The 72,089-nt window shown below is 44.4% G+C and overlaps 3 protein-coding genes across 3 annotated transcripts; all 3 read right to left on the minus strand.

The window, feature by feature from the left end:
* Nucleotides 1-20,873: 20,873 nt before the first annotated feature.
* Nucleotides 20,874-27,310, minus strand: dsela (dermatan sulfate epimerase like a). Its single transcript, XM_071376349.1, has one exon. The coding sequence runs from the start codon at nt 26,570-26,572 to the stop codon at nt 22,994-22,996; it is 3,579 nt and encodes a 1,192-aa protein (XP_071232450.1). The 5' UTR covers nt 26,573-27,310; the 3' UTR covers nt 20,874-22,993.
* A 4,467-nt stretch (nt 27,311-31,777) lies between these two features.
* LOC139559905 (protein disulfide-isomerase tmx3a-like) lies at nt 31,778-51,522 on the minus strand. Its single transcript, XM_071376350.1, has 16 exons — nt 51,410-51,522; nt 51,151-51,214; nt 50,788-50,830; nt 49,686-49,809; nt 47,742-47,787; nt 47,528-47,608; nt 45,904-46,003; nt 45,672-45,749; nt 43,345-43,411; nt 41,218-41,316; nt 40,297-40,354; nt 34,908-34,961; nt 34,713-34,769; nt 34,252-34,381; nt 33,883-33,951; nt 31,778-33,111 (listed from the first exon to the last, which is right to left on the minus strand). Exons 1-16 carry the CDS (start codon nt 51,444-51,446, stop codon nt 32,884-32,886), a joined length of 1,335 nt encoding a protein of 444 aa, XP_071232451.1. The 5' UTR covers nt 51,447-51,522; the 3' UTR covers nt 31,778-32,883.
* Nucleotides 51,523-57,158: 5,636 nt separating this feature from the next.
* opn4.1 (opsin 4.1) lies at nt 57,159-58,718 on the minus strand. Its single transcript, XM_071375650.1, is given in 5 exon segments — nt 57,159-57,529; nt 57,532-58,123; nt 58,125-58,388; nt 58,390-58,629; nt 58,632-58,718. Coding segments are annotated over 5 exon segments (1,554 nt in total).
* Between the last annotated feature and the right edge of the window lie 13,371 nt (nt 58,719-72,089).

Here is a 72,089-nt window from a genome sequence, read left to right on the forward strand (position 1 = left end):
TCCTGTTAGATTTTTGTGTTTTAGGTAGAGAATTGTGTGTAGTGTTTTGAAAAAAGTGTTTTATGCAGTTGACAACTGAGTCAAAGGCTGAGAAATAGCTTATGGTTTTGGATATTTGGTGTGTAGTTTTGCACTTTGAGTGAGAGGTTTCAAAAATCGTGTGACATGAAAAGACTTTGTGTGTAAGCAGTTGGGAAAAAACTGTAAATCAAATAAACCTCACGTAGCAAATGAAACAATCATTTTTTCTGTAGTTATTGACCTCTGTACAAAAACTCCTTCCTTGGTGGAAGAAACAACAACAGCGAAAAACACCTGCTGGATGGAGTTGGGCCTCTCTCTTCCTCTTCCTCTCCGACCTCATGATGCTTTGCTATCCTGCCAACGTCTGTCACTACACAACCAATCAAATGTATTTATAAAGCCCTTTTGACATCAGCCGATGTCACAAAGTACTATACAGAAACCCAGCCTAAAACCCCAAACAGCAAGCAATGCATATGTAGAAGCACGGTGGTTAGGAAAAACTCCATAGAAAGTCGGGAACCTAGGAAGAAACGTAGAGAGGAACCAGGCTCTGAGTCTTCTTCTAGCTGTGACGGGTGGAGATTATAACAGTACATGGCCAAGATGTTCAAACGTTCACAGATGACCACCAGGGTCAAATGATAATAATCACAGTGGTTGTAGAGGGTGCAACAGGTCAGCACCTCAGGAGTAAATGTCAGTTGGCTTTTCATAGCCGATCATTGAGAGTTAAAGACAGCAGGTGCGGTAGAGAGCGAGAGTTGAAAACAGCAGGTCCGGGACAAGGTAGCACGTCCGGTGAACAGGTCAGGGTTCCATAGCCGCAGGCAGAACAGTTGAACTAGAGCAGCAGCACGACCAGGTGGACTGGGGACAGCAAGGAGTCATCAGGCCCTAGGGCTCAGGTCCTCCGAGAGAGAGAAAGGTAAAGAGAGAGAGGGAGAATTAGAGGGAGCATACATAAATTCACACAGGACACCGGATAAGACCGGAGAATCACTTCCCCAAGTCAATGCAGTGCAACAGCACTCTGTGTGAACCTTCATGGTTGTAGCTATGCTAGTACTACAAGTATTTTGCCTTGTTTTGTGTTTTTTTCCGCAGCACATGCAGGCGGCGAGGTGAAGGGAGCTCATTTGAATTTGAACCCAAGCCAGGGGGAATTTGATGGGCAGAGACATCCAAACACACTAATGCAGTGTGATAGGTGAGCTCCCAGCAAGATGGGATATGAAGTGGCGTATAAATAACTTATGAGCTCACAGACGCCCAGAGTCTCTCCTATCTTGACATGCACCGGAGCGAACTTCTAATACATATTCCCACATATATTCAGACCACGTATTTAAACAAACAGAAAACCACTACGCTGTGTTAGTAGTGCTAATTCACATTCAGTGAGTTTTTTTGACATAAGTCTGCATTTCGTTGCTTAGAAATGTATTGTACATTCTCTGGCTACACATGGTCTCCACGTGATCTCTGTGTGGTTGTCTGTCTATTCATTGTCTCCACGTGATCTCTGTGTGGTTGTCTGTCTACTCATTGTCTCCACGTGATCTCTGTGTTGTTCTCTGGCTACTCATCTCTTCCCCTCCTCTCTCTTTCTAGAGCTGCCCTCCTCTCTCTTTCTAGGGCTGCCCTCCTCTCTCTTTCTAGGGCTGCCCTCCTCTCTCTTTCTAGAGCTGCCCTCCTCTCTCTTTCTAGGGCTGCCCTCCTCTCTCTTTCTAGGGCTGCCCTCCTCTCTCTTTCTAGGGCTGCCCTCCTCTCTCTTTCTAGGGCTGCCCTCCTCTCTCTTTCTAGGGCTGCCCTCCTCTCTCTTTCTAGGGCTTCCCCTCCTCTCTCTTTCTAGGGCTTCCCCTCCTCTCTCTTTCTAGGGCTTCCCCACTCTCTGGCTAACAGTGGCAATCAAAGACTGAGCTCATAGATGTCAAATAAACCATATGATCTGAAGAGAATGGATGAAGATAATTCTCTGAGGAGAATGCATGAAACGGGAAGCCCTAGAAAGAGAGAGGAGGGGAAGAGATGGAAAGAGAGAGGAGAGGAAGAGACGGAAAGAGAGAGGAGAGGAAGAGATGGAAAGTAAAATAAAGAAGGACGAGAGAAGAAGAGGCAGTGATGAGAGAAATATAGAGCAAGGGACAAGGTGAGTGCGGTATGAGAAAACACAGGGACACACAGGAAAGAGAAAAATATGTAAGAGGGAGGGACAGAGAGAGAATAGAAATAAGAGGGGAAAAAAGAAAAAAAAGAAAGAAGGATGGCGAGAATAAAATAGGGTGTGAGAGAGAGAGAGAGAGAGAGAGAGAGAGAGAGTCATGCTCAACATGAGCTCCTGATATATTTGATTTTTTTGGTTTTTAGAATGAGATAAACACTCTAATCGAATAAGAATTCCAGACAAGAAGTGATGAACAACAACTCTATACATTCAGAATAGAAAAAAAAGTAACTTTGCGCCTCAAGTTAAGAAGTTTTGAGTCTAGCTAGCTAGCTACACAACAAAGACCCAGCCAGCAGACTAACAAGCTAGCCATAAGAAACGAGCTAGAACAAACCTAGCAAGGTCAGTTAATACAACTACATCAAACGACCAAACTGAGTGAGTAAACCAAAAAGGAGCACGGACTAACTGTAAACATATCTTCAGTCTTTTGTGTGAGGATTTTTCACTATTTTTGCTGTTTTTTGAAAGTAGCGCGAACAGCAGACGAACAAATCGGTTGCCATGGCAACGGGGCAGCAGAACAGCGCAGCAGTAGCGGTAGTAGCAGAGCGCACAGACACCATGTCCCCACTCCCCCTCAGCGCAGAATCCATTCTCTACCCAAAAAAGGTAAAAAATGACACAATCAGGAAAGCTTTCAAACAGAAACTACTAGAGAAGAGGCCAGAAACCCTTTTTGCAGACCTCTACAAAAACGGTGACGTGAGTAATCTCATCTTCCTCACTGACCAGCCAAATGCATGGCGCTCAGCAGTCTGCTCTCACTACCCATGCATAAAGAAAGAGGGAATCTGTAATGGGTGGAAGCTGAAAATCAAAGAGACAGACGACCCTGACAGCACCATGATAACAATCAACCTCTACAAGACTGGGACTGTCATGGTGCAAGGTAACATCAGGCTGTTTGAAACAGACTTTCAGACCATTAAGGAGAGAGCGGAGAGAGAGAAGGACACCACCAGTGACATGCCCTCCCACAAGACAAACTCCACCAGCACCACCCTCACCCCTACCCTCCCCACCCAAAAAGGCACATCCAGCACCTCTCTTCCCACCATAGTGGAGGACACGCCCCAGGAGGAGAGCGACCCCCTCAGTGCAGAGCAGGCTCAGGCCCTCCTCACCACCATGGCTGCCATGAGGGATGAGTTCACCAAACTGGAGGGGGAGGTGGTCCTGCTCAGGGAGAGCGTGAGCAAACAGCAACCAGACAACCACACCTTAGAGGAGCTCCTAACCAAGGTGAGGACAGAGCAGGACAGCAGCCTTGCAACACAGCTGAAAGAGGTTCAGCAAGAGAGAGACGGACTCAAGAGAGAGCTGGCTGATCTAACAAAGGAGGTGAGAGAGCTCCAAAAAGACAGGCAGAGCAGCAATAAGGAGCTGACCGCACTAAGAGAGGAGCTGCAGGAGAGAAAGAGAGCAGAGGACAGGCTGCAGGAGCAGATAGATCACCACCCTATGACCTGCCCTCACACAGCAGAGGAGCCCAGCTCAACCAGCCAGACTTCCCCAGCCCTGGCTGCTGCACCCCTCCTCCCCAACCCACAGAACAGCCTCCCACTGACAGTGGCACCCACACAGACCAGCCACACCCCAGCTCCAACACCCACCAGCCCCCCCTCTGCCCCCCCCCAGTCCAGAAGAAACACTGGCTGACATCGTCCTGTTAATGGACTCAAATGGGAAGTATGTTCAGGAGAAGAAACTTTTCCCTAGACAAAAAACGAGAAAGGTGTGGTGCCCAACAACGCAAAGTGCCATGGAGCTGCTTGATAAGAACCATCTCGGGTCGCCAAGCCACATAATCATACATACCGGAAGCAACGACCTGCGTGCTCAGCAGGAGAGGGTGGCGACTTCACTACGGGGAGTGATTGAGAAGGCCTCCGCAATCTTCCCCAACTCAAGAATCATAGTGTCAACCCTTCTACAGAGGAGGGACTTCCACCCTGCCACAATCCAAAGAATAAACGCCAGCCTCTCCCGGGACTGTGCCCTGCGACCCAATGTACACCTGGCCCACCATCCCACCCTCGATCTGGACTGTCTCTATGACCATGTTCACCTGTACAGGGAGACAGTCCCCATCCTTGCCAAGACTCTCAAGGACGTCGCTCTAAACCGCAGCCCGACCTCTCCACCCAGGAACAGCGGAGCAATCTCCACCCCGCCGAGATCACCGAGACAACATCCCGGACCAGCACCCTGGACCCCCCAGCCACGACCACAGCACCACCAACCTCAATGCCCACCACAGCCAGCGCAGCACAGACCACCCCAGCCCAGCTTCAGAGCCACCCAGATGAGGCCTACCACCCCCCTCCTCCCCACCGCAGACCCACACCTGGAGGAGCCACAGCCCAGCAGGCAGAGCTACGCACAGGCTGTGAGAGGAGCAACTGGCCCAGCCCCCACCAACCAAATGAGTGACATTAAACAAATGCTGAGTCTACTATGCTCACATGTGATGGGCCGAGGGTCATGGTAAGATGAGCACAAGAACTCCACCATTCTCACACTACATCCACCCAAGTGGCATGACACAAATTCTATCTTAAATGATAAACAAATCACATTTGCAAAATAAGAGTTTACTTTAATTGAAAAATCCTATTTTAATGGTTCTTCTTGGATTGTGAGTGTTTGTCTCATTTTGAAAGGTAAGGAAAAGAGAAAAAAAAAGTTATGAAGTCTTTTTACGTTGCATGTTGGAATATACAAGGCTTGAAGTCCTCTGCTTTTGGGCTAAAGAGCAGAAACCCAGACTTCCTGAAAGAAATTGATGATGTTGATATTGTAGTACTACAGGAAACATGGTGCAGAGGTGAGGTTTCCACTGGCTGTCCACTAGGTTATAGGGAGATAATCATACCATCCACTAAATTAAAAGGAATCAAACAGGGCAGAGACTCAGGGGGAATGCTAATATGGTATAAATCTGAACTAATTAATTCAATCGAATTGATCAAAACAGGAGAATTCTTTATCTGGTTAAAAATCAACAAGGAGGCTATCTTGACAGATAAAAACGTCTTCCTCTGTGCCACATACATTCCCCCCTCAGAGTCACCCTACTTCAACCCTACTTGTGGTCCCGTGTGGCTCAGTTGGTAGAGCATGGCGCTTGCAACGCCAGGGTTGTGGGTTCATTCCCCACGGGGGGACTAGGATGAATATGTATGAACTTTCCAATTTGTAAGTCGCTCTGGATAAGAGCGTCTGCTAAATGACTTAAATGTAAATGTTCAACGAAGAGAGCTTCTCCATTCTAGAGGGAGATATTAGTCACTTTCAGGCCCAAGGCAACGTACTGGTCTGTGGAGACCTGAATGCTAGAATAGCAGAAGAACAAGACACTATTAACAGTCATGGGGATAAACACCTACCAGGAAGCAATAACCTTTCCCTCCCCACATACCCCCACAGAAACAACTATGACAAAGTGAAAAACAAAAATGGATTACAGCTCCTGAGGCTCTGTCGAACACTGGGTCTGTACATAGTCAATGGCAGGCTGAGAGGAGACTCTTTTGGTAGGTACACATACAGCTCATCCCTTGGCAGCAGCACTGTAGACTACTTCCTCACCGACCTAAACCCAGAATCTCTCAGAGCCTTCACAGTCAGCCCACTAACACCTCTCTCAGACCACAGTAAAATCACAGTGTATCTGAGAAGAGCAGAACCCAACCATGAAGCATCATGGCCCAATAAACTACATGGTACTAAACAAGCCTATAGATGGAGTGCAAACAGTACAGACATCTACCAAAAAGCAATTAGTAGCCAAAAAATACAATCTCTCCTGGACAACTTTTTAGCCTTAACATTCTCCTTCAGCAATGAAGGTGTAAATTTGGCCGTTAGGAACATAAACTTTATATTTGACAAATTAGCCTCCTTGGCTAATCTAAAGAAGCATAAGAGCAAACCAAAAATAACAGATAATGAAAAATGGTTTGATAATGATTGCAAAAATCTAAGAAAGTCATTGAGAAATATATCTAATCAAAAACACAGAGAACCAGACAACAAAAATATACGCCTTCAATATGGGGAAACACTGAAGCAATACTAAGAACAAAAAAGGAACAGCACATTAGAAATCAGCTGGATGGAATTGAGGAATCCATAGAATCAAACCACTTCTGGGAGAATTGGAATAAATTAAACAAACCTCATCATGAGGAGTTGGCTATCCAAAATGGGGATATGTGGAGAAATCACTTTGCAAACCTCTACAGCAATATAACAAAGAGCCCAGAACAAAAAGATATACAAGAAAAATTACAAATCCTTGAATTAGCAGTCAAAGACTATCAGAATCCTGTGGATACCCTAATTACAGAAGAAGAATTATTGGAAAAAATATGCAATCTCCAACCCAAAAAGGCCTGTGGTGCTGATGGGATCTTAAATGAAATGATCAAATATACAGACCACAAATTCAAATTGGCTATACTCAAACTCTTCAACATTATCCTCACTGCAGGTATTTTCCCCGATATTTGGAACCAGGGACTGATCACACCAATCTATAAAAATGGAGACAAATTTGACCCAAATAATTACAGAGGAATATGCGTTAACAGCAACTTGGGGAAAATTCTCTGCAGTATTATAAATAGCAGACTACATCATTTCCTTGACGAACACAACGTCCTGAGCAGAAGCCAGATTGGATTTCTAAAAAATTATCGTACAACTGACCACATTTACACCCTCCACACTCTAATTGATAAACAAGTTAACCAAAACAAAGGCAAAATCTACTCGTGTTTTGTAGATTTCAAGAAAGCATTTGATTCAATTTGGCACGAAGGTCTTTTTTATAAACTAATAGAAAGTGGTATTGGAGGGAAAACATATGATTTTATTAAATCAATGTACACTAAAAACAAATGTGCGGTTAAAATTGGCAACAAGCAAACAGACTTCTTCTCTCAGGGGCGGGGAGTGAAACAGGGCTGCCCAATAAGTCCAACATTATTTAACATCTACATTAATGAATTGGCAAAAACATTAGAAGAATCGGCAGCACCTGGTATCACCCTACACAACACTGAAATCAAGTGTCTGCTGTACGCAGATGACCTGGTGCTGCTGTCTCCCACTAAAGAGGGGTTACAGCAACACCTAGATCATCTTCACAGGTTCTGTCAGACTTGGGCTCTGACCGTTAACCTAAAAAAAAACAAATATAATGATATTCCAAAAAAGGTCCGGAAATAAGGATGACAAATATAAATTCTATTTGGACACAGTTCTATTAGAACACACCAAAAACTACACATATCTAGGACTAAATATCAGCAACACAGGTAGCTTTCACATGGCTGTGAATGAGCTGAGAGACAAAGCAAGAAGAGCATTCTATGCCATTAAAAGGAACATCAAAATTGAAATTGCAATTAGAATCTGGCTCAAAATTTTTCAATCAGTTATAGAACCAATTGCTCTATATGGCAGTGAAGTATGGGGTCCACTCTCTAATAATGAATTTACTAAATGGGACAAACATCCAATTGAAGTATTGCATGCAGAGTTTTGCAAGACTGTATTGCAAGTACAAAGAAAAACTCCAAATAACGCATGTAGGGCAGAATTGGGCCAATATCCCCTCCTCATTCGAATAGAAAAAAGAGCCATCAAATTTTACAACCATCTAAAAACAAGTGACCCTAAAACATTCCATCACACAGCTCTACAATGTCAAGAGATGAAACCAGAGAAGAGTCCCCTCAGCCAGCTGGTTCTGAGGCTCAGTTCACCAACCCAAACCAACCCCATAGAGCCTCGGGACAGCCCTCCGAAAATCTGGCCCAACCAAATCATCACGAAACAAAAAGAAAAAGATATAACCTATTGGAAAGACACCACAAAAAATCAAAGTAAACTTCAATGCTATTTGGCTCTAAACAGACAGTACATGGTGGCAGACTATCTGACCACTGTGACTGATAGAAAACTGAGGAAAACATTGACTAGGTACAGACTCAGTGAGCACAGTCTGGCTATAGAGACCGGTCGTCACAGACAAACCTGGCTGCCCAGAGAGGACAGGCTGTGCTCACTCTGCTCCAGGGGAGAGGTAGAGACAGAAGTGCATTTCCTACTACACTGTGACAAATACTCAGACCTAAGAGCATATTTCTTTCCCAAAATTATAATTCAATACAAAGAATTTGAAACTATAAAAGATGAAGAAAAATTCAAATATTTATTGGGTGAAAAGCCAAAATGTGCAGTTTTGGCAGCCAAATATGTGTCCTCCTGCCACAGCCTGAGGGACAGCCAGTGAAAAATGCAAAGTAATGTTGATAATATTTCCCATTTAACTTAGTTTTGTTTTGTCTTTCGTACCAGGTCATGTGTCTTCTCAGTCATGTTGACACTGGTCTACTACTGTTGCTTTAATGTATTGTTGTTCTGATTAATATTGTTGTTGTAGCTGTTATTAATGGTAATCCCATGTCCACTACTACTATTATTATTGCTGTTAGTCCCACCATTTATTTATATATAAATATATATATATTATGTGTATATATATACATATATATTTTATTTAAATTTTTCGATATGTATACTTTGACAATGTAAGTAATAATAACTTGCCATGTCAATAAAGTCAATTGAATTGAAATGAATTGAGAGAGAGAGACAAAGAGAGAGCGACAGAAAGAGACAAAGAGAGAGCGACAGAAAGAGACAAAGAGAGAGCGACAGAAAGAGAGAGACTGGGAGATGGAGAGACAGACACAGAAAGAGAGAGAGATGCGGGGGGAGATTGGAAATAAGTCTGGAGAAGCAGGGAAAGAAGGATGAGAAGAATGAAAGAAAGAGAGAGAAAAAGAGGGAGAATTGGATGATGATGGCCACAGGGCCCCCAGCAGAGATCAGTGGCTTTTCATGCTTCATTAGTTTTCAGACCATTATGAGGAATATTTGTCATACGCTCTCTACTCCTGGTTACTTTACAAGCCACCTGATAAAAATAAGTATCTGACTTCAACATGGAACTAATCCTGGTTGATATTCAGTTGGATAATTTAATAAGTAGGCTTTGATGTTACCAATGACAACTGTGTGGACCCTCTGGCATTACTGCATAGTTCAGAGATGGAAGGCTTCGACATGGGTCGTAGTCACACAATGACAGGAAGGATATTATGGTTTCTCTAAGGAAAGGCGTCATTTCTTTAATAAATCCATGTTACAAAGGGACTGAGCTTTTCTGGTCATTGTGTGTGTGCGTGTGTGTGCGTGTGTGTATACATGTGTGTCCCTTATAGAAAATTATAATCTTGTCTTTTCACATGTAAATAAATATGTTCACGTGTGAGATGTCAAAAGACAACATTGCCACAAACTCCTACATGAAGCAACGACCAGGAATCAAAACACAGCTCATGTTTTTAATAATCTGAAAGCCTCTTGTTACTGTCTCCCTGGATGCTTAGCAAATTCATCCACCAAATAAAACATCATGACATATCATTTGCTTCTGTCCCCATTGATCTATATGATGTAGTGGGACATACTGTAGATGAAGAGACATACTTTGTTCATAGACACATGTACGAGCAGCAATATAACATTTATAACAGTCATAACAGTTATTTATAATTTAATTTATTTTCCCTCTGAGTAGGCTACCACTGCATGTTAGAATTGGCATTGTTATACGTCGCTCTGGATAAGAGCATTTGCTAAATGACTGAAATGTCAATGTAATGAGCATGTATAACATTTCTAAGCAACGATGTTCAGGAGTGAGCTTAAACAACACCTAGCTATCCCATGAAGACATTTGAAACTCTTGGTGTAATATTCCTACGAAAGAGACCACGGCTCAGGGACATCTTAGGGACAGATGTTCCATCACGTCTCAGGGACATCTTAGGGACTGATGTTCCATCACGTCTCAGGGACATCTTAGGGACAGATGTTCCATCACGTCTCAGGGACATCTTAGGGACTGATGTTCCATCACGTCTCAGGGACATCTTAGGGACAGATGTTCCATCACGTCTCAGGGACATCTTAGGGACTGATGTTCCATCACGTCTCAGGGACATCTTAGGGACAGATGTTCCATCACGTCTCAGGGACATCTTAGGGAGAGATGTTCCATCACGTCTCAGGGACATCTTAGGGACAGATGTTCCATCACGTCTCAGGGACATCTTAGGGACTAATGCTCCGTCACGTCTCAGGGACATCTTAGAGACAGATATTCCGTCACGTCTCAGGGACATCTTAGAGACAGATGTTCCGTCACGTCTCAGGGACATCTTAGGGACAGATGTTCCATCACGTCTCAGGGACATCTTAGGGACTAATGCTCCGTCACGTCTCAGGGACATCTTAGAGACAGATATTCCGTCACGTCTCAGGGACATCTTAGAGACAGATGTTCCGTCACGTCTCAGGGACATCTTAGGGACAGATGTTCCATCACGTCTCAGGGACATCTTAGGGACTAATGCTCCGTCACGTCTCAGGGACATCTTAGAGACAGATATTCCATGTCAGGAATTGAGTGTTTGACAGCTCGAAAATAAGTAGTAATAAAATCGTAATTTTTCTCTTTTTACCTCACCAATTTCGTGGTAACCAATTGGTAGTAGTTACAGTCTTGTCTCAACGCTGCAACTCCCGTAAGGACTCGGGAGAGGCGAAGGTCGAGAGCCATGCGTCCTCCAAAACACAACCCAACCAAGCCGCACTGCTTCTTAATACAATGCCCATGCAACCCGGAAGACAGCCGCACCAACGTGTCGGAGGAAACACCGTCCACCTGGCGACCTGGTCAGCTTGCAAAGCGTCCTGCACGCCACAGGAATCGCTAGTGCGCGATGAGACAAGGATGCCGACCAAACCCTCCCTAACCCGGACGACGCTGGGCCAATTGTGCGCCGCCCCATTGGCCTCCCGGTCGCGGCCGGCTGAAACAGAGCCTGGACTCGAACCCAGAATCTCTGAAGATGAGGATTCTACATGTATTCACACAGGGACAGGCAACTTTGGTGCGGTTTGGGGCCAAACAAAAATGTCACTTGATGGATCAGGCAAATTCTGAGCCACGCACGTGCGCATCATGTAATCAGGTAAACCAAAGTACAATGTAACATGTGATATTATCCTATGTAAACATCCCACAGTCCCATTTCCCCCCACAGGGCCCTATAGAGTCACATTTACCCCCATGGAGCCCCATAGAGACACATTTCCCCCAGTAGAGCCCAATTTCCCTCCCATAGAGCCCCATAGAACGGCCTGGAGCTACATTTCCCCCCAAAGAGCCCTATAGAGACCCATTTCCCCCAGTAGAGCCCCATTTCCCTCCCATAGAGCCCCATAGAACCGCCTGGAGCTACATTTCCCCCCAAAGAGCCCTATAGAGACACATTTCCCCCCATGGAGCCTCATAGAGTCCCATTTCCCCCCTAGAGTCCCATTTCCCCCCATGGAGCCTCATAGAGTCCCATTTCCCCCCTAGAGTCCCATTTCCCCCCATGGAGTCCCATTTCCGCCCATAGAGCCCCATAGAGTCCCATTCCCCCTAGTGTCCAAATTTTCCCCCATAGAGTCCCATTTCCCCCCTAGAGTCCCATTTCCACCCATAGAGCCCCATTTCCCCCCATAGAGTCCAATTTCTACCCATAGAGCCCCATAGAGACACATTTCCCCCAGTAGAGCCCCATTTCCCTCCCATAGAGCCCCATAGAACCGCCTGGAGCTACATTTCCCCCCAAAGAGCCCTATAGAGACCCATTTCCCCCCATATAGTCCCATTTCCCCCCATAGTCCCATAGAGTCCCATTCCCCCCTAGAGTCCCATTTCCCCCATAGAGTCCCACAGAGCCCCCTAGAGTTCCATTTCCCCCCATAGAGGTCCACCGAGCCCCATAGAGTTCCATTTCCCCCCATAGAGCCCCTCTTCCCCCCATAGAGGTCCACCGAGCCCCATAGAGTCCCATTTCCCCCCATAGAGTCCCATTTCCCCTAATAGAGCTCCATTTTCCCCAATAAACCCACATAGAGCCCTATTATCTCTGAGTTCAAGTACAGTTGTACCTCCTCCTTTCCCATAGTGACGGAAAATAATAAGTGAAAGTATGACAGAAAGAGTAACCAATGTTACTCACAACATTCCCTCTTCGAGTCGCTCTTACTTTTATTATGTGGGTCATGATTGAAGTTGGTTTGGGGCAACAGGGGGCGAATTACGTGAGCGTTTCAGGGGTCAGGGTTGTGGTGATTATGGGGCGAGAGGTATTCCATGTTCTGAGGACCAGATTTGGGTGTGGGGAACAGATACCCCCTTTATCCAATGTGAAAGTGGTAGAGATTAAATGTGCTGACAGAGGCAAGTCACATAGAGGGCGCGTGTCTTCCTAATAACTGTGCACAACTCTCTCTCTCTCTCTCTCTCTCTCTCTCTCTCTCTCTCTCTCTCTCTCTCTCTCTCTCTCTCTCTCTCTCTCTCTCTCTCTCTCTCTCTCTCTCTCTCTCTCTCTCTCTCTCTCTCTCTCTCTCTCTCTCTCTCTCTCTCTCTCTCTCTCTCTCTCTCTCTCTCTCGATGACACCGCTTCTGGTGTAATTAATTCAGCTCATGTTGAGAATGTTTGAACATGTCTTTTATTAAACCTTTATTTTACTAGGCAAGTCAGTTAAGAACAAATTATTATTTACAATGACGGCGGGTTAACTGCCTTATTCAGGGGTAGAACGACAGCTCAGGTATTTGATCTAGCAACCTTTCGGTTACTGGCCCAAAGCTCTAACCACTAGGCTACCTGCCGCTCCCAAATATGGTAACAGACAGGGCTAGTAGGTCAATGTTAGAGGGTGGTAACAGACAGGGGTGGTAGGTCAATGTTAGAGGGTGGTAACAGACAGGGGTGGTAGGTCAATGTTACAGGGTGGTAACAGACAGGGGTGGTAGGTCAATGTTACAGGGTGGTAACAGACAGGGGTGGTAGGTCAATGTTAGAGGGTGGTAACAGACAGGGGTGGAAGGTCAATGTTAGAGGGTGGTAGGTCAATGTTACAGGGTGGTAACAGACAGGGGTGGTAGGTCAATGTTAGAGGGTGGTAGGTCAATGTTAGAGGGTGGTAGGTCAATGTTACAGGGTGGTAACAGACAGGGGTGGTAGGTCAATGTTAGAGGGTGGTAACAGACAGGGGTGGAAGGTCAATGTTACAGGGTGGTAACAGACAGGGGTGGTAGGTCAATGTTAGAGGGTGGTAGGTCAATGTTACAGGGTGGTAACAGACAGGGGTGGTAGGTCAATGTTAGAGGGTGGTAGGTCAATGTTACAGGGTGGTAACAGACAGGGGTGGTAGGTCAATGTTAGAGGGTGGTAACAGACAGGGGTGGTAGGTCAATGTTAGAGGGTGGTAACAGACAGGGGTGGTAGGTCAATGTTACAGGGTGGTAACAGACAGGGGTGGTAGGTCAATGTTAGAGAGTGGTAACAGACAGGGGTGGTAGGTCAATGTTAGAGGGTGGTAACAGACAGGGGTGGTAGGTCAATGTTAGAGGGTGGTAACGCTGACCAACTGGCAAGTGTCTTCACTGACATTTTCAACCTCTCCCTGTCTGAGTCTCTAATATCAACATGTTTCAAGCAGACCACCATAGTCCCTGTGCCCAAGAACACTAAGGTAACCTGCTTAAATGACTACCGTAGCACTCATTCCTGTAGCCATGAAATGCTTTGAAAGGTTGGTCATTGTTCACATCAACACCATTATCCTAGAAACCCTAGACCCACTCCAATGTGCATACCGCACCAACAGATCCACACCTGGACAAAAGGAACACCTATGTGAGAATGCTATTCATTGACTACAGCTCAGCGTTCAACACCATAGTGATCTCAAAGCTCATCACTAAGCTAAGGACCCTAGGACTAAACACCTCCCTCTGCAACTGGATCCTGGACTTCCTGATGGGCGGCCCCCAGGGGGTAAGGGTAGGTAAGAACACATCCGCCACGGTGATCCTCAACATGGGGGCCCCTCAGGGGTGCGTGCTCAGTCCGCTCCTGTACTCCCTTTTCACTCATGACTGCACGACTCCAACACCATCATTAAGTTTGCTGATGACACAACAATGATGAGTCAGCCTATATGGAGGAGGTCAGAGACCTGATCGTATGGTGCCAGGACAACAACCTCTCCCTCAACGTGATCAAGACAAAAGAGATGATTGTGGACTACAGCGAAAGGAGCAACGAGCACGCCCCCATTCTCATCGACGGGGCTACAGGGGAGCAGGTTGAGAGCTTCAAGTTCCTTGGTGTCCACATCACCAACACACTATCATGGTCCAAGCACACCAAGACCGTCGTGAAGAGGGCACAACAAAACCTATTCCCCTTCAGGAGACTGAAAAGATTTGGCATGGATCCTCAGATCCTCAAAAGGTTTTACAGCTGCACCATCGAGAGCATCCTGACTGGTTGCATCACTGCCTGGTATGGCAACTGCTCAGTCTCCGACTGCAAGGCAGAGGGTAGTGCGTATGGCCCAGTACATCACAGGGGCCAAGCTTCCTGCCATCCAGGACCTCTATATCAGACGGTGTCAGAGGAAGGCCCTAAAAATTGTCAAATACTCCAGCCACCCTAGTCATACACTGTTCTCTCTGCTTCCGCACAGCAACGCTGTGCCGGAGCACCAAGTCTAGGTCCAAGAGGCTTCTAAACAGCTTCTACCCCCAAGCCATTAGACTCCTGAACCGGTAAACAAATGGCTACCCAGACTATTTGCATTGCCCCCCCCCCCCCTTCTACGCTGCTGCTACTCTCTGTTATTATCTATGCATAGTCACTTTAATAACTCTACCTACATGTACATATTACCTAAATTACCTCAGCACCGGTGCCCCCGCACATTGACTCTGTACCGGTACCCCCTGTATATAGCCCCGCTATTGTTATTTACTGCTGCTCTTTAATTACATGTTATTCTTATCTCTTACCTTTTTTAGGTACTTTCTTAAAACTGTGTTGTTGGTTAAGAGCTTAAGGGCTTGTAAGTAAGCATTTCACTGTACGGTCTACACCTGTTGAATTTGGCGGATGTGACAAATAACATTTGATTTGATTTGATGTAACTGTTTGTTACATGCAATATGCTTTGTGGACTTCTCCGGTTTTGTGATGAAACAAAGGTGTGGTTGAATTTATTCTGCCACTGTCTTCTTAACGTCTCGGCCTTAGGCCTATATATCACAGTGTCAAGGCATATGAACTAACAGTTTACAGAGCAAACAACGCAATTATCACAACACATAGACTGTAATATGGCTTTTATTTCTGGATTGGCTTCCCGGTGATTTTATCAACTGGAAATTTGTCCATTTTTGTGGGAAGCCTGGCTTCACTTGTCATCCTTCCACTGCGAGGGATTGATTCTGTAAAATGGAGTATGGCTCTGTGTTTATCCACTGGTGTTTGTGTGAGGCATACTCTCACTTCTGATGGATCTACAGTGCTCTCAAGGCCCACAGTGGGAACGTGATGGACACAACATTATTTTAGTGTAGTTCAGGGAGGGGGGATAACCATAATGTGGTCCGAGACCCTTACACTCTTAGAACATTGTTTTAAATATCTTCAACATAAAAGGGTTATTCGGCTGTCTCAATAGAGCCAAGTAGAACCCCTTTGGGTTCCAGGTAAAAACCCTTTCCACAGAGGGTTCTACATGGAACCCAAAAGGGTTCTACCTGTAATCAAAAAGGGTTCTACCTGGAATCAAAAAGGGTTCTACCTGGAATCAAAAAGGGTTTTCCTATGGGGACAGCCGAAGAATCCTTTAAGAACCCTTTTCTTCTAAGAGTGTAGTAACTTGACCCAGTAAATGATCAAATCAGTTTTATGGAATTTTAAATTGAATCCATGTCTGATGTGAATACATTAGAAAACCCATTAGAAAAGCCTGTTCTATTCCAGTCTGAGTCTTACATTGAGATATACAGTGCCTTCGGAAAGTATTCAGACCCCTTGACTTTTTTCAAAAACATTTACGTTACAGCCTTATTCTAAAATTGTTTTTGTTTTTTAAACAAATCTCAACAATCTACACACAATGCCCCATCATGACAAAGCGAAAACTGGTTCTTAGAAATGTTTGCTAGTTTATTAAAAATAAGAAACTGAAATATCACATTTACATAATTATTCAGACCCTTTACTCAGTACTTTGTTGAAGCACCTTTGGCAGCGATTACAACATTGAGTCTTCTTGGGCATGTTGCTACAAGCTTGGCACACCTGTATTTGTGGAGTTTCTCCCATTCCTCTCTGCAGATCCACTCAAGATCTGTCAGGTTGGATGTGGAGAGTTGCTGCACAGCTATTTTCAGGTCTCTCCAGAGATGTTCGATCGGGTTCAAGTCTGGACAGTGGGTGGGCCACTCAAGGGCATTTAGAGAATTGTCCTGCTTTGTCTTGGCTGTGTGCTTAGGGTCGTTGTCCTGTTGGAAGGTGAACCTTCGCCCCAGTCTGAGGTCCTGAGCAGTCTGAAGCAGGTTTTCATCAAGGATCTCTCTGTACTTTGCTCCGTTCCAAGTAGAACCCTTTTGGGTTCCAGGCAAAACCCTTTCCACAGTGTTCTACATGGAACCCATATGTGGTAGTATATTCAATACCACTGTATTGAATATATTAACACTGTATTGAATAAGCCACGGGATTCAATAGAGCAACATGTTTCTGTCTGTGCTCAGCCACACAGGGCTAGACATTAGAAAAAAGGGGAATTGAACACAGTTCGCTGGGTAATAGGTAAACTTTATTCATCAAAGTCAGTGGCGTAGGTAAATTTATCAAAGTTAAGTTATTCTTTGCATGAATGCGAAAACCACAGCATAGTGGACATTGGACACTGCAAATGCAACACCCGACACAGAGAATACATCACGGGGAAATGGCTTCAGTTGAAACTGCTATTTCACATTTTTAAATGAAATTTTTAGCAGACGCTCTTATCCAGAGTAGTAGTTACCATTTTCTAGAGAAGTAGTTTCCATTTCATTTATCCTTTTGGATTTATATTTATTTTCACATTGGTCTAAATTCGTGATTAGGTCAAATTTGTTGGAACTGTTTCTAGAGTAAAATAGTTAAAAAGGCAGCTCTGAAATTACTATGGTTATTATTTTTCAGAGTAATTTTCAATTAAAGATCATAAAAAGGCACAAAGACAACGTACTGATGTACTGATGTACTGATGTGTGTTGATATTAGTTTTTGCTTTATCTGTGGGTTCTCTTGTGTTGTGTCGCCATCTACTGGTACATGGAAACAACTGTACATTCAAAGCAGAAACAGTTACGTAATCGCGTATGTATGTATGTATGTATGTATGTATGTATGTATGTATGTATGTACAGTGCATTAGGAAAGTATTCAGACCCCTTCCTTTTTTCCACATTTTGTTACGTTACAGCCTTATTCAAAAATGTATTAAATGTATTGTTTTCCTCATCAATCTACACAAAATGCCCCATAATGACAAAGCTAGAACAGGTTTTTAGAATTTTTTTGCAAATTTATATAAATAAAAAATAATACCTTATTGACATAAGTATTCAGACCATTTGCTATGAGACTCGAAATTGAGGTCAGGTGCATCCTGTTTCCATTGATCATCCTTGAGATGTTTCTACAACTTGATTGGAGTCTACCTGTGGAAAAATCAATTGATTGAACATGATTTGGAAAGACACACACCTGTCTATATAAGGTCTCACAGTTGACAGTCCATGTCAGAGCAAAAACCAAGCCATGAGGTTGAAGGAATTGTCCGTAGAGCTCCGAGACAGGATTCTGTCGAGGAACAGATCTGGGGAAGGGTACCAAAACATGTCTGTAGCATTGAAGGTCCCCAAAAACATCGTGGCCTCTATCATTCTTAAATGGAAGAAGTTTGGAACCACCAAGACTTGTCCTAGAGCTGGCCGCCCGACCAAACTGAGCAATTGGGGAGAAGAGCCTTGGTCAGGGACGTGGCCAATAACCTGATGGTCACTCTGACAAAGCTCCAGAGTTCCTCTGTGGAGATGGGAGAAACTTCCAGAAGGACAACCATCTCTGCAGCACTCCACCAATGAGACGTTTATGGTAGAGTGGCCAGACGGAAGCCACTCCTCAGTAAAAGGCACATGACAGCCCGCTTGGAGTTTGCCAAAAGTTACCTAAAGGACTCTCAGACCATGAGAAACAAGATTCTCTGGTCTGATGAAACCCAGACTGAACTCTTTGGCCTGAACGCCAAGCGTCACGTCTGGAGGAAACCTGGCACCATCCCTACTCTGAAGCATGGTGGTGGCAGCATCATGCTCTGGGGATGATTTTCAGCAGCAGGGACTGGGAGACTAGTCAGGATTGAGGGAAAGATGAATGGAGCAAAGTACAGAGAGATCCTTGATGAACACGCCCAAGAAGACTCAATGCTGTAATCGGTTCTTCAACAAAGTACTGAGTAAAGGGTCTGAATACTTATGTAAATGTGAAATTTCCTTGTCTTTAAAATATATATATATATATACATTTGCAAAATGTGTCATTATGGGGTATTTTGTGTAGAACGATGAGGTGGAAAAACAATTTATTCCATTTTAGAATAAGGCTGTAACGTAACAAAATGTGGAAAGAGTCAAGGGGTCTGAATACTTTCTGAATGCACTGTATGTATGTATGTGTGGCATGTATGTTTGTGTAAAACCGTTATGATTGTTAGGTAGAATAGGGAATCGTGTTAGATTAGATAAGTACAACTCCACTTAATTTATCATAAATAAATAACAAAAAAAACAAATAAACAAGGACATACAATACTGCAATGTTTGTGAATAAGCATTTATAAATTGATAATAATGTATAAGGCATATTCAGGAGATTTGCTAAACTTGGTGCATTCAAGAGACTTTGTTAACAAACGCTGTATAGCTTCAAATCATATTTTTGTTTTTTATAAGAAATGTTGCTCTCGTGGTGTCAATACAAATATAGAAGTGTTATTAAGAATTTGCTCTATAGTTTCCATTGTATTGGGTGCTCATTCACTGATGATATCAAATCATTGCATCCTTCAGCAACATTTACAAAACAATTGAGCCTTTCAAGCAGGTGGCATGTGGACTTGCGGTTAAGAGTGTTGGGCTAGTAATCAAGAGTGGCTGGTTTTAATCCCCGAGCCGACTTGGTGGAAAATCTGTCAATGTGCCCTTGAGCAAGGCCCTTAAACCTACTTGCTCCTCCTGTAAAGTTCCTCTGGAGAAGAATGACTGAAAATGTGTTTTTATTTAAATGTGACACATGGAGCTTTGTACATATAGCAATTCATAATGTGTACACTAGATGGACATGTTGCTCTGTTCTAGGGCTATAACGTTTCAAGAATACTGTAAGCAGCTGTAAACTTCCCAATACACTTTGCTGTCAATCACCCACTCTTCCAGAAACTCGTATCCAACTGCATGGAATGAATGTCCTGTTGTACCCTAGATGTACAGTGTTAATATCATGACAGAGTTACCATACTGGTGACCTCGGAACAGCAAGCTGCAATAAACCACATGCGCAAACCTCCATATCTTTGCTGGTTTTGTAATCATTTCCAGCTCTAAATAAAAGTGTCTTCCATCACGATTCGAACTCGATGAGTTTGCTGGCAAACGCTCCACTTCTCCTACCTTCCTCCTGCTACAAGTTCCTGAGGCTTTTTTATTACGAAAAAACACATATAGACTGCTTTATAAATAAGCCACTCCCCTCTTAAAGCTGCAATACGTAACTATTTGGGCAAGCCTCAAATACACATAGAAATATGTGTTATAGATCTGTCATTCTCATTGAAAGCAAGTCTAAGAAGTGGCAGATCTGTTTTACGAGTGCTATTTCTATGCTTTCCGTTCTTAAGTTTCGTTTTTGCCTCGTTTACTTTCGGTTTTGTACACAAGCTTCAAACAGCTGAAAAGACAAATATTTTGGGTTATGGAAAATGTATTTCACAGCGGTTTAGATGGTACAATGATTCTCTACACTATACTTGCTTGTTTTGTCACGTAAACTAAAATTAGGCAAACTATTCGAATTTTAGCAACCAGGAAATGGCGCAGAGATTTCTGCATGTGCACCTTTAAATTTAATGCTGCAAGATTTTACCTTTAATTGCTTTCTGCATTTGAACCCTTACGAAAAAATATTGCAGTCAGAGTGAAGTATAACTGCAGTCAGAGTGCAGTATAACTGCAGTTAGAGTGCAGTATAACTGCAGTCAGAGTGAAGTATAACTGCAGTTAGAGTGCAGTATAACTGCAGTCAGAGTGAAGTATAACTGCAGTCAGAGTGAAGTATAACTGCAGTTAGAGTGCAGTATAACTGCAGTCAGAGTGCAGTATAACTGCAGTTAGAGTGCAGTATAACTGCAGTCAGAGTGCAGTATAACTGCAGTACGCTACAAATACTGCATCCAAAATAAATGTTTTAAAAATTGACTGCAGTACTTTTGAGAGTTCACTGCAATTATTCTGCAATTACTGCGTCCAAAATACCACAGTCGACTGCAGTTACTGTGCTTTTATTGCAATTTTCAAAACTGCAATCTTTTTATGTAAGGGGACGAAAGCAGCAGGTGACGATACCGTAGATGCATTATGCATGTAGTTCCACATTAAGCTGTGAGCCTACAGTACATCTACAGCTTTCAGAAAGATGTCTAAAGCACCTTACAAACACAATCCAACGCATTCTACAAAGGCATCCCCTTTCTGAAGAACTGTATTAGATTATTTTAAAAGTCTTGTTACTTTGTGATAATCCTCTTTTGAATTGTCGTGACATCATAGCATGAAGCACACACACAAATTGTATTGGAATAAAGTGACTTTTAAAATATCTGATGAAGACAGTCTTCGGGAAAAGGATATTTAATGTCCTATGCGCCGTGCAGTGTTTCGGACATGACTTACATGACAGTAAAAAATATATATATATATATAATTTCTCAATTTACACGATTGCGTATTTTGCATGTTTCAAAAAGTTTGCTATAACTGTATTCACATCCTGGCTGAGAAAAAGTTTTTCTTCGACAAAATGCCCCAGAAGCCTGCTGGGTTGTTGTATACCCCAATGCTCTGACAAAAGTACTGCACTGAATTTACAAGCAGGGTTTTACCCCTTACCACTGAAAAAAAATTTTTTTGCAATTAACTATAAATAAGAGTGGTGTTTGAAATCAAGTGATTGACAATAGTTTAAAAAAGCTTTATGATATACTGTAACAAAATATGTAAATAACACTGTTAAATCCAATCCACTATTCCAATAACTTTAAAGGGATATTTCACCCCATAAAAAATATATGTTTTAAATTATTATCGACTGAATGCACTACTATTACAATTGTTAGTGTTTTTCTTGGTATTTTATCAAGATCCCCATTAGTTATTGCGATAGCAGCAGCTACTCTTCCTGGGGTCCCACACAAAACATGAAACATGATAGAGAACATTAATAGACAAGAACAGCTCAAGGACAGAACTGCATACATTTACAAGAAAAAATATAACTAGAAGGTTCTGTACTGACTCAATACTCGGAAAAAATATCAATTAGAGACCTACTATTCTAGGCCTACATTTATCGTTTCAATGTTGATCATTTAAATTTACAGTCAGTAGCATCTATCAGTACATACACACAACATAATTAGGTCAAATAAGGGAGAGGCGTTCTATGAGGTGTTGCTTTATCTGGGGGGGGGGGGGGGTTTCAAGCCAGGTTTGCTGTTCACTTGAGCTATTTGAGATGGAAGCGATCATGGTTCTATATAATAATGTATGTTTCCTTGAATTCGTTCTGGATTTGGGGACTGTGAAAAAAAAACTGGCGTCATGTCTGGTGGGGTAAGTGTGTGTGTCAGTGCTGTGTGTAAGTTGACCTAGCAAACAATTTGGAATTTTCAACACATTAATGTTTCTTAAAAAAAAAAAAAAAGAAGCGATGCAGTCAGACTCTCCTCTATTTTTAGCCAAGAATGGCATGCAAAATATTGATATTAGACCTCTGATTACAGTGAAGAGCAAGATGTGTCGCTCTGTTCTGGGCCAGCTGCAGTTTTTATAGGTCCTTAATTGCAGCACTTAACCATATACAATCATCAAGACAATATAAAACTAGAGCCTGCAGGACTTGCTTTGTGGAGTGTGGTGTCAAAAAAGCAGAGCAACTCTAAATGATTTGTACCCAATACAATGCTTTTAGTTTTAGAGATGTTCAGGACCAGTTTATTACTAGCCACACATTCTAAAACAAACTACAGTTTGTTTAGGGTTGCAGAGATTTCACTAGCTGTGGTTGCTGATTTGTTTAATGTTGAATCAACAATTCGTGTCCCCCTAGCATTGCTACATGCTCCAAAAATGCTAGCCAGGAGATTCTGGGCGTGACTAAATAACCAGCCAACAACCAAACTTCAAAACTGTTTGGATGAAAAGACATCACGTTAGTCAGACAAATCATACACTTAAAAAAAAGTGTTAAGGAGCACATCACTCTGTTCTATTTTATACATCCCAGTCTATAAACAAGGCCTGGACAATTCAAAATAACATAATAGTGGAATGTGCAAAATATAGAACAACGTATACATGTCAACAAACCAAAAGTACGGTGTCCATCGTAGGACATCATACAGCAGCTATTAACTTAAGTACCTTGAGTACCCAAGCCTCTCCATAACCGTTAAGCATGTGTCCTCTATCATTCTGATCTCGTGGATGGGCATTTTTTCTCTCCACACATTGATGCTGACTGGCGATATGTCTCCCTCGTACACCAGGTTGTACAGGTTGGTGGAGGTGGCGAACATGAGCTGGTTGAGGGCAGCTGGGGCCACGGGAACCCCGAGAAACGTGTGTATCTTTCCTGCTGTCTCCTCGGGATATTGCACAATGTCCTCAAATCTCACATGGAGGTAAGAGGTGGTGAGGTCGCCGTTGACCTGGAGTGCCGTGGTTGTGTGGGCCAGCCACAGGTGGGCCAGTAGCAGCACCGGCTCCATCTCTGGATCAGAGAGGACGCTGTGCAATGTCAAGAATTCCTGGGTGAACCCTAGTGTACACTTGCTTCTCCCGCCGTTCCTCTCTTGCTTAAAAATTGCAGCGACATGTTTTTGCACATTCTTGCGAGAATAGAGGCTTGGCTCGCTGTTGTAGAGCATAAGGTAAATCCAAGCGCGAGGATCTCGCACAACGTGCACCGCCCGAAATGAGTGACCGACCACCTCTCGGAAAAACGGGAGTTTCAGGGTCCAGCTCCCGCTGCTCAGGCTGAGGACAGGGCGGGCATTAGGGTACCTCTCCATGTGCCGCCTTAGCTCCCAAACATACTCCCCATCTCTATCTGAACTCCCCCTCGGTTTCGTAGACCCTGACTGCCTACGAATTGGCTTCCTCCTCTTGCCAGAAAGCTCGACCCCAATCTCATTCCAGCTGCCCTCGTTGTGCAACTGAATGTTCTGCAGGTGAAGTCTAGGGTTATAGACCAAGGAATGGAACCAGCCCTGGATGGCCTTGTAGTGACCTCTTTCCGCATCTAGTCTGGACCACACGCAGGCGTCCACCAGGGGGTCAAAGTTGAACTCAGTGTCCGGGATGACTAGGTGCTCTGTGGGGACTTGGAGATAAACAAAGTCAGAGCTGTTATAGAAAAGGGGCTTGAGAACTTCAGCCCCAGACCCTGGCAGGGATGTAACCACGACTGTGGGGAGAGGGTTTGGGGGCAGATTGGACACTGATTGGACACAGACAAGCCAATCACAGCTATTGGAGACAAACAGAAACTCAACGACCCACAGCAGGAGAACAAACGTTAAAGTATAGCGCATGATCTTGCGGAAGCAGAAATAAAACGTGCGTTGCAGGATTAAAAACCCAATGGCGAGACACAGTGTCAGCCCTCCCACTATCTTAACCATAAACCCAAAGTCATAGACTGGATTCACAGTGTTTTGTTCAGACACTGTTTGAACTCCAAGACCAAAGTGGATTATCTGATGTCTGCTTTGCATCTTTGCATATCCCCCAAAGCCCAAGTAGCTATATCTGGCACCAATGTCATTGTAGTTTGTTACGATGGACACAATGGATTCTGTGCCGTTGACGACAACAGAGAGGCGTACTCCATTTTTACTATTGTCGATGAATCTGCAGTTGGAGATTTTGACATTGGGACTGTGCATCAAATAGGCCACTCTGGTGACCGTGCCCTCCATTGGAAAGGTCACGTTGACAAACTGGGTCCATCGTTTCTTAAACTCAGCAGCCTGCTCTGCCTCCTGAATTCTCGCCACTGGACTAGTCCCCTGACTGTCAAACCAGAACATTTGGTAGTGAGCATCCCAAATGTCCATCAGTGCCCCATTGTACCTGTCTAAAGCCCTGTGAGGGACATATTTAAAATCAATGTCCAAGTTGTGAAAGAAAGCACTCAGAGCACTCAACGGAGACTCCTTGCTTTTTTCCACATGGTCGAACACCAGCAGAGTCTGAGAGTTGAGCAAGACAAGGGCACGGTATACGCTCTTCAGCCCCATCACAGAGGAGTAGGCCGACACCGCTTCTCCGCTAACGAACAGAGAATCCCCGTGGGATGCAGCTACAATGACCTCACCGGCTGTGTTGCCGACCTCAGGCTCTGCCCACCGCAGCCACTTGCCGCACTCTCCAAGCTGGCCCTCCCAGGGCTGATTGCACTGGCTTGTGGGAGACGGGGCGAACGTCAAGACATTGTTGAGGTAGCTGTATTTGGGGCCGTACAGTGCCTCTGAAACAAATACCTGTCCATTAGGGGCAAAGGTGAAGGAGTTCTGGTCTGGGTGCTCGTGGCCCGGATTGAAATTGCTCCAGCCCTCCAGCCAGGAGTAGGGCTTGGAATGGACGATATCATACACCGCCCTACCGCCCAGCTTCCCCGATTTGAAGGAGACAAAAGTGTTGCCTTGACCGCATGATAAACCAGCCCCGTAAGTCACCACACCCCAGTTTGAGAACATGTGCAGTACTGCTTTGCCAAATCCGGCTGGTGGTTGCTTGGAGAGCTCACTGTCATACCACAGGAACTCAGTGTGTAAGGTGGCCCAGCGCTGGGCTGCCGACTGCTCCATGGGGCCATCTTTGGGACGATGTTTCGAGATCTGCTGGGCCAGCCAGTTTCCGGTGCCGTCCCGGAGCACAAATGCATCGAGGAACACCAGCTGACTCTCCGGTCCATAGAACCAGTTGTAGTTGGAGTCAGCGATGCCCACTGTCCTCTGGAAACCTGGCAGAAGTGTGGAGTGGTAGAACCAGAAGTGCGCCCGTAACCAGTTGTTCTGGGTGTTGTCGATGTCGAAGTGGCGACGCGCCAGGAAAATATACTGAGTGATGGACTTTGCGGTGTAGCTCCCATAGGCCACACCCTCGTCTAACGAGCCATCCACTACGTGACTGAGGAGGAACATGGTCTTTTCCATGTAGTTAACGGCCACCTGCTTCCACATCATTGTCTCCGGGTCACTGTGTGCTCCCACCACGAGGGCGCCGGTCAGGATGGCTAAGATGTTGGTAGTCTGATGATTCTGTAAAAACTGCTTCCCCCATCCCCTGTGTTTGGAGAGTTCGTACAGCTCCTCTGTGGCGGCACGTATTTTCTTCATGTAGCGTGCCCGTCGCGGTGTGTCCAGGAGAGGGTAGATGAAGTCATAGGCTGTGGCAAATCCTGTGAGGGAGTGAGCCATGGGAACCTCGTCGTTGGGAGCGTTGGTCACCGTCCAGTTAGGGTACACTGCCATCTGGTCCATGTATCTCATTAAGAATTGATGGGCAGCTGTATCTTTGGGGCAGAGCAAACAGTACAGAGCGAGAGAGGGAAGATTGTTGCCGTAAATTTCATTCCATTTGCTGGAAAATTCCTCATGCTTCACCGGGGGTAGATAGAGTGCAGTATTGGCGAGCATAGTCCCAACAGCAAGCCGGATAACTTTAAAAATATGTCTGTGCGTCGTGGCAGATCTCTGCTGCAGTAAACGTATGTCCACCTGGTGAAAATACAGGTTAGGGTGAAGGTTCGCCGGCCAATTTTCCGGATGCTCGTTGATGCTTCCCTCTCCTTGAAATGTGATTTTCTCCAACTCATTATCAATATTATTTTTGCCTAAAACATCAGTAATTCCTGAGAAGGAAACCACAACGGCCAAGAGTGATATTAAAACCACAGACCGTCCTGCGCATTTTCCAGCCATGATTCAAAAACCAGATGTGTTTTTATTTTATTTTCCCTTTTTTAACAATTTTCTAAGTCTAATCTGAATCACTGTTTGTCTTTTCCAAGTTACTACTCCCCTGCTATCCGTCGCATCTCCGTTGCAGTTCATCTTGGGTTACATTCCATTCCTTCACTCTTTCCCATGTGTTCTGTTACTGGGGGGAAAAAGATAGTTTGTTCTTAGTTTTTGGGGATGAGAAATTCTGTCATAGTAACATCAACCGTAACGTGCGTCAGCTAACTTAGTAGACGAAAAGGGACATCAAGCTGATAGAGAGAAAGAAAGTCCGTTTGACTATTAAATCCACAGGAATGTAAAACAGTGCTTGATATTGCTTGGATGGAGAATCATTTGAACATAACTGCATGTGTCTCTTGAGCTATCAACACAGCTCTGTTACCGTCCTTCCCGTCATCATCAAGAAAGTACTACAGTACGTTATCCAGAGAGCCTTTATAAGAAATGATAAGTACTTCCATGATTGCAGTCCATCTCCATACAGATTGATAAATCCAAGCTTTAGTTCTTCTTGCTTCAATGAAACACGTCTGCAAACTAAAGGATGTTGAAATGGAACCTGCAGCAGATGTGGCAGCAGATGTGCAATGTCATCATGTATTGCTTGGAGACGATTCCTTCAACATAACTCCACATTTACGGCAATAATTTGGTCGAGAGAAGAGAACGTTTAAAAGAATGTGAGACAACATGAGACAACCCTCCTGCACTGTGCTGAGCTCTGCTCTTAATTATTCACACAGATAAGATCACTTCAACTGAGCCAACAATTCTACATTCATCATCCATTAGCTAACTCACAAGATTGGAATGCTGGCATCTTTCCATGCTCCCCCAGACCCCAGAACGTCATGCCTAATGTGGTGTCATATTACAATGCAATGAAACTGTGAGACTTCATATTAACATCTCCCACAGAACTCTGAAGTTCAAAGGTGTACTGTCTGAGAGGTGGCAGGTCTCTGTTCATGTCAGTACCCAGAACAGCAATGCTTCATGATAATCTCCAGTGGTGTAAAGTACTTAAGTAAAAATACTTGAAAAGTACTACTTAAGTAGTTTTTGGGGGTATCTGTACTTGACTTTACTATTTATATTTTTGCCAGCTTTTACTTTTACTTCACTACATTCCTAAAGAAAATAATGTACTTTTTACTCCATGCATTTTCCCTGACACCCAAAAGTACTCGTTACATTTTGACAGGAAAATGGTCCAATTCACACACTTATCAAAAGAACATCCCTGGTCATCCCTACTGCCTCTGATCTGAAGGACTCTAAACACAAATGCTTCATTTGTAAATTATGTCTGAGTGTTTGAGTGTCCCCTGGCTATCTGTCAATAAAAAAACAAAATTAAATTGTGCCATCTGGTTTGCTTAATATAAGGAATTTTAAATGGTTTAGACTTTTACTTTTTCTACTTAAGTACATTTTAGCAATTTCAAGTATTTTCAAAACCAAATACTTTTAGACTTTTACTCAAGTTGTATTTTACTGGGTGACTTTCCCTTTTACTTGAGTAATTATCTATTAAGGTATCTTTCCTTTTGATATTTCACTCTGATATTTCCTGTGGCCCCTGGTAGTTCGTTTTTGCATATTATCCCACAAGTAGTAGTACATATTTGAATGCAAAAGTACAGGTCGTTTCTTAGTTGAAAGTGTGACTGTTTTTAGCATCGTGAAGAATAATGTATAGCCATTTTCAGATATTTTGGTGAATTACCTTTATTGTTTAAAGAAGTGAAGAAAGAGATTGGTGTTTTCACTAAGAAAACCTTTGATAATCTTTAGTGTGAAACGTGAAACAAAAACAGGCATCAGTGTAAAATAATCCCAGGAATCAGTAACGTTTTCTTTAAGTGTTTATTGCAACAAGATAAATTCTAAGACATTATGCATTAGATCCCTTAGATCAGAGGAAATCACACTGAGAGGTCCCTGTACAGTCAGTACATAAAGGGCCACATTCTGACCTGAGATACACAAACCACAACGTTCAATGAAAGAAGCTGAAGTGGTTAAATGGAAGGATGAATAAATGTTGGATGGAAGGATGAGTGAATGTTGAATGGAAGGATGAATGAATGTTGTATGGAATGATGAATGAATGTTGTATGGAAGGATGAATGAATGTTGGATGGAAGGATGAGTGAATGTTGGATGGAAGGATGAGTGAATGTTGGATGGAAGGATGAATGAATGTTCGATGGAAGGATGAATGAATGTTGGATGGAAGGATGAGTGAATGTTGGATGGAAGGATGAGTGAATGTTGGATGGAAGGATGAATGAATGTTGGATGGAAGGATGAGTGAATGTTGGATGGAAGGATGAGTGAATGTTGGATGGAAGGATGAGTGAATGTTGGATGGAAGGATGAATGAATGTTGGATGGAAGGATGAATGAATGTTGGATGGAAGGATGAATGAATGTTCGATGGAAGGATGAATGAAACTAAGTACTTTTAAAAACAAATATTGTTTAAAAATGATCAAAGGTTCAATATCTCGTCAAATTCGTGTTTCAGGGAATGTCGAGGTATAGAAAGTCAGAAGTGTTACTGCTGTCATGTTTTGTCTTTGATCATGTCTTGTCCCTGTGCTTCCCTCTGCTGGTCTTATTAGGTTCTTTCTCTTTCTCTCTCTCTATCGTTCCGTTCATGCTCCCAGCTGTTTCTCATTCTCCCTACGACCTCATTTACTCTTTCACACCTGTCCCCTATTTTGCCCTCTGATTAGAGTCCCTATTTCTCCCTCTGTTTTCCGCTCCTGTCCTTGTCGGATTCTTGTTTGATGTTTGCTGTTCCTGTGTCCTTGTTTCGCCCTGTCGTGTTCTTTGCCTTCTTCAGATGCTGCGTGTGAGCAGGTGTCAATGTCAGCTACGGCCAGTGCCTTCCCGAAGCGACCTGCAGTCTGTGGTCGCGTCTCCAGGCGTTCCTCTCTATTGACGAGAGGATTTCAGTTTCCTGTTTTGGATTACCATTGATTATATCCAGGAGAATCATTATTTGTTTAATACTGGAATAAAGACTCTGTTACTATTACGTCGCTTTTGGGTCCTCATTCATCAGCATAACAACTGCTGTAGATATATTCATACAGTGTTTCACAGCGCTTTAATGATGATCCTAAAACAATAACACCATAGTAGAACCAATAAGAACATTTCAACTGTAAACCCCTCCTGGTTGTAACTCGCTGTGAGGAAAATTCCAGTTTACATAAATACATAAATACATACATCCCTACAAATTTTCTTCTACAAAACTGAATTGATATTAATTCTTTAATATATTATTTTAAAGAAAACATTTATAAGATATAAAATAAAACAAATAAAAGAGTTTATAGTGATTAGATTATTGATTAGAAGTGTGGGGGACATATATATACAGTATAAAAAAAAATATCCAGTCGGATAAACTGTCCAAACAGCCTACCCGACCACTTGGAGGCGTCCGCATGGTCCTGAAGCACACTGTTGCCTTGTTTTCTATCACATTCGAAATACTGTTTGTTGTAATTGATTTTTTAAATTTAACCAGGCAAGTCAGTTAAGAACACATTCTAATTTACAATGGCGTCCTACCCTGGCCGACGCTGGACCAATTTTGCACTGCACTATGGGACATCTAGTCACGATCAGATGTGATGCAGCCTGGATTCAAACCAGGTATTGCAGTGACACCTCTTGCACTGAGATGCAGTGCCTTAGACCGCTGCGCCACTTGGGTGGCATGACACATATAGATAAAAAATAATAATAATAAAAAATAATAACAATAATAATAGATATATATACATTACTTGTGAAACATTACTTGTGTCATGCACAAAGTAGATGTCCTAACCGACTTGCCAAAACTATAGTTTGTTAACAAGACATTTGTGGAGTGGTTTAAAAACAAGTTTTAATGACTCCAACCTAAATGTATGTAAACTTACGACTCCAACTGTATATAATGTTTCATTTCAGAATGTGGGGGGGATATGTCCCCCTGTCCCCAATGAAAGTTGCGCCCCTGAATTAAAGTACCGCTGAACATACTAAGGTAACCACTCAACCTGAATCACGAATTAACCTCCTCCCCTAGGCACTCCCTAGGCACACCACCCAGCCTATCAGAAGGCAATTCAAGTCATTACAATATTGCTTAAACCAGGGATGGGCAACTGGCTTTTGCATGTTATTGGATTTTATTTTTTCATTTTTTATTTTTTTTTATGGAGGGGGGGGGGAACTCAGTCAGGGTCTCCCCTTCCTGTTGCGAGTTAGAATAGTATAATACACAAGGTGTAATTTCTAAACTTCTGCATCAGCAGTTTGCAATCACTGATCGTCAATCAATTAGAACACAACAGGAAGTAACTTTAGCGGCCAAATCAAATCAAATGTATTTTATATAGCCCTTCGTACATCAGCTGATATCTCAAAGTGCTTGTACAGAAACCCAGCCTAAAACCCCCAAAACAGCAAGCAATGCAGGTCTAGAAGCACGGTGGCTAGGAAAAAAACTCCCTAGAAAGCTATCTAAAATTGTTACCATGGTCAAAATACCAGCTGGGGGGCCCCCATTTATTTTGTTAGGATGTCTCACTCAGATATCATATTAAAAACTGCAAATATTTCTCTACACCCCTATGGCAAAATGTGTAGAATTGCAGGAAATGAGCTGTAAAAAGCACATTTTCCTCTCCGCCCCATGGCAAAATGAGTAGAATTGCATGGCATTTTTTTAATAAAATTGCTAAATCTTCTTTCCGCCACATGGCAAATTGTGTAGAATTGCATAAAGCTTGCTTTAAACTGCAACATTTTCTCTACACCCCATGGCAAAAGGTATAGCATTGCTCAGATTGTACTCTAAAACGTAAATACATTATTCCCACTGTCAAGAGGGGGGCCACTAAATTGTTTTGCTCGTAATGTGGGGGGTGGTACGCAGACCCGCAACGAACGCTCAGATTTTTTTGTTGCCCCCACCCCCCATCAAAGTGGCCCATCCCTGGCTTAAACCTAGCCAATTCTCTTAGATTCTCTTAGATCTACAAGGGCTATAACAGGGGTTCCTAAAAGTTTTTGGGCCACGAACCCCATTTTGATATCTGAAAATTCTCGCGACGCCAACCATGTGAAAACAATTATGAAATTAACAGCCAATGTTTATTTTTTTATTTGGAGCTATGACAGTCAGTTGGAAAACATTCTAACAGTATTTCTGATTGTCTTCTCAACTCACCATCACATCGTAGGCCTACTGTTAATGTGGGGCTATGACAGTCAATTGCAAATGACTCTGACATAATGTATCTTATCTCACCACCACTAATGAGATGGGTGTGTTTGATTGCATGTCTCGTCAGAGTTTCTCAAAGTCAGGGGGCGTGGTCGACAGTGCGCACCTCATCTCTACTGTCACATCCAACCTGGATCGATATTTGGTTTTAATGTAGACGAGAGCACTGGACCTAGCTTCCCACAGCTATGAGCTGGCGAAAGGTGCCATGAGTTTTATGGTGCTTTCAAGACAACTGGGGAACTCTGAAAAATACGAGGTCAAATCATGACGTCAGTGATCTTTAGGTCGGAAAGTCAGAGCTTTAGAAAGAGGCCCGAGATCCCAAGTTGGAATTCCAAGTTGACTGACCGTTCAAAAAAAAAATTCCCCAGTCGGAGCTCGTTTTTTTTCAGAAGTTCCCAGTTATCTTGAACGCACTGAAGTCGGAATTCTGAGATTTACGAGTTCCCAGGTGTTTTGAATGTGGCATTAATGCTCAGATGGAGACAGCAGGGTATTCCCTTTGAGTCAGGAACCAAAACTCCTCCGTAGTGACCTGTGCATGCGTTGTCTGCAGTATTCGGTCACATGACAGCTCGATCAGCTGTTCAATTTCACTTACTGACACGTCAACTGAGCCAGGATCACAGTTAAACAGATTGGGAAGTAGATCCCAAAGTGTTCTTCCAAGCGTTGGAGGTGAACAGTCATCACTCGTATGGGACAATTACTGATGCTATTTTTTGTTGTAAACAAGCACATCTGAGAGAAGGGGGAATGGTTCGCTTTTGAAAGAATTTCCGATAAGAATTCTTTCCTCTGAATCCACTGATTCGGTCACTCATCTGTAGAATACTTATTTAGATGTAATCTTTATTTATCCAGGAAGTCCCTTTGAGGTCAGAATACCCATTTTATTAGGGAAACCTGGCTAAGAGGGCAGCTCAATAGAAAAAGGTCAGAAGGTCAGCTGTCTGTTTCAGACTTAATCTACCTTCTTTTCTGCAGTATTTTTCATTTTCGTCTTCTTGTCTCTCCCGGGACCTTTGAGTTGGTTTGGTTCCTCCCTCTCTCCAGTGATTGGTTCCTCATCCTTCATTCCTGATCTCACCATATGGCAGGTCTTGTACAGGACGTAACAGAAGGTACTCCCCACAAAGCCAAAAACAAAGACGAGGAAGATGCCCAGAAGGGGTGCTTTGGTAAATATAATCTGAGGAGGAAGAGAGAGAGAGAGAGCGAGAGAGAGAGCGAGAGAGAGAGCGAGAGAGAGGTGAAATACCACAGTGTGCAATCCCAGCAGCAAGATTTGTGACCTTTTATTTTAACAATTTTTGTATTTTAACTATTTGCACACCGTTACAACACTGTGTATAGACATAATATGACATTTGAAATGTAACGTTTACTGTTCATTTTTATTGTTTATTTCACTTTTGATTATTATCTATTTCACTTGCTTTGGCAATGTAACCATATGTTTCTCATGTCAATAAAGCCCCTTGAATTGAATTGGGAGAGAGAGAGAGAGAGAGAGAGAGAGAGAGAGAGAGAGAGAGAGAGAGAGAGAGAGAGAGAGAGAGAGAGAGAGAGAGAGAGAGAGAGAGAGAGAGAGAGAGAGAGAGAGAGAGAGAGAGAGAGAGAGAGAGAGAGAGAGAGAGAGAGAGAGAGAGAGAGAGAGAGAGAGAGAGAGAGAGAGAGAGAGAGAGAGAGAGAGAGAGAGAGAGAGAGAGAGAGAGAGAGAGAGAGAGAGAGAGAGAGAGAGAGAGAGAGAGAGAGAGAGAGAGAGAGAGAGAGAGAGAGAGAGAGAGAGAGAGAGAGAGCAAACCGAACATTGAATACTATACATTGGTCAGGGGCGAAGGCAAAGCCGTACTTTGAGATACAAAAAAAAAATAATTGCATTCCACAATAATAATGAAAAATAATATGTTAATGCAAAAGTGTAAGCATTTCTTGAGTGTCAACATGTTCTGTGACTTACCGTAACAGTCGTTTTGGTCTTGAACGCCATCCTTATAAAGCGGTGATAGAATCCATTCCCCCCCCGGGACTAATGAAACAAGATGAACGTTGGCTATTATAAAGCAAGACATGGACTACTCAACTGTTGTTGGGTGAAACACAATGTTTCACTGGACACTTACGCATTGCATCAGACGTATCATATTTGAACATTCTCTGGATTTGAAACCTTTGAATGTTTGTTTGAGCCTCCCTAAAAAAACAGGGCCTGCTTTTTTTGGAACTATTCCAATGGTTCTATTGTGCCAGGTAAATTATATTAAAAAAATATATTTCAAATACTATTTTAGCTCAGGTCAGACTTAAGCTCAGGTTTAGTTAGACTGACCTTAATCCGGCCCTTCAACACGCCATCGATGAACTTCAACAGCTGGTCCTTTGTCTCCACTTTGTTGGGCGGCAAGAAATATCCATCGTTAGACAAGTTGAGCACGATGATGAAGGGCATGGACACTTCCCTGGCAACACACACACACACACACACACACACACACACACACACACACACACACACACACACACACACACACACACACACACACACACACACACACACACACACAAATTGGGTTCTTAGGGTTAGTTGTCAACACGCCATGCGTACTGAAGGTACTACTAGGCTGGCCAGGTCCTGGAGAACCATATTTTTCGCCAGAAATAAAGATCCTATTTACGCTTAACTCAACATTTGCGTATATCATTAATTGTACGCCAATGGCAGATTTGTGCCAAAACCTCTGGCTACTTCTAACAATTAAAGAAGGGGAGAATAGAGAAATGATCACTCACTCCATTATGAGGCCATTGATGTACTCGTTTCCGTCCATATGACCAAACTGGAATTCTCTTGAGAACACCAGGATCATGTTCATTAGGGTACAACGTAGCAAAACATGTTACAAAAGAAAACAAAACATTTCAATTTCTTATTGGACAAGTTCAGATATTACCTGTACCGTTTCACTCTGTTTCAAACCAACTCACTTGCTATAGAAGTCCTTGTATTCACTGGCCACTCTTTTCACCATGGTCTTGTAACTGAGTAGGGTGGAGTATTTGATTAATAAGGATAGACTATTAATATAATGTTTTGAGGACAATATTTGCCACAGGAACAACAGTTGATTTGTAAGGGTGAACGTGTGTTACGAATCCCGCCGAGGATGGTGCCTCTTCCCGTTCGGGCGGCGCTCGGCGCTCGTCGTCTCCGGTCTACTAGCTGCCACCGATCCCCTTTTCTGTTTTCCTTTGAGTTGGTCTAATTTGTTTCACCTGTGGTGTGTTTAGGTTAGGGGTTATTTAAACCCAGTTTGCCCGCTGACTTTTGTGCGGGCTTGTTTTTCTGTTTCGTGTTGGTGGTGTTCAGTAGTGGATTTCTATGATACATTTTTCCTTGGACAGTATTCTTTACGCGCCCAGTGTTTTGTGTGGCGTCGCCGTATTGTATGTTATTTCTATAAGGAAATAAACATCCACTTGTTGAAGATATTCCTGCTCTCTGCACCTGACTCTTTTATTCCACCACTGGAAGTGTTACAGAAGCCCGCACCACGTAATGGAGTCAGCAGAAGCAGCAACCACCCCTCTTCCATCGATGGAGGAGCGTGTCCTTCATCACACCGCCGTTCTCCATCGGATAGGGTCGGCGATGGACATGATGATGGAGAGGATGGAACGATGGGAGAGGAGTGGTATCCCGACATCTACACCAGCTCCTTCCCAGACGGCGCAACCTTCTCCATCAACGTCGGCATCTGGTTCAGGCGCATTGCGTCTCGCGCTCCCAAGGGAGTACGACGGAGCGGTGGCTGGGTGCCAGGGGTTTTTGCTCCAGTTGGAGCTCTACTTGGCCACCGTTCATCCGACTCCCTCTGGAGAGGAGAGTGTTAGCCTCCTCATCTCCTGTCTGACGGGTAGAGCCCTGGAATGGGCAAATGCGGTCTGGAACGGCCCAGACTCGGTTCGAGACCACTACCCAGAGTTCACCCGCCGCTTTCGGGCCGTATTTGACCACCCTCAGGAGGGCCGAGCGGTGGGTGAGCGACTGTTCCACCTCAGACAGGAGACGAGGAGTGCGCAAGACTTCGCCTTGGAGTTCCGGACCTTGGCTGCTGGTGCGGGGTGGAATGACAGGGCCCTGATGGACCATTATCGATGTAACCTTCGGGAGGACGTCCGTCGGGAGCTAGCTTGTCGAGACACTACACTCTCTCTCGATGAGTTAATTGACATGTCTATACGACTGGACAACCTGCTAGCTGCCCGCGGGCGTTCAGAGGGGGTCCTGTCAGTTCCACCTCCCAGCCCTCCCGCTTCAACTCCGATGGAGTTGGGAGGGGCTGCATCTAGGGGGGCCGGAGGAGGTGGCTTCTCTTGCACCTATTGTGGCAGGAGAGGACACACTTCAGACCGGTGTTGGAGAAGCGCCTCTGGGAGTAGAGATGGCAGGCGGAATACTTCTCGGTCACCTCAGGTGAGTAGGCACAAGACTCACCCAGAGCTTCCTGTCGGTCACATGTTTTTGGTTATTTTTTTCCCTGCGTTTTTCCCTTCTCTCCAGCATAAGGCGCTAGTAGACTCAGGCGCAGCTGGGAGTTTTATGGATCGCGGTCTAGCCCGTAAGTTGGGTATTCCGTTGGTACAGATAGACCCTCCTTTCCCTGTGCACTCCTTAGATAGCCGACCGCTAGGGTCAGGGCTGATCAGGGAGGCCACGATTCCGCTGGACATGGTAACGCAGGGGGATCATAGGGAGCAGATTAGTTTCTACCTTATTGATTCACCTGGGTTTCCGGTGGTGTTGGGGGTTCCTTGGCTAGCCATTCACAATCCCCTCATTTCCTGGAGACAGGGAGCTCTTCAGGGGTGGTCAGAGGAGTGTTCAGGTAGGTGTGTGGGAGTTTCCATCGGTGCCACCTCGGTGGAGAGTCCAGACCAGGTTTCCACTGTGCGCATTCCCCCAGAATATGCCGATTTGGCTATCGCTTTTAGTAAGAAGAAAGCGACCAAATTACCACCTCATCGACGGTGGGATTGCGTGATAAACCTCCAGGAGAACGCTGCACTTCCCAGGAGTCATGTGTACCCCTTGTCACAGGAGGAGACGTTGGCTATGGAGACATATGTCACGGAAGCTCTGAGACAGGGGTTCATTCGGCCCTCCATGTCACCCGTCTCCTCGAGTTTCTTTTTTGTGAGAAAGAAGGAGGGAGGTCTGCGTCCGTGCATTGATTATCGAGGTCTAAATTCAATCACAGTGGGATTTAGTTATCCGCTACCTCTCATCGCTACGGCGGTGGAATCATTCCACGGAGCACGTTTCTTCACAAAACTGGATCTCAGGAGTGCGTATAATCTGGTGCGTATTCGGGGAGGAGACGAGTGGAAAACAGCGTTTAGTACCACATCAGGCCACTATGAGTACCTCGTCATGCCGTATGGGTTAAAGAATGCTCCAGCCGTTTTCCAATCCTTTGTAGATGAGATTCTCAGGGACATGCACGGGCAGGGTGTGGTAGTGTATATTGATGACATCTTGATCTATTCTGCTACACGCGCCGCGCATGTCTCCCTGGTGCGCAGGGTCCTTGGGAGGCTGCTGGAGCATGACCTATACGTCAAGGCTGAGAAATGTGTGTTCTCCAAACAAGCCGTTTCCTTCCTGGGTTATCGCATTTCCACCTCAGGGGTGGTGATGGAGAGTGATCGCGTTAACGCCGTGCGTAATTGGCCGACTCCAACCACGGTAAAGGAGGTGCAGCGGTTTTTAGGGTTTGCCAATTACTACCGGAGGTTTATCCGGGGTTTTGGCCAAGTGGCGGCACCCATTACCTCACTGCTAAAGGGAGGGCCGGTGCGTCTACAGTGGTCGGCCGAGGCAGAGGGAGCTTTCAACCAGTTGAAGGCACGGTTTACTGAGGCTCCCGTGTTGGCGCATCCGGACCCTTCATTAGCGTTCATAGTGGAGGTGGATGCGTCCGAGGCTGGTGTTGGAGCCGTGCTATCACAGCGCTCGGGCACGCCACCGAAGCTCCGTCCCTGTGCTTTCTTTTCTAAGAAGCTGGGTCCGGCGGAGCGGAACTATGATGTGGGGGACAGGGAGCTACTAGCTATGGTAAAAGCCCTGAAGGTGTGGAGACACTGGCTTGAGGGGGCTAAGTACCCTTTTCTCATCTGGACTGACCATCGCAATCTGGAGTATATCCGAGAGGCGAGGAGACTGAATCCGCGTCAGGCGAGGTGGGCCATGTTCTTTACTCGTTTTAGATTTACGATCTCTTACCGACCAGGTTCCCTCAACACTAAGGCCGACGCGCTGTCTCGTCTCTATGACACGGATGACCGGCCCATCGATCCGACTCCCATCCTTCCCGCCTCTTGTCTGGTGGCTCCGGTGGTATGGGAGGTGGACGCGGACATCGAGCGGGCGTTGAGGGTAGAACCTGCGCCGTCCCAGTGTCCGACTGGCCTTAGGTACGTACCGCTTGGTGTCCGTGATCGATTGATTCGGTGGGCTCACACACTACCTGCTTCGGGTCATCCGGGGGTGGAGAGGACAGTGCGTGGTCTTAGAGGGAAATACTGGTGGCCCACCTTGGCTAAGGACGTGAGACTCTATGTCTCCTCCTGCTCGGTATGCGCTCAGAGTAAGGCTCCTAGGCACCTACCGAGGGGGAAGTTACAACCCCTTCCGGTTCCACAACGGCCATGGTCTCATCTATTGGTAGATTTTTTGACGGATCTTCCTCCATCTCAGGGGAACACTACCATTTTGGTCGTTGTGGATCGGTTCTCTAAGTCCTGTCGTCTCCTCCCATTGCCTGGTCTCCCTACGGCCCTACGGCCCTACAGACTGCGGAGGCTCTATTTACCCACGTCTTCCGGCATTACGGGGTGCCGGAGGATATCGTATCTGATCGAGGTCCCCAGTTCACGTCCCGGGTATGGAGGGCGTTTATGGAGCGTCTGGGGGTCTCGGTCAGCCTCACCTCTGGGTATCACCCCGAAAGTAATGGGCAGGTGGAAAGAGTGAACCAGGAGGTGGGTAGGTTTCTGAGGTCGTACTGCCAGGACCGGCCAGGAGAATGGGCGAGGTACGTCCCGTGGGCGGAGTTGGCCCAGAACTCACTCCGCCACTCATCAACGAACATGTCGCCCTTCGAGTGTGTACTGGGGTACCAGCCGGTCCTGGCTCCGTGGCATCAGAGCCAGACTGAAGCTCCTGCGGTGGAGGAGTGGGTACAGCGCTCTAGAGAGACCTGGCGAGCGGTCCAGGACTCTCTCAAGCAGGCCAGTGAACGGCAGAAGAGGAGCGCTGACCGCCACCGCAGTGAGGCCCCTGTGTTCACACCAGGGGACAGGGTCTGGCTCTCGGCCCGAAACCTGCCCCTCCGCCTGCCCTGCCGGAAGCTGGGGCCGCAGTGTGTGGGGCCATTTAAAGTCCTGAGGAGGATAAACGAGGTGTGTTATAGGTTACAACTTCCCTCTTATTATCGTATTAACCCCTCGTTTCATGTGTCTCTCCTCAGGCCGGTGGTAGCTGGTCCCCTGCAGGAAGGTGAGGTACCGGAGGTCCCTCCTCCCCCTCTTGACATCGAGGGGTCCCCGGCGTATAGGATACGAGCCATTCTGGACTCAAGACGCCGGGTGAGGGGCCTGCAGTACCTCGTGGACTGGGAGGGGTACGGTCCGGAGGAGAGATGCTGGGTACCGGCGGGGGACATTTTGGATCCGTCCCTCTTGAGGGACTTTCACCGCCTCCATCCGGAGCGCCCTGCTCCTCGCCCTCCGGGTCGTCCTCGAGGCCGGAGTCGGCGCGCTGCGGGAGCCGCGCGTCGGGAGGGGGGTACTGTTACGAATCCCGCCGAGGATGGTGCCTCTTCCCGTTCGGGCGGCGCTCGGCGCAAGTCGTCTCCGGTCTACTAGCTGCCACCGATCCCCTTTTCTGTTTTCCTTTGAGTTGGTCTAATTTGTTTCACCTGTGGTGTGTTTAGGTTAGGGGTTATTTAAACCCAGTTTGCCCGCTGACTTTTGTGCGGGCTTGTTTTTCTGTTTCGTGTTGGTGGTGTTCAGTAGTGGATTTCTATGATACATTTTTCCTTGGACAGTATTCTTTACGCGCCCAGTGTTTTGTGTGGCGTCGCCGTATTGTATGTTATTTCTATAAGGAAATAAACATCCACTTGTTGAAGATATTCCTGCTCTCTGCACCTGACTCTTTTATTCCACCACTGGAAGTGTTACAACGTGGCCATATACAAACTTGAGATCTACAGTAAATGTGTAACTTAAAATGTAGCACAGATATGAGGTAAATGTGTAATTCAGGTGAACTACCCCTAACATTATATTGGGTTAAAAGAGATACTCCTACCGGATACTCTCCTTAGTAGGGGGTTTCTCCTCCACTACAGCCAGAACCACCAGCTTGTCTATAGTGAGGAACGCACATAAAACACCAACACATTTCTCATGGTGAGGAACGCACATAAAACACCAAAACATTTATTGCGGTGAGGAACGCACATAAAACACCAAAACATTTATTGCGGTGAGGAACGCACATAAAACACCAAAACATTTCTTATGGTGAGGAACGCACATAAAACACCAAAACATTTCTTATGGTGAGGAACGCACATAAAACACCAAAACATTTCTTATGGTGAGGAACGCACATAAAACACCAAAACATTTCTTATGGTGAGGAACGCACATAAAATACCAAAACATTTCTTATGGTGAGGAACGCACATAAAACACCAAAACATTTCTTATGGTGAGGAACGCACATAAAATACCAAAACATTTCTTATGGTGAGGAACGCACATAAAACACCAAAACATTTCTTATGGTGAGGAACGCACATAAAATACCAAAACATTTCTTATGGTGAGGAACGCACATAAAACACCAAAACATTTCACCAAAACATTTCCAGACACGGAGGAACACTCATTTAACATCACTTCATACGCCTCATTCACAGACACTTTTATTTCATCTTGACTCATTAAAGCCACACTCTGTAAGAATGTATTAGCAATGTAATTCACTAGTCATACACTCACTGAATATTGGACACTGTTGCCTGCCACCTTGTGGTAGACAAGTAGACACACAGAGACATCTATTCTATAATACTTCTTATTCCTGAAAAGTTATTTACCAGTAAAGCACATCCTCTACCAAGTTCGTAGTGTGTGTGTCTGTGGCATGCGTGCGTGCGTGCGTGTGTGCGCGTGTGTGTGTGTCTGTGGCATGCGTGCGTGTCCATGAGAGAATGCAACAAACCTGTATCTCCCATTGCATACAAGGTGTAGCTGTCAATCGGGAGGTAATTGAGGAATCGTTCTCTATTGATCCACGACGTGAGGTCCCCATCCTGTTGTTCTAAAAGACAAGAGAAAGAATACACAGTATAACAGATAGTTTCTAGTCTGAGAAAACTAATGTTAACTAGAGAGTGAATAAACAACACGAAAATACACGTTAAAAAAAACGCTATTTATTGATCAAACAACAGCCGAGGTATAGATAGCTTTCGTGACGTTGTCAGTCGAACCTATGTGCGCGCATCCATAGGGCAGAAGTCCATATGTTGTTGTGAATCTGGACAAGAAACTGCCAGGTGGGGGAATCATGACTCGTTTCAGCTACTTTCATCTTGTTCTTGATACCATGTCCTGTTTTGAGGCGTTTTGACTGATTTCATGTCAATGCTAATATGGCAAATCTAGCTAAACAACTGTAACGATGTATGTCAGAGACAACAAGTGCTCATTGTACAAATGTATTTATGTTTTCAATAAATATCGGAGACTAAATATAGTTTACATGTTGTCAACAATCTAAGCCAACCCCGTCTGTTTTGCCCCATAGTTGTGCACGTGTCGGTTTTGTTGCTAAGCAACCAACCGGTCTACAATGAACCATTTTATTTGTGAACAATCCTTTCAACAAAGTTGTAGATGACTATGTACTAGGGCTGCGGTCCAATTCTATACCCTTCTTACTCACACACTTTCCTTCATGGATTTAAAATGATTAGATTGAGGTAAAGAATATGGTGAAAACCCTCCGGCCATGGTTGCACCAATCCAATAAATGCATGAGGGGGGAGCGAATGAGTGGTCTGGGTGAAGGGAAAAGAATCACAAGCGAAAAACTAATTAATATATTATAAACTGGTTGGTTCGAGCCCTGAATGCTGATTGGCTGAACGCCGTGGTATACCACGGGTATGACAAAATATTTATTGTTACTGCTCTAATTACGTTGGTAACCAGTTTATAATAGCAATAAAGCACCTCTGGGGTTTGTGATATATGGCCAATATACCACGGCTAAGGGCCGTGTCCTAGCACTCCGCGTTGCGTCATGCTTTAGAACAGCCCTTAACTGTGGTATATTGGCCATATACCACACACCCTCGGGCCTTATTGCTTAAATATACTTCAAATACGAGGTGTACTTTTCCAGTATATCTTTAAGTATACTATACATATACTATAATTTCACTTAAATTTCATACGCTTTCACTGTAATCTTGTATATTCGTTCAAAATAAACTTGGAGTGGTTTTTAAGTTGAAGCATACTTTTTTTCTGAAATTCTGTTCGTGATCAAGTACACAATAAGTATTCACTGAGTGCACAAAACATTAAGAACACCTTGCTAATATTGAGTTATATAATTGCATATCACAATTATTATTTTTTTTGCTAATTTATCACCGTAATGTAAACAACAAAAGTGTGAAATGACACTGGTGCACAGTTATCAATTATTTTAGTATGAAATTGCCACTCCAGCCACAACTACTTTGTGAGTGGCCTGTTGTAACCGTGGGTACGAGGATGTCTTGTTCAATCAATGTAACGTTAATGTTGCTAATTACAATAGCCAATGTGGTTACTGAATAAAAGTATACTTGTAACACATTAAAACTACACTTTCTTCATAACGAATATAGAAACAATATTTTCAAATACTATTTAATTGATCATGCCAGTATACTAATAATATAATGATGTTGATTGACCATCTACATCAATCATACATTTATAGTGAATTATCATTTTTGTATATTACTAATTTATGAGAAATATACATAAAACATATCAAAAGTTTATTAAAATAATATTTGTTTTGCTCTTTATCAAATATACTAAGAATGTACTTAAGTCAAAAAAAGTGTCCCAATTGAGATAATTTAAAATACATTTAATATACTCAAATGCTAATAAAACACTTATAAAGTGGACATTAAACATATTAAATATATTTACATTTGTTCCAATTTAGATCATTTTAAATATACAAACAAATATGTATCACTGACATACTTCTATAAATTACAAATATATTAATAAAGTATTTTTTCCCGCTTGGGATTGTAATTCAACTATGGTCTCTTACCATCATAAAGGAAGTAAGTGCCATCCTTGAACACTGCCACAGCCGGGTATTCCTCGAGAGTAACCGTCTGAGAATGACCAGAAAAGAGGAACAATAGCTCATTTACTTTGGGAAGATATGATTAAAGCACAATGTCAAGGCACCTGGAGGCAGCGGTTCAATCCCCCATTCCACCACTCTCTTTCTGCCCTGTATTGTTTATCTACCCATATTCTCCTATACTTGTCAATAAAAATACAAAATAACCTAATACAGGGTTTCCCAAACTCGGTCCTGGGGTCACGTATTGGAAACCCTGCCCTCGTGTATATATATACAGTGGGGAGAACAAGTATTTGATACACTGCCGATTTTGCAGGTTTTCCTACTTACAAAGCATGTAGAGGTCTGTCATTTTTATCATAGGTACACTTCAACTGTGAGAGACGGAATCTAAAACAAAAATCCAGAAAATCACATTGTATGATTTTTAAGTAATTCCTTTGCATTTTATTGCATGACATAAGTATTTGATACATCAGAAAAGCAGAACTTAATATTTGGTACAGAAACCTTTGTTTGCAATTACAGAGATCATACGTTTCCTGTAGTTCTTGACCAGGTTTGCACACACTGCAGCAGGGATTTTGGCCCACTCCTCCATACAGACCTTCTCCAGATCCTTCAGGTTTCGGGGCTGTCGCTGGGCAATACGGAATTTCAGCTCCCTCCAAAGATTTTCTATTGGATTCAGGTCTGGAGACTGGCTAGACCACTCCAGGACCTTGAGATGCTTCTTACGGAGCCACTCCTTAGTTGCCCTGGCTGTGTGTTTCGGGTCGTTGTCATGCTGGAAGACCCAGCCACGACCCATCTTCAATGCTCTTACTGAGGGAAGGAGGTTGTTGGCCAAGATCTCGCGATACATGGCCCCATCCATCCTCCCCTCAATACGGTGCAGTCGTCCTGTCCCCTTTGCAGAAAAGCAGCCCCAAAGAATGATGTTTCCACCTCCATGCTTCACGTTTGGGATGGTGTTCTTGGTGTTGTACTCATCCTTCTTCTTCCTCCAAACACAGCGAGTGGAGTTTAGACCAAAAAGTTATATTTTTGTCTCATCAGACCACATGACCTTCTCCCATTCCTCCTCTGGATCATCCAGATGGTCATTGGCAAACTTCAGACGGGCCTGGACATGCGCTGGCTTGAGCAGGGGGACCTTGCGTGCGCTGCAGGATTTTAATCCATGACGGCGTAGTGTGTTACTAATGGTTTTCTTTGAGACTGTGGTCCCAGCTCTCTTCAGGTCATTGACCAGGTCCTGCCGTGTAGTTCTGGGCTGATCCCTCACCTTCCTCATGATCATTGATGCCCCACGAGGTGAGATCTTGCATGGAGCCCCAGACCGAGGGGGATTGACCGTCATCTTGAACTTCCATTTTCTAATAATTGCGCCAACAGTTGTTGCCTTCTCACCAAGCTGCTTGCCTATTGTCCTGTAGCCCATCCCAGCCTTGTGCAGGTCTACAATTTTATCCCTGATGTCCTTACACAGCTCTCTGGTCTTGACCATTGTGGAGAGGTTGGAGTCTGTTTGATTGAGTGTGTGGACAGGTGTCTTTTATACAGGTAACAAGTTCAAACAGGTGCAGTTAATACAGGTAATGAGTGGAGAACAGGAGGGCTTCTTAAAGAAAAACTAACAGGTCGGTGAGAGCCAGAATTCTTACTGGTTGGTAGGTGATCAAATACTTATGTCATGCAATAAAATGCAAATTAATTACTTAAAAATCATAAAATGTGATTTTCTGGATTTTTGTTTTAGATTCCGTCTTTCACATTTGAAGTGTACCTATGATAAAAATGACAGACCTCTACATGCTTTGTAAGTAGGAAAACCTGCAAAATCGGCAGTGTATCAAATACTTGTTCTCCCCACTGTATATATATATATATGTATATATATATATATATATATATATATATATATATATATATATATATATATATATATATATACAGTACCAGTCAAAAGTTTGGACAGACCTACTGATTTCAGGGTTATTCTTTATTTGTTCTATTTTCTACATTGTAGAATAATAGTGAAGACATCAAAACTATGAAATAACACATATGGAATCATGTAGCAACCAAAAAAAGTTTTAAACAAATCAACATATATTTTATCTTTCAGATTCTTCAAAGTAGCCAGCCTTTGCCTTGATGACAGCTTTGCACACTCTTGGCAATGTATAAAATAGAAAAAATTAAAAGAGCCTTGAATGAGTAGGTGTGTCCAAACTTTTGACTGGTACTGTACGTGTATATACTTCCTTTCCAAAATGTACCTTGGGTAAAATGTTCCTTGCAGCAGAGAAGAAGTAAGTATGAACAATCATTTCCTTGGCTACAGATATGTACTTCTCCTAGGGGGGGGGGGGGGGGGTAGAAAAGGAAGAAACCTCAGACAGGCTATATGACAAAGAAACCACAATAATCATTTGATGTGTGTCCGTGCATTCGTGCGTGTGCCTGTGTCTGTGTGTGCTTGTGTGTTTAATGCGCAGCTGTACACATTACCTTCAAGTCCGACGGCCCACCAACGTAGACAAAGAGAACGTCATGTCTACTCATAACATTCTGAAACACCTGCTGGCTTGGCAGTGATCTCACCAGAGGTCTGAAACAAAGCAGGGATAGGGAGAGAGATGGAGGGAGAGGGAGGGACTGATGGAGGGAGTGAGAGACTGATGGGCGGAGACAGTATATCATAAAGTAACTGAGGCCTTTTAAGAACTACAATACTATCTGTTTGCAGACAAGGAGCATCAACTCCCATCCTCAGTCTTACCCAGATACTCTATGATGCCATCCTCAGTCTTACCCAGATACTCTATGATGCCATCCTCAGTCTTACCCAGATACTCTATGATGCCATCCGCAGTCTTACCCAGATACTCTATGATGCCATCCGCAGTCTTACCCAGATACTCTATGATGCCATCCTCAGTCTTACCCAGATACTCTATGATGCCATCCTCAGTCTTACTCAGATACTCTATGATGCCATCCTCAGTCTTACTCAGATACTCTATGATGCCATCCCCAGTCTTACCCAGATACTATATGATGCCATCCCCAGTCTTACCCAGATACTCTATGATGCCATCCCCAGTCTTACCCAGATACTCTATGATGCCATCCTCAGTCTTACCCAGATACTCTATGATGCCATCCTCAGTCTTACCCAGATACTCTATGATGCCATCCTCAGTCTTACCCAGATACTCTATGATGCCATCCGCAGTCTTACCCAGATACTCTATGATGCCATCCTCAGTCTTACCCAGATACTGTATGATGCCATCCCCAGTCTTACCCAGATACTCTATGATGCCATCCACAGTCTTACCCAGATACTCTATGATGCCATCCTCAGTCTTACCCAGATACTCTATGATGCCATCCACAGTCTTACCCAGATACTCTATGATGCCATCCTCAGTCTTACCCAGATACTCTATGATGCCATCCTCAGTCTTACCCAGATACTCTATGATGCCATCCTCAGTCTTACTCAGATACTCTATGATGCCATCCTCAGTCTTACCCAGATACTGTATGATGCCATCCCCAGTCTTACCCAGATACTCTATGATGCCATCCCCAGTCTTACCCAGATACTATATGATGCCATCCCCAGTCTTACCCAGATACTCTATGATGCCATCCCCAGTCTTACCCAGATACTCTATGATGCCATCCGCAGTCTTACCCAGATACTCTATGATGCCATCCTCAGTCTTACCCAGATACTCTATGATGCCATCCTCAGTCTTACTCAGATACTCTATGATGCCATCCTCAGTCTTACTCAGATACTCTATGATGCCATCCCCAGTCTTACCCAGATACTATATGATGCCATCCCCAGTCTTACCCAGATACTCTATGATGCCATCCCCAGTCTTACCCAGATACTCTATGATGCCATCCGCAGTCTTACCCAGATACTCTATGATGCCATCCCCAGTCTTACCCAGATACTCTATGATGCCATCCCCAGTCTTACCCAGATACTCTATGATGCCATCCGCAGTCTTACCCAGATACTCTATGATGCCATCCCCAGTCTTACCCAGATACTCTATGATGCCATCCCCAGTCTTACCCAGATACTCTATGATGCCATCCACAGTCTTACCCAGATACTCTGTCTGCAAACTCCAAGATGCCATCTTTGGTTCTAGGACCTCTGTAGGTGTATTTCAAGTCATCCTTCAACCTATCCAACAGAGATAGGTTTGTTATAATAACAAGAAGAACTGGTTTGTGTGTTTCGTAGGGCACATTTCAGTTCCACATCTACATTTACCATCAATGTTTTAGAAAATACAGCAGAGAAGTACACAACTCACAACTTTATAGCGGGATAGTCAGTAACTCGAAACTCTTTTGCGAAACCTGAAACACAAATGTAAAAGATATGTCAAAAAATATTCCTGCTGTCAATTTCAGCACTGCTGAATGATCCAGTGTAAATCCTGCTGTTATATCTTCCCAGATATACACTGAGCATAAAAAACATTAAGAACACCTTCCTAATATTGACTCCCCCCCCCCCCCCCCCTTTTGGGTGCTGGACCATTATCGATACACAATGGAAAATGTTGAGCGTGAAAAACCCAGCAGCGTTGCAGTTCTGGCATGTACTACCATACCCTGTTCAAAGGCACTTAAATCTTTTGTCTTACCCATTCACCCTCTGAAGGGTACACATACACAGTCCATGTCTCGAGGCTTAAAAAAACCTTTAACCTGTTTCCTCCCCTTTATCTACACTGATTGAAGTGGATTTAACAAGTGACATCAATAAGGGATCATAGCTTTCACCTGGATTCACCTGGTCAGTCTATGTCATGGAAAGAGCAGGTGTTCTTAATGTTTTGTGCACTCAGTGTATGTCACATATACGCTATGAAAAGTGACGTGGCATTATGTCATTCTTCCAGTGTCAGTTCCCTAATCTTTTGAATGGGCTTGCTTGACAATTATATCATCACGTTCATGAAAACGTGGTCATTTAAGATATAAAAATATATATTTGTGTTTGTGGATTAATTTACTTCTGACAGATGCCTTTTATGAAGTTTTTGCATTATAGACCATTACACTATGTGTTTTTTCCCCCAATTGAAGATAATTTAAAAAGCTTACAAAAGTTTTTTTTAAACTAGGCTACATCATAGAAAATGCTGCATCACTTTCATGGCGTATTACAAATATGAGTTACCTGCCCATCTTCATAATGCCATCGTTGAGTTTTATATGACTAAATAACTTAAACATTTTGATATAGTTAAGTCCATGTACAGGTAAGAGAAATGGCTGACCGGTTAAGGCCGACATGGTGGATGGAGAGATGATTCTTTAACATTTAATCCCTCTACTGAAAAGTAGCCTCAGAGAGAGAGAGAGAGAGAGCGAGAGAGAGGGAGAGAGAGAGAGAGAGAGAGAGAGAGAGAGAGAGAGAGAGAGAGAGAGAGAGAGAGAATAGCTAACTTGCATACAGGACCAGATAATAGAGGATTTGAAGATGTAATAACTCACTACGCTGTTATCCCATCTGGTTGGTATGGCTTACCATATGTTGCACAAAACACACGTATCTACACACACACACGCTGTGGAATTTGCTGCAGGGCTTTTAAATCTTCACTAAGCCTATTACTGCCGAACAGACTGGCCTAATTCTGGACCTGTGGGCCTAAGTTTGACTAGGCTGGTTGCCTTATTGCACATTTGGCAAAGCCTTACTCTATGACGAACATAAGAAGAAACCTTTTTCAGAGACCCTTTATATCATTGTATATAGTATGGGGCTAAGTGACAATGATGTGGGATTGCGGTTTATTTACCTCGGCCTTAAGAATAACTACACAGCCTATGAAAAAATGTGCTATACAGATTAGTATACTTTTCACTCAACCCAACTAGCTGGGTCAAAACAACCCAGTGTGTGTTCTGTCCAGTATTTACCCAGCGCTGGGTTAACAAAGAACTGAAATTGTATTATTTATTTATTTTTTAACCCAGTATTATTTGGAGTGTAGTCCTCTATTTTTCAATACACTATTCCACTTCCTGTTTTAAAGCTTCTTTCTCATCAATATAATACTTATTATAATACTGCTTCCACCAGGCAGTCATTGTTGTAAATCTGTTTGTGTTCACGTCATATTGACGTCGTACTGTTTCTTTTTTTTTTCTTTTTTTAACTGTTATGTACTTTTGTTTTCCGTCTTATGTTTCGTCTTGTTCTGTCTTTTAACTTAACGTGCCAATTAGATCATTGTACTCACTGGTGTGGATGTCTGCGTCGACCTTGCCCACGTTGACTGGAGATCTTATATTTTTCAGCTCCGCCCCGATTTCATACCACACTGGGTCCAACTGCTTGCAATAGGTACACCAGGGTGCGTAGAACTGACACGAATCAAAATGGAGCACAATCACCGTAATGTAATGTCTTTCTATCACTGCTCTCCAATATAACATATTTGAAACAAAAACACACACAATATACAAGATAAAAGGTCACATTAACTATGAAAACCAATATGTGATGCTACACATCAAAATTTCACTAGGCTGGTGTTCCAGTCTGTTTGTGCTTTAGCCCAGGGTTTCCCAAACTCGGTTCTCGAAGCCAGCAGAACTCGGTTCTGGGGCCAGCGGAACTCGATCATGGGGCAGGCAGAACTCGGTCCTGGGCCCAGCGGAACTCGGTCATGGGGCCAGCGGAACTCGGTCCTGGGGCCAGCGGAACGCGGTCATGGGGCCAGCGGAACTCGGTCATGGGGCCAGCAGAACTCGGTCCTGGGCCCAGCAGAACTCGGTCCTGGGGCCAGCGGAACTCGGTCCTGGGCCCAGCGGAACTCGGTCCTGGAGCAAACAGAACTCGGTCCTGGGCCCAGCGGAACTCGGTCCTGGAGCAAACAGAACTCGGTCCTGGGCACAGCGGAACTCGGTCCTGGGGCCAGCAGAACTCGGTCCTGGAGCAAACAGAACTCAGTCCTGGGGCCAGCGGAACTCGGTCCTGGGGCCAGCGGAACTCGGTCCTGGGGCCAGTGGAACTCGGTCCTGGGGCCAGCGGGAAACTCGGTCCTGGGGACATGTATTTAGTTTTTTGACCTAGCATTACTCAGCTGATTGTGTGTGTGTGTGTGTGTGTGTGTGTGTGTGTGTGTGTGTGTGTGTGTGTGTGTGTGTGTGTGTGTGTGTGTGTGTGTGTGTGTGTGTGTGTGTGTGTGTGTGTGTGCGCCTGCGTGACACCACACTAGAGTGATGAACATGTATTTAAAGTTGCCCTCTTGCATTCTCTTGATGTAGACCTAACTTACACATGGCTTCTTCACACAATCATTATAAAGGCCTTTCTTATAAAATCACATACATACTTACTCCTATCAGCCATATCTCGTCAGGCTTCCTTGTGTGTTTAAACCTGCAAATTAGTAAGAGAAATCAACAACCATTGGTAAATCTATACAATGGAAATGTATTTTATTAGGAACTTTTCACAATCCTTAATAGGTTGCCTACTGGTATGTCATAAAAATGGATGGACAGAAGATGGCAGTAGTTATTAAGGTTGTGTGGAATGAAAGGGTCTATTTTGGTATTCCGTTAATCCGTGGATTTTGTGTTGTTGTTTTGTTTTATGGCATTCACAGGCTTAATATGCAAAATGTACAGTAGCCTTTCAGTAGTATTATCAAAGCAATTAATCCAGCGACGTCTTTCGAATGAATAGAAATAACTTACGTGTCATCGAGCTCTTCAACGAAGGCTGATACCGTAGCTATACTAAACCAAACTGTCAGAGAAACTAGAGGCATACAAAGGAAACATGAGTATAAGGACGCAACTGACACAATCAACGTGGACACATTAAAACAGACTATCATTGCTCGTTAAAGAACATTAAACTATTAACCGGACCAACATGAGAAATTCGAGTTCAAATTACACTATAATCAACAGTGCCATCAAAAATGTGTATTGACCTTATTTAATAGCCTACCTGTGCACACGACAATGAACTTTTTATTCGCCATCATTTTCCCTCAATGATTTATCCAATAGTCAATCAATCCGCCAATTCACGCGTGTGACGCTGCTCTAAATTGGTGTTTCTCGGTTTCTATGCAGCAGCTAAGAACTTTAAGCAATAAGACCACGAGGTTTTCAAAGTAAAAGCCATAGAGATCTTATTAATGAAGGTTAATGTTCATTCTAATATTATATTTATAATTCTATGATAAATTATCCCTTTTAAAATAGAAAGTTATTGGATGAGGGAATCGAACTCGAATGTATAAGACCTGTGTATCGGGTATGACATGACATAAGCTGCAAGAATGGAATTTTAGGCTATGGTAGATGTTAACGTTTGTATCGTTGGGTCCACTCATGCATGGTAAACCGGCTTAGAGAGCGGCAATGGCTTTCACACCAAGACTTACTTGTAATGTGATGTAGGCCTACAGTAAGTGGGTGCAAAAACGAACTGTTGTACAACCTTGCCACCCTGCTGCATTTGGATATGGAGCTGTGACACAAAGAATGATACGTTTTCTCTCTTTATTGAAATGTAGGCATTGTAATTTATTTGAAATAGCTTTCTGAAAACTACCATTGAAATAAAACAAAACATATTTAAAAGAACAAATACTTTTTCATTAAATATTTAGATTGAAAACATTTTATAGCAGTCTAAATGTTCACCACACAATTACAGAAAAAAATATACATTTGACATGCGCTCTAAATCACCGGCTCCGTCATCCTCATGTTGGGCATCATGGGTAACGCTCTGGTCATTTACGCCTTCTGGCACAGCCATATTTGGTTTTAATATACTTAAATATCAAAAGTAAATGTAATTGCTAAAATATACTTAAGTATCAAAAGTATAAATAATTTAAAATAAATATTATTAAGCAAACCAGATGGCACAATTATTATTATTATTATATATTTTTTTTCATGTATTGATAGCCAGGGGCGCATTCCAATTTACAAATGAAGCACGTGTGTTTAGTGAGTCCCCAGATCAGAGGCAGTAAAGATGACCAGGGATGTTCTGCTAAGCATTCAAAATGTAAGGAGGACTTTTGGGTGTCAGAGAAAATGTATGGAATAAAAAGTATATTATTATTTTGTTTAGGAATGTAGTGAAGTAAAAGTACAAATTGTCAAAAATAAAAATAGTAAAGTACACATGCCTCCCAAAAAAACGACTTAAGTAGTACTTTGAAGTATTTTTACTTAAGTACTTTACACCACAGAATTTCGGCTTTTAGTTTAATGACAAAACTAGCAATGATAAAATATGCAAATTGTTAAGAAAACACCTAAAAATACAATTTATTTTACAATCATCATTCTGGATGTTTGTTATATTAGAAATACAGTCCATGGGCCTATAAGAAATACAGAATAACTTAGTTAAACCTGTGGTAAAATATAGTATTTATTTATTTAACCTTTATTTAAATCAGGAAGTCCCTTGAGAGGAATACTCTCTTTCAGTGGAGACTTTGCCAAGACAGCAGCTTTACAAATGCCTAAAAGTGACATATTAAAAACAGGCAATACAACAAGCAATATATATATCTACACAATACAGAATGCAAATGCTATAGGCTACTATTAAAACTTCTTCTTGATAGGGGGCGCAATTTAAACATATGGCAAAATATGCGTACCCATTTTAAACTGCCTATTTCTCATCCCCCGAAACTAGAATATGCATATAATAGTCAGATTAGGATAGAAAACACTCTGAAGTTTCCAAAACTGTAAGAATTTTGTCTGTGAGTTAAACTTGAAAATCAGCATGTATCAATCTCAGTAAACATTTCTTCAGGTTAGAGCCTGCACGTGGCCATGTGAGTGAATAAGAACAAAGGCTTACCTCAGTTGATTTAAAAATCTGTCCCCTCCTCATTCCCTTCCCTTTCACCTGTATTGATTTGGGAAAGACTTGACAGGGGAAAACAATATGCTGGAAGATCCCCATTGTCTGGCTTTTATCCGAAACAGTTCTTTCAGATCAATGCAATGAGAGGAGGTGAGGAGAAGATATACTTGTTAGACAATTGAAAAAAGAGCCTAAATTCAGTTACCAGGAAGCAGGACATCTTTACCATCAGATTGAAAACGAGCCGAAGATCAGTTAACACGGAGCAGGAGATGTTTACTATAGGTGTACCGAGTAGTCGGACAAAACGAGTATCGTAACGAATATGGGCAATTTTCTGGAAACGATTATGAGCCGAGTATTTTTTGTAATTAACCATGATCGGGAAAAAACAAATTTTCGGGCGTCGGGACGGATATTTTTCATGTCAATAAGTCAAAAGAGGTGCTACATGGTCTAAATGTCACGCCCTGGCCTTAGTTATCTTTGTTTTCTTTATTATTTTAGTTAGGTAAGGGTGTGACATGGGGGATGTTGGTGTGTTTTTGTCTAGTCAAGGGTGTTTGTATTGTCTAGGGGGTTTTGGTAGAGTTTATGGGGTTGTGTTCAGTGTAGGTGTTTAGGTATGTCTATGGTTGCCTGAGTGGTTCTCAATCAGAGACAGCTGTCTATCGTTGTCTCTGATTGGGAGCCATATTTAAGGCAGTCATAGGCATTAGGCAGGTTGTGGGTAATTGTCTATGTCTATGTTGTATGTTAGCACTTAGTCTGTATAGCTTCACGTTCGTCAGTTTGTTGTTTTGTTAGTTTGTATAAGTATTTGTTTCATCTTCATTTTATTAAAGAGGATGTATCATTATCACGCTGCGCCTTGGTTCACTCTTTCACCTCAAGACGATCCTGACAGAATTACCCACCACAAAAGGACCAAGCAGCGTGTTAAGTAGCAGCAGGAACAACATACACAGGATTCATGGACTTGGGAGGAAATACTGGACGGTAAGGGACCTTGGGCACAACCGGGAGAATATCGCCTCCCTCGTGAAGAGCTGGAGGCAGCTAAAGCCGAGAGGAGGCGATATGAGGAGGCAGCACGGAAGCGAGGCTGGAAGCCTGAGAGTCGACTACAAAAATGTATTGGGGGGAGGCTACAAGGGAGTGTGGCGAAGTCAGGTAGGAGACCTGCGCCAACTCCCCGTGCTTACCGTGGGAAGCGAGAGTACGGGCAGACACCGTGTTATGCAGTAGAGCGCACGGTGTCTCCTGTACGTGTGCATAGCCCGGTGCGGTACATTCCAGCTCCTCGTATCGGCCGGGCTAGAGTGGGCATTGAGCCAGGTGCCATGAAGCCGGCTCAACGCGTCTGGTCTCCAGTGCGTCTCCTCGGGCCGGCATACATGGCACCAGCCTTACGCATGGTGTCCCCGGTTCGCCAACACAGCCCAGTGTGGGTTATTCCACCTCCCCGCACTGGTCGGGCTACGGGGACCATTCAACCAGGTAAGGTTGGGCAGGCTCAGTGCTCAAGGGAGCCAGTACGCCTGCACGGTCCGGTATATCCGGCGCCACCTCCCCGCCCCAGCCCAGTACCACCAGTGTCAACACCACGCACCAGGCTTCCAGTGCGTCTCCAGAGCCCTGTTCCTCCTCCACGCACTCGCCCTATGGTGCGTGTCTCCAGCCCGGTACCACCAGTTCCGGCGCCACGCACCAAGCCTCCTGTGCGTCTCCAGAGTCCTGTGCGTCCTGTTGCTGCTCCCCGCACTAGCCTTGAGGTGCGTGTCCTTAGCCCGGTACCTCCAGTTCCGGTACCACGCACCAGGCCTCCTGTGTGCCTCAGCCGGCCAGAGTCTGCCATCTGCCCAGCGCTATCTGAGCTGCCTGCCTGCCCAGAGCCGTCTGCGCCGTCCGTCTGCCCAGCACCGTCTGAGGCGCCCGTCTGTCCTGAGCCTTCAAAGCCGCCCGTCTGTCCTGAGCCTTCAAAGCCGCCCGTCTGTCCTGAGCCTTCAGAGCCGTCCGTCTGTCAGGAGCCGCCAGAGCCGTCCGTCAGTCAGGAGCCGCCAGAGCCGCCCGCCAGTCAGGAGCCGCCAGAGCCGCCCGCCAGTCAGGAGCCGCCAGAGCCGCCCGCCAGTCAGGAGCCGCCAGAGCCGCCCGCCAGTCAGGAGCCGCCAGAGCCGCCCGCCAGTCAGGAGCCGCCAGAGCCGCCCGCCAGTCAGGAGCAGCCAGAGCCGCCCGCCAGTCAGGAGCAGCCAGAGCCGCCCGCCAGCCAGGATCTGCCAGAGCCGCCCGCCAGCCAGGATCTGCCAGAGCCGCCCGCCAGCCAGGATCTGCCAGAGCCACCCGCCAGCCAGGATCTGCCAGAGCCGCCCGCCAGCCAGGATCTGCCAGAGCCGTCTGCCAGTCATGAGCTGCCCTTCAGTCCGGAGCTGCCCTTCAGTCCGGAGCTGCCCTTCAGTCCGGAGCTGCCCTTCAGTCCGGAGCTGCCCTTCAGTCCGGAGCTGCCCCTCAGTCCGGAGCTGCCCCTCAGTCCGGAGCTGCCCCTCAGTCCGGAGCTGCCCCTCAGTCCGGAGCTGCCCCTCAGTCCGGAGCTGCCCCTCAGTCCGGAGCTGCCCCTCCGTCCAGTGGCGCCCTCTAGGATGGTATTCAGTCCAGGACTCGCTGAAAGGGTCTCCGCTCCAGAGGCGCCACCAAAGCAGGTAGTGACTATGGTGAAGTGGGGGTCACGTCCCGCACCCGAGCCGCCGCCATTAGAAGGCCCACCCGGATCCTCCCCTTCTGTGTCAGGTTTGCGGCCGGAGTCTGCACCTTTGGGGGGGGGGGGGGGGTACTGTCACGCCGTGGCCTTAGTTATCTTTGTTTTCTTTATTATTTTAGTTAGGTCAGGGTGTGACATGGGGGATGTTGGTGTGTTTTTGTCTAGTCGAGGGTGTTTGTATTGTCTAGGGGGTTTTGGTAGAGTTTATGGGGTTGTGTTCAGTGTAGGTGTTTAGGTATGTCTATGGTTGCCTGAGTGGTTCTCAATCAGAGACAGCTGTCTATCGTTGTCTCTGATTGGGAGCCATATTTAAGGCAGTCATAGGCATTAGGCAGGTTGTGGGTAATTGTCTATGTCTATGTTGCATGTTAGCACTTAGTCTGTATAGCTTCACGTTCGTCAGTTTGTTGTTTTGTTAGTTTGTATAAGTATTTGTTTCGTCTTCATTTTATTAAAGAGGATGTATCATTATCACGCTGCGCCTTGGTCCACTCTTTCACCTCAAGACGATCGTGACACTAAATAACTCAACTGGCTAGTTTGCCTGTCTATCAAGGGAAGGGCGGGTTGTACTTTGATCCTGCTACTCTGATTGGATAGAGTGAAGCTGTATTTCTCTGTCCACTCACTTCAAAATTTCACCCGATCACTTTCACTTCTATTTTTCGGTCTGCTGCTGCCTCCTGTTAGCGTGCTACTATGATAAATTAAATGGTAAGGACGTTTGCTATCAATCTATCAATGTGCATAATATCTAACAAGTTGGGGCGACAATATTGAAAAATATGAAACGTCGACGAGAATTCTGACTGATAGCAAACTTATCTGCCCGCTGCAAATTGAATACAGACACAGGTCAAACACAGACACACTCCACTGCAGCTCATAGTCTGAAGCTTGTATGGTCTATGAATGTGCAGGGAGATATTTTGCCAACATCTATTTAGGCATATTAAAACATTTCATTTTTTTCCTATCACGAGGAGCATCCGATCCGACTATCTGTCAATTTAGGGATACGATTACTAATACGAGTATGGCCATGTCGGCACACCCTTAATCTTTACCATCAGATTGAAAAAGAGCCTGAATTCAGTTGCCAGGGAGCAGGAGATCTTTACCATCAGATGGGCCTGCATCGGGCACATCTCCTTCAAACACCATTAAGGTGCTTGAAATGCTGCTAACCCTGAGGCTGTCAGACAACACTCCCACTTTCTGCCCGGCGACCACGCCTGCTGACTGCTGATTGGCGATGGCCGTATCTGTGGAGATCTCCATGGAGACACGTCGGTCGAAGGGCAGTGAGTTAACGCTGGAGCTGTCGGCCTCGCTCTCCATCCAGCACGAGTCAGTATCGGAGGCCGACGAGAGGCGGCTCTTGCCCCAGTGTTCGTTGGCACATGCCCCGACAACCATGCCCGTTCCCGCACCCACACCCATGGCCAGGGAAGTCTGGTGAAGGTGGGCCATCGAGAGTCAAGGGAGGCACCACTGTTGGAGCTGAAGGATGAAAGCAGGTCCTTGTCACCCACACGCAGCAGCGAGCGTAGCATGGGCACGTAGCTGGCGATTGCGATGCGGTACTTGGGGTGCGTGATGGCGTAGATGATGGGGTTGTGGATGGCCGAGGCCTTGGTGATGAAGGCGGGCACTGAGTTCATGTAGGGCGTCAGCAGGTGGGCATAGCCTGCCATGGCGACCAGCGCCACCAGCGAGTAGGGTGACCAAGACACGACGAAGAGTAGGATGACCACTTTGGACATGCGCCACTCACCGCGAAGCCGCTCGTACGCCTTGTACTTCTTGCCGCAGTCCAGCCACCGCACATCTCGGCCTGCCCGGCAGATGGTGCGGAAGATGGCTATGTAGCAGCCGCCGATCAACCCCAGTGGGATGAAGAAGACGAAGGTGATGAGGAGGATGGTGTAGGCACGCACCGATGGGGTGAAGGTGGTGTAGTCCCAGCTGCATGACGTCTGCAGGCCCTCGGGCACATAGGCGCTCCAGCCAAAGAACGGCGGCAGGCTCCACCCCAGGCTCCAGACCCAACAGGCTCCACCCCAGGCTCCAGACCCAACAGGCTATCAACATGACTATGGCCCGCCGCCGGCTCATGCTGCCTAGCGAGGCCAGCGGCCGGGTGATGGCCAGGCAGCGGTCAACGGCGATGGCTGTCAGCGTCATCATGGAGCACATGCCGAAGAGGGCGCCACAGAACGCGTAGAGCTCACAGGCGCGCTCGCCAAACACCCAGCGGCGGTGCAGCGAGGCCACAAAGAAGACGGGGGACTGGGTAAGCGACATGAGGAAGTCAGCCACGGGCCAGGTTGACCACAAACAGGTTGCCCAGTGTGTTGAGGGTGCGGATGCGACAGAAGACATAGATGACCAGAGCATTACCCAGCACGCCCATGTTGCCCACCATGAGGATGACCGAGCCGATGATGTAGTGCGCGTGGTCAGGAACATCCACGGTGGAGAAGGGATGCGGTGGCACGGGGTGGAAGGGCAGGTGGGTTGGCCCATGGCCGAGCACATGATCAAGTTTATAGTTCCTGGAAGGGTTGAGAGGTGCTCCTTAAAAACCCTTGTGCAGTTGAGCTCCCCTGGTGAGCAAAAGGCCCCTTTTCTGGTCGAATGATTTTCCATCTCCAGACTTTTTCAGTGAACTATCCCAATAAAAGTTTCCTGCCTTTATCCGAAAAGGGTAGACAAAGTAGACAATGCAAAACAGCGATGATGATGTCCTTCCTGGACAAACAGTTTAGTTCAGTTTAGACCAGTTTAGAGCAGTTTCTCTAAGTAAAGTCCTGCAGCTCATTTCTCAGTCAGCAAGTGAGCTCTGTGATTCCTCTTCCCTCCGCCTACTGCATACAGTACGGTCCCCAAACCCACATCAGCTCTAGATATACTGATGGGAGATTTTCTAGACTGTTATTGACCAGACCCCAGACTGCTCTATTTTCATACTCTGGTTGGCACTGGTTGTCTCGGTTGTGTTGTGTTGGTGGTGGCGATTCATCAATGAAAGAAAGAATAACCTCATTGACATATTTAAAGGTATAGTTTACCCACATTACAAAATGACACATTACATTTCAAAAACCGATGCATGGTTGTGTTCTCTCCTTGTCCATAGTTTGCTTACAGGGTAAGAAAATAAATATGGAATTTGGGTGGACCATCCCTAATAAATGCAATATAACCCCATTCACACACAGCCATGGTCTGTTATGTACTGGCTTTTCTTCTAGTGATTAGTCAGTAGGCTTTTCCATTCCATTCATAAAGAAAAAGGAATGGTTCAGATACTGCATGAGATTAGATGAAAAATATTATATGCATGATCTAATGCAAAAAAAATACACAAATAATACATTATCTGATGAAATTGCTTAAGAAAGGGGCACAAGACAGGGATGTCCTCTCTCCCCCCTCATGTTTGCACTGGCAATTGAACCGCTTGCAGAAAGAATTAGACAGGACCCAAACGTAACAGGTATCAGTATTGGTAAACATGAATATAAGCTAAACTTATTCGCAGATGATCTCCTGATATACCTGACCAATACTGAAAACTCGTCCCCCCTTGCTAAAAATATTTTCTGAATATTTTCACATGTGCTCCCTCTCCCTGCCTCTAGGTCACCAGGCTGCTCATTATGGCGCACACCTGTCACCATCGTTACACACACCTGAGCGTCATCAGACTCAGCTGGACTCCATCACTTCCTTGATTACCTGCCCTATATTTGTCACTCCCTTTGGTTCCTTCCCCAGGCGACATTGTTTATGTTTTCATGTCATGTCTGTGCGTTGTTCACGTTTTCTTGTTTTGTATTGTGTCATGTTTATTTATTAAAACACTCAGTCCCTGAACTTGCTTCCTGACTCTCAGTGCACTCGTTACTGAATACCCTAAAATCTTGAGGAGAAAAAAATGAAAAAGAAAAAGAATAACTCATGATCTACAGCAATCCTTTAAGTGGACCACGAACATATAAAATACTTAGGATGCTTAATAAGTGACAACAAAAAACAAATATATATAGATACTTTTATCCCATTACTCAACAATATGAAAGCAGATTTAATAAAATGGAACAATCTTCCCATGAATCTTACAGGTAGAATAAACAAACCTCTTCAGAATGGCATGGCTCCGAAGGTTTTTATATTTATTCTGGGTAATACCAATTACCCCATCCGAAGACATACTTTAAAAAAGTACACTCGGTCATAACAGACTTTATATGGGCAAATAAAACTCATAGAATAAAAAGGAAAGTTTTACATCTCCCTAAGTCTGAGGGGGGTTTTAACCTTCCAGACATGGAATTGTATCAACTCACCACTCAAGGCTTTTACTCAAGACATATAGTTAAATGCACTAAAGAGGAACAATGGATACATATTTGAAGATGCGAGTGCTCATCCTGAGAATCTTTTCACGTGTCTATTTTCAAAGGATAGCGCTAAGAACATTAATATACTCCTTTCAGTAGTCCTTTCACTGTCAACTGCGTTTATTTTCAGCAAACTTAACATGTGTAAATATTTGTATGAACATAACAAGATTCAACAACTGAGACATAAACTGAACAATTCCACAGACATGTGACTAACATAAATGTAATAATGTGTCCCTGAACAAAGAGGGGGGTCAAAATTAAAAGTAACAGCCAGTATCTGGTGTGGCCACCAGCTGCATTAAGTACTGCAGTGCATCTCCTCCTCATGGACTGCACCAGATTTGCCAGTTCTTGCTGTGAGACGTTATCCGACTCTTCCACCTAGGCACCTGCTAGTTCACTGACATTTTTTGGGGGAATGGCCTTAGCCCTCACCCTCCGATCCAACAGGTCCCAGACGTGCTCAATGGGATTGAGATCCGGGCTCTTCGCTGGCCATGGCAGAACACTGACATTCCTGTCTTGCAGGAAATCAGACACAGAATGAGCAGTATGGCTGGTGGCATTGTCATGCTGGAGGGTCATGTCAGGATGAACCTGCAGGAAGGGTACCACATGAGGGAGGAGGATGTCTTCCCTGTAATGCACAGCGTTGAGATTGCCTGCAATGATAACAAGCTCAGTCTGATGATGCTGTGACACAGCGCCCCAGACCATGACGGACCCTCCACCTACAAATCGATCCCGCTCCAGAGTACAGGCGTAACGCTCATTCCTTCAACGATAAATGCGAATCAGACCATCACTTTTGGTGAGACAAAACCACGACTCGTCAGTGAAGAGCACTTTTTGCCAGTCCTGTCTGGTCCAGCAATGGTGGGTTTGTGCCCATAGGCAATGTTGTTGCCGGTGATGTCTGGTGAGGACCTGCCTTACAACAGGCCTACAAGCCCTCAGTCCAGCCTCTCTCAGCCTAAGTCTGAGCACTGATGGAGGGATTGTGCGTTCCTGGTATAAAGGCAGTTGTTGTTGCCATTCTGTACCTGTCCCGCAGGTGTGATGTTTAGATATACCGATCCTGTGCAGGTGTTGTTACACGTGGTCTGCCACTGCGAGGACAATCAGCTGTCCGTCCTGTCTCCCTGTAGCACTGTCTTAGGTGCCTCACAGTACGGACATTGCAATTTATTGCCCTGGTCACATCTGCAGTCCTCATGCCTCCTTGCTGCATGCCTAAGGCACGTTCACGCAGATGAGCAGGGACCCTGGGCATCTTTCTTTTGGTATTTTTCAGAGTCAGTAGAAAGGCCTCTTTAGTGTCCTACGTTTTCATAACTGTGGCCTTAATTGCCTACCGTCTGTAAGCTGTTAGTGTCTTAACGACCGTTCCACAGGTGCATGTTCATTAATTGTTTATGGTTCATTGAACAAACAGTGTTGACACCCTTTACAATGCATATCTGTGAATTTATTTGGATTTTTACGAATTATCTTTGAAAGACAGGGTCCTGAAAAAGGGACATTTCTTTTTTTGCTGAGTTTATATTCATAGTTAAGAACACTAACACTATGGAAGACAATGAAATATATTTTACAATAATCAATTTCACTCCCTAAAAACATGACACTATGGAACAATCCTTGGACAGCTTTTCAGAATTCACAGATGAATTGGTCCACATGGAAAACTAAATGCATAGAAACCGTAAATGACTTGGTAATAGGGAATACATCTATTTTAATTACAGAGTTCAAAAGCAATTTTGGACTGACCAATGTAAATTAGATATTTTCAACTTCAAATTAAAAGTTTCATATCAAGAAATGTCGATTTTGAAATATTTTGGACATCAGAGCAATCTTGAGGGAATTCTATTTGAGTCAGAAAAGGATGTTCATATGATAGATAAGATAGGTAAGATGCAGTGCGTTCGGAAAGTATTCAGACCCCTTGACTTTTTCCACATTTTGTTACTTTACAGAATTATTCTAAAATGGATTAAATAGTTTTTCCCCTCATTAATCTACACACAATACCCCATAATGACATCACAATACCCAATAATGACATCACAATATCCCATAATGACAAAGGAAAACTGGTTTTTAGAAATGTTTGAAAATGTATACAAATTTTAAAACGGAAATATCACATTTTCTTAAGTATTCAGACTCTTTAATCAGTACTTTGTTGAATCACCTTTGGCACCAATTACAGCCTCAAGTCTTTTTGGGTATGATGCTACAAGCTTGACACAACTGTATTTATTTGGGGAGTTTCTCCCATTCCTCTCTGCAGATCCTCTCAAGCTCTGTCAGGTTGTATGGGGAGTGTTGCTGCACAGCTATTTTCAGGTCTCTCCAGAGATGTTAGTTCGGGTTCAAGTCCAGGCTCTGGCTGGGCCACTAAAGGACATTCAGAGACTTGTACCGAAGCCACTCCTGCGTTGTCTTGGCTGTATGCTTAGGGTCGTTGTCCTGCTGGAAGGCGAACCTTTCCCCCAGTCTGAGGTCCTGAGCAGGTTTTCATCAAGGACCTTTGTGTACTTTGCTCCGTTCATCTTTGCTCCATTCTATCCTGACTAATCTCCCAGTCCCTGCCACTGAAAAACATCCCCACAGCATGATGCTGCCAACACCATGCTTCACCGTAGGGATGGTGCCAGGTTTCCTCAGACGTAACACTTGGCATTCAGGTCAAAGAGTTCAATCTTGGCTTCATCAAACCAGAGGATATTGTTTCTCATGGTCTGAGAGTCTTTAGGTGTCTTTTGGCAAACTCCAAGCGAGCTGTCATGTGGTAGAGTGTCTGGCCAGTGTTATGGTAGAGTGTCTGGCCACTCTACCATAAAGGCTTGATTGGTGGAGTGCTGCAGAGGGTTGTCCTTCTGGAATGTTCTCTCATCTCCACAGAGGAACTCGGGAGCTCTGTCAGAGTGACCATCGGGTTCTTGGTCACCTCCCTGACCAAGGTCCTTCTCCCACGATTGCTCAGTTCGGTCTGGCAGCCAACTCTAAGAAGAGTCTTGGTGGTTTCAAACGTCAGGCCACTGTGTTCTTGGGGACCTTCAATGCTGCAGAATTGTTTTGTACCCTTCCCCAGATCTGTTCCTCGACACAATCCTGTCTCGGAGCTATACTGACAATTCATTCAACCTCATGGCTTGGTTTTTGCTCTGACATGCACTGTCAACTGTGGGACCTTATATTGATAGGTGTGTGCCTTTCCAAATCATGTCCAATCAATTGAATGTACCACAGGTGGACTCCAATTAAGTTGTAGAATAGAAACAATAGATCAATAGAAACAGGATGCACCTGAGCTCAATTTCGAGTCTCATAGCAAAGGGTCTGAATACTTATGTAAATAAGGTATTTCAGTTTTTTTTTTTTATACATTTGCAAAAAATTCTAAAAGCCAGTTCTCACTTTGTCATAATGAGGTATTATGTGTAGATTGCTATGACAAAAGTAATATTTTGTCCAATTTAGAATAGGGCTGTAACGTAACAACATTCGGAAAAAGTCAAGGGGTCTGAATATTTTCCGAAGGCACTGTACACACAACTTTGCAGAGAGCCTATCCAACTGACAATTCTTAGAAAAAATATATAAACTATTGGAACCAAGACTTAAAAATAACTGATATTGGCATAAGATGGAAGGAATGATGGAACATAACTAACTAAATTACAGTTAATGAAAATGTACGATTAATGTACGATTAAAAAAATATTTTTTTTATTTAACCTTTATTTAACCAGGTAGGCTAGTTGAGAACAAGTTCTCATTTACAACTGCGACCTGGCCAAGATAAACCAAGCAGTGCGACACAAACAACAACACAGAGTTACACATGGAATAAACAAACAGAGTCAATAACACAATAGAAAAAAGAAAGTCTATATACAGTGTGTGCAAATGGCGTGAGGAGGTAAGGCAATAAATAGGCCATAGCAGCGAAGTAATTACAATTTAGCAAATTAACACTGGAGTGATAGATGTGCAGATGATGATGTGCAAGTAGAAATACTGGTGTGCAAAAGGGCAGAAAGGTAAATAAAAACAATATGGGGATGAGGTAGATAGATTGGATGGGCTATTTACAGATGGACTATGTACAGCTGCAGCGATCGGTTAGCAGCTCAGATAGCTGATGTTGGAAGTTAGTGAGGGAAATATAAGTCTCCAGCTTCAGCGATGTTTGCAATTCGTTCCAGTCATTGGCAGCAGAGAATTGGAAGGAAAGGCGGCCAAAGTAGGTGTTGGACCTTACATATAATTGTCATCTCCCGTTGTCTGGTGGAAAGCAGACGAAACCAGGTTTTCCTCTAGGATTTTGCCTGTGCTTAGCTCTATTTGTATCCAAATAAACTCCCCAGTCCATAACGATTACAAGTATACCCATAACATGATGCAGCCACCATTATGCTTGAAAATATTGAGAGTGGCACTCTGTAATGTGTTGTATTGGATTTGCCCCGAACATAACACTTTGTATTTAGGACAAAAAGTGAATAGCTTTCATGCAGTATTACTTTAATGTTTTGGAATATTTGTATTCTGTACAGGCTTCCTTCAATTCACTCTCATTTAGGTTAGTATTGTGGAGTAACTACAATGTTGTTGATCCATCCTCAGTTTCCTCCTATCACAGCCATTGGCCTCATGGTGAAATCCCTGAGCGATTTCCTTCCTCTCCAGCAACTGAGTTAGGAATTACGCCTGTATCTTTGTTGTGAGTGGGTGTATTGATACACCATCCAAAGTGTAATTAATAACTTTACCATGGTCAAACCGATATTCATTGTCTGTTTAAAAAAAAAACATTAACCAATAGGTGCCCTTGTTTGAGAGGCATTGGAAAACCTCCCTGGTCTTTGTGGTTGAATCTGTGTTTGAAATTCACTGCTTGGCTGGGGGACCTTGCAGATAATTGTATGTGTGGAGGTACAGAGATGAGGAAGTCATTAAAAATCATGTTAAACACTATTATTGCACATAGAGAGAGTCCATGCTACTTATTATCTGACTTGTTAAGCAAATATTTTACTCCTGAACTTATTTACAGTAGGCTTGCCATAAGAAATGGGGTTGAATACTTATTGACTCAATACATTTCAGCTTTTAATTTTGAATGAATTTGTTTTTAAAAATATATGAAAAAACATCATTCCACTTTGACATTATGGGGTATTGTGTGTAGGCCATTTCAAATACAGGCTGTAACACACCAAAGAAAATGAAAAAAAATCAGGTGGTGTGAATACTTTCTGAAGTATATACTTAAAAACTGGGAAATCAACCAAACCTCCATTGTTAACACAATGGAAAAATAACTATTACTATCTGAATGTTGTAAGTACGTGGGCGACAGAGAGAAACAAAATGGTGCAGTGATTCGGGCGCTGGAGATTTTTTTATTTTTTTATTTTTTTATTTCACCTTTATTTAACCAGGTAGGCTAGTTGAGAACAAGTTCTCATTTGCAACTGCGACCTGGCCAAGATAAAGCATAGCAGTGTGAACAGACAACACAGAGTTACACATGGAGTAAACAATAAACAAGTCAATAACATGGTAGAAAAAAAAAAGAGAATCTATATACAATGTGTGCAAAAGGCATGAGGTAGGCAATAAATCGAATAATTACAATTTAGCAGATTAACACTGGAGTGATAAATCATCAGATGATCATGTGCAAGAAGAGATACTGGTGTGCAAAAGAGCAGAAAAGTAAATAAATAAAAGCAGTATGGGGGGTGAGGTAGGTAAATTGGGTGGGTAGTTTACAGATGGACTATGTACAGCTGCAGCGATCGGTTAGCTGCTCGGATAGCAGATTTTTAAAGTTGTTGAGGGAGATAAAAGTCTCCAACTTCAGAGATTTTTGCAATTCGTTCCAGTCGCAGGCAGCAGAGAACTGGAAGGAAAGGCGTCCAAATGAGGTTTTGGCTTTAGGGATGATCAGTGAGATACACCTGCTGGAGCGCGTGTTGCGTGTGGGTGTAGCCATCGTGACCAGTGAACTGAGATAAGGCGGCACTTTACCTAGCATAGCCTTGTAGATGACCTGGAGCCAGTGGGTCTGACGACGAACATGTAGCGAGGGCCAGCCGACTAGGGCATACAGGTCGCAGTGGTGGGTCGTATAAGGTGCTTTAGTAACAAAACGAATGGCACTGTGATAAACTGCATCCAGTTTGCTGAGTAGAGTATTGGAAGCTATTTTGTAGATGACATCGCCGAAGTCGAGGATCGGTAGGATAGTCAGTTTTACTAGGGTAAGTTTGGCGGCGTGAGTGAAGGAGGCTTTGTTGCGGAATAGAAAGCCGATTCTTGCTTTGATTTTGGATTGGAGATGTTTGATATGAGTCTGGAAGGAGAGTTTGCAGTCTAGCCAGACACCTAGGTACTTATAGATGTCCACATATTCTAGGTCGGAACCGTCGCAGGGTGGTGATGCTAGTCGGGCGTGCGGGTGCAGGCAGCGAACGGTTGAAAAGCATGCATTTGGTTTTACTAGCGTTTAAGAGCAGTTGGAGGCCACGGAAGGAGTGTTGTATGGCATTGAAGCTCGTTTGGAGGTTAGATAGCACAGTGTCCAAGGAAGGGCCGGAAGTATATAGAATGGTGTCGTCTGCGTAGAGGTGGATCAGGGAATCGCCCGCAGCAAGAGCAACATCATTGATGTATACAGAGAAAAGAGTCGGCCCGAGAATTGAACCCTGTGGTACCCCCATAGAGACTGCCAGAGGACCGGACAACATGCCCTCCGATTTGACACACTGAACTCTGTCTGCAAAGTAGTTGGTGAACCAGGCAAGGCAGTCATTAGAAAAACCGAGGCTACTGAGTCTGCCGATAAGAATATGGTGATTGACAGAGTCGAAAGCCTTGGCCAGGTCGATGAAGACGGCTGCACAGTAATGTCTTTTATCGATGGCGGTTATGATATCGTTTAGTACCTTGAGCGTGGCTGAGGTGCACCCATGACCGGCTCGGAAACCGGATTGCACAGCGGAGAAGGTACGGTGGGATTCGAGATGGTCAGTGATCTGTTTGTTGACTTGGCTTTCGAAGACCTTAGATAGGCAGGGCAGGATGGATATAGGTCTGTAACAGTTTGGGTCCAGGGTGTCTCCCCCTTTGAAGAGGGGGATGACCGCGGCAGCTTTCCAATCCTTGGGGATCTCAGATGATACGAAGGAGAGGTTGAACAGGCTGGTGATAGGGGGTGCGACAATGGCGGCGGACAGTTTCAGAAATAGGGGGTCCAGATTGTCAAGCCCAGCTGATTTGTATGGGTCCAGGTTTTCCAGCTCTTTCAGAACATCTGCTATCTGGATTTGGGTAAAGGAGAAGCTGGGGAGGCTTGGGCGAGTAGCAGCGGAGGGGGCGGGGCTGTTGGCCAAGGTTGGAGTCGCCAGGAGGAAGGCATGGCCAGCCATTGAGAAATGCTTGTTGAAGTCTTCGATTATCACGGATTTATCGGTGGTGACCGTGTTACCTAGCCTCAGTGCAGTGGGCAGCTGGGAGGAGGTGCTCTTGTTCTCCATGGACTTTACAGTATCCCAGAACTTTTTGGAGTTAGAGCTACAGGATGCAAATTTCTGCTTGAAAAAGCTGGCCTTTGCTTTCCTGACTGACTGCGTGTATTGGTTCCTGACTTCCCTGAACAGTTGCATATCGCGGGGGCTCTTCGATGCTATTGCAGTTCGCCACAGGATGTTTTTGTGCTGGTCGAGGGCAGTCAGGTCTGGAGTGAACCAAGGGCTATATCTGTTCTTGGTTCTGCATTTTTTGAACGGAGCATGCTTGTCTAATATGGTGAGGAAGTAACATTTAAAGAATGACCAGGCATCCTCAACTGACGGGATGAGGTCAATATCCTTCCAGGGTACCCGGGCCAGGTCGATTAGAAAGGCCTGCTCGCAGAAGTGTTTTAGGGAGCGTTTGACAGTGATGAGGGGTGGTCGTTTGACCGCGGACCCGTGGCGGATACAGGCAATGAGGCAGTGATCGCTGAGATCTTGATTGAAGACAGCAGAGGTGTATTTGGAGGGCAGGTTGGTCAGGATAATGTCTATTAGGGTGCCCATGTTTACGGATTTAGGGTTGTACTTGGTGGGTTCCTTGATGATTTGTGTGAGATTGAGGGCATCAAGCTTGGATTGTAGGACTGCCGGGGTGTTAAGCATATCCCAGTTTAGGTCACCTAACAGAACAAACTCTGAAGCTAGATGGGGAGCGATCAATTCACAGATGGTGTCCAGGGCACAGCTGGGAGCTGAGGGGGGTCGGTAGCAGGCGGCAACAGTGAGAGACTTATTTCTGGAGAGATTAATTTTTAAAATTAGAAGTTCGAACTGTTTGGGCATAGACCTGGAAAGTATGACAGAACTTTGCAGGCTATCTCTGCAGTAGATTGCAACTCCTCCCCCTTTGGCAGTTCTATCTTGACGGAAAGTGTTATAGTTGGGTATGGAAATCTCAGAATTTTTGGTGGCCTTCCTAAGCCAGGATTCGGACACGGCAAGGACATCAGGGTTGGCAGAGTGTGCTAAAGCGGTGAGTAAGGCAAACTTAGGGAGGAGGCTTCTGATGTTGACATGCATGAGGCCAAGGCTTTTTCGATCACAGAAGTCAACAAATGAGGGTGACTGGGGACATGCAGGGCCTGGGTTTACCTCCACATCACCCGAGGAACAGAGGAGTAGTAGGATGAGGGTGCGGCTAAAGGCTATCAAAACTGGTCGCCTAGAGCGTTGGGGACAAAGAATAAAAGGAGCAGATTTATGGGCGTGGTAGAATAGATTCTGGGCATAATGTGCAGACAGGGGTATGGTGGGGCGTGGGTACAGCGGAGGCAAGCCCAGGCACTGGGTGATGATAAGAGAGGTTGTATCTCTGGACATGCTGGTCTCAATGGGTGAGGTCACCGCATGTGTGGGGGGTGGGACCAAGGAGGTATCAGAGGGACGGAGAGTGGAACTACAGGGTCCATTGCAAACCAAAACAATGATAATGATAACTAGCCTGAACAACAGTATGCAAGGCATATTGATATTTGAGAGAGACATACAATAAGGCATAAAGTGATTGCAGGTCTTGATTGGGAGAGCTAGCTAAAACAACAGGTAAGATAACAGCAGCAATAACAGGGTGCTAGTCTAACACAGCAACAACAGGTAAAAATGGCGACGACTAGGCAGAGAGGGTCGGATTAACTACACACAGATCCTGAGTTAAAGCACAGAGCCGACAGATAAAACACAAATAAACAGAATGGAGTACCGTGAATTAATGGACAGTCAAGCATGCATCAGCTATGTAGCCAAGTGATCATAGTGTCCAGGGGGCAGCCGTAGATGGAGCAGGGAGGCCTCCACTAAGCTAGCACGCGGCGTTTAAAGTTAGTAGCCCGGGGGGTGGTCTGCTCAGACGGAGGGGGTCTGCTCAGACGTGGTCGTGTCGACAGAGAATCCAAGCCAGATGGCGATGGCGAAAGAGAGGTTGTGAATTGTAGAATTGTGTTTGCTAACTGGTGCTAGCTTCGTGGCAGTGGCGCTAGCAGCGCTAGCTGCAAGCTAGCTGTGAGGATCAGAAGTAGTGGCTCAGGGATTACGGCAGGAATCCGGCGTTGTTGTCGAGAGACAGTCCGATGCTGGTAAATTGGTGAGTAATATCCAGGCTAATAACAGGGCTGGTGTCTGTGCAGAAGGTAAAAGCTACTAGCAGCGGCAAAAAAAAAAAAAAATGGCTAAATTAGCTTGTAGCTGGTATTGTAGCCCAAGAATTCGCTGGTAGACCTCTTCAGCTAGCCGGCAGATGGGCCTAGCTCGAGGCTAGCTCAAGGCTAACTGGTGCTTGCTTCGGGACAGAGGTGTTAGCCAGTAGTAGCCACTCGGTTGCAGCTAGCTAGCTGTGATGATACGGTGTAATTGTCCAGAGCTTGCGTCAGGAATCCGGTGATGTGGTAGAGAAAAAGCAGTCCTATATGCTCTGGGTTGATATCGCGCTTGCAGACTGGCAGGTATTGGCCCGGTATTGAAGCTGGCTGTGTCCGAGTTGAGGGTGAAGACCGCAGCAGTGGCTAACTGACTACTAGCTAGTAGCTAGTTATCTGGCTAGCTTCTGATTGGGGTTACGGTTCTAAAGTATAAAAAAATAGCAGGTCCGTACCACATTGGGTGAGGCGGAATGTAGGAATGTATATTCAGTTCCTAGATGGAAAGTGAAATTAAAATATATACGAAATGTACACGAAAAATACGAAGACTATTTACACGGGACAGGACATGACAAAGACACGTCCGACTGCTACGCCATCTTGGATTCCATGGGGGTGTGAGCAGGTGGGTCTGGGCAGGGGAAGAGCCCCGGAGCTGGAGTAGGGGGCGCTGGAGATGGGGGTGTGAGCAGGAGGGTCTGGGCAGGGGAAGAGCCCCGGAGCTGGAGTAGGGGGCGCTGGAGATGCGGGTGTGAGCAGGAGGGTCTGGGCAGGGGAGATGTTGTGGATGTTTGTGTGCGTCTATATGCTGCCGTTTGTATGTGTAGGTTATTGTATTGCAGAAATAACAAAAAAAATCTATAGGGTCATTAAAATTGTCAATTGTAACAACATGTCACTGGTCTCCCTTTCTGGGGTCTTTCAAAGGCTCTGAGAGAAAAGCTACTTTTGTTTTTGTCCTCAAAATCCCAGAAATGGATCGGTTGAGTGCTTGTAATGTGTCTAATCAATACGGAGGAAAGGCTAAAATTTAGAACAGGGTGTTTATTTTCCGACCGTTGTGTATAAACAGGTCTATCAGCTCTCCCTTCCCAGCAGCGTTTACTGACCTGAACTCTTAACATTTTAATCTTTATTTTCAGTAGATTATACAACATTAACATTAAAAGCCAAGATCAGATCAGGTTAAAAAAAAACATTTAACGACTACTTTTTTTAATTTTTTACTACCTTCCCATCATTAAGGATAGACACATTTGGCAATACTTTATAGAAACAATTTTTAAATACTATTTGAACCCTAGGTCTGACTCCCAGTCAGCTATAGGCCACAGAGCATATTGCACTTTCACAAAATGCTCATCTGTTGAACTTTAAGATCTTTACTTTAGGATTGTTCAAATAGGCCTGTTATTTTTTCTTCTATGTACTAGTTGAATGATTTATGAATGTATCCTATAGCTAGTTCACAGTGAGGACACTTCCATACTGATCTTTGATGAAGAGCCTTTGAATATTTTCTTTGGTATCATTGAGATAAGTATTAGCCATTTATAACCAATAGTGTATTTGTTAATATATGCCTTGAGGTATCTACACAGTGGTACTTGGCACTTTTTAAAGTCAATTGAAACTTACATTAGTGATTTACCTCAATAGTTCATGATTTAACTACAGCTTCATGTAGCTGATGACCCCCTTGACCACTTCATTCCATGCCGTGAACATACGGAAGTAAATTCAAGCCATTACATTACACTCTTTATTTTTTGTGGATTATAAAACATTTACATTAATGTTAAAAGCCAACAAAAGATCCGGTCAATAAATAACTAGATTGGATTTATGTAATGAACTGGATTGGACTAGCGTAAC

The sequence above is a fragment of the Salvelinus alpinus genome, chromosome 30 (assembly GCF_045679555.1).
Source record: "Salvelinus alpinus chromosome 30, SLU_Salpinus.1, whole genome shotgun sequence".
In the NCBI taxonomy this organism is placed as follows: domain Eukaryota; kingdom Metazoa; phylum Chordata; class Actinopteri; order Salmoniformes; family Salmonidae; genus Salvelinus; species Salvelinus alpinus.

Excerpts from the sequence above, each read along its gene's own strand:
- dsela (XM_071376349.1), bottom strand. The coding sequence starts at position 26,572 with ATGGCTGGAAAATGCGCAGGACGGTCTGTGGTTTTAATATCACTCTTG.
- LOC139559905 (XM_071376350.1), bottom strand. The coding sequence starts at position 51,446 with ATGATGGCGAATAAAAAGTTCATTGTCGTGTGCACAG. Across the intron at positions 49,810-50,787 it reads ACGAGATATGGCTGATAGGA|TTCTACGCACCCTGGTGTAC; the intron begins GTAAGTATGTAT and ends GATTCGTGTCAG. Across the intron at positions 34,962-40,296 it reads CCTACTAAGGAGAGTATCCG|TTACAAGACCATGGTGAAAA; the intron begins GTAGGAGTATCT and ends CACCCTACTCAG.